Here is a 72089-nt window from a genome sequence, read left to right as displayed (position 1 = left end):
CCAAGACTGTCACTGTGCTGTGGATCCATAGCCCCCATAGGAAAGAGACCTACAGAAGAGACGTGATGAGAAAATGTACATATGGCACTACACTTGCCATGTGTAGACTGTTCTTAGAGAGGAAGAGGAAGAAGAAAAGAGAGGCTAGGATGAAGTAAGAGGCTTCAAGTAGCCAATAAGTGCCAGGTTCTGACTGAGGCTGAGTCCTAGCCAGAGACTCTCAGGTTGAAGAGTCTCAAGCTCATACAGGGCTGCAAGTCTGAATTTGCAGGGAGGTGAAGTTACTGTTGTCCACAATCCCAAAGATGAAAGCAATCAAGCCCAGAGTTCTGAAGGACCTATTGTGCCTGTGAGAGTGGTGGGTATCACTTTCAAATATTGAGAAACCTAGCTGTAAGATCCCCTAATAACTATTTATGAGCAGAAAAAGACTCTGAAGAATAAAGGCATTTGATAATGGTTGACCCTATCTAGATCAGGGACTGGCCAACATTTGTTTGTTTGTTTGTTTAATTGGTGCGTTATAGTTGTATGTGTTGATGGGATTTGTTTTTACATATCTGTATATGCATACAATATTATTTGACCAATATCATTACCCAGCATTTTTCCCTCTCCTTCCCTGCCTCCTATCCCTTTGTCCCTTTACTGATCTCCCTTTGATTTTCATGAGATCTACCCCCATCCTTCTTTTCCTTTTTCCTCTCTAGCTTCTGCATATAAAACTTAGGAACCTTTACCTTCTGAGTGGGACTTCACCTAACATGATGGTCTCTAGTTTTATCCATTTTCTTGAAAATAATAATTTTCTTGAATAATTTCATTTTCATTTATGGCTGAATAAAACTCCATCATGTGTATATACCACATTTTCTTTGTCCATTCATCTGTTGGTAGACACCTAGGCTGGTTCCATAGTTTGGCTATTGTGAATTATGTTGCTGTAAACATGGGTATGCATGTAACACTTAGTATGATCACTTTAATTCTTCAGGTTAAATACAGAGAAGTAGTATAGTTGGGTTTTGTTTTGATCTATAAAAATTTAAATAATGAATATTTTAGGATTTGCTGGCCACACATTAGCTTCTCTCTCCCTTTCTCTGTTGCACACTTCTCTAATGATAGTTTCTTTTGTTTCATTTATAACGAAACAAATGTAGACTCTGTTCCTACATTGAGGTCTATACAAAAACAGGACCTGGACTAGATCTCAACTTCAGGCCATAGTTTGCCAGTCCCTAATCTAAGAGCATTTCAGATCCAAGCTATACGTTACCAGAAATATCAGTTGGTTAAGAAAACACAAGGAGGAATGAGTGGTGTGAAAACCTAGAATATTCTCAAAGGCCACACTTCAGGGGCATGATGGGCAGGTGTTGTGAAAGACCTTGTAAATGATTTTCACAGTCAGAAAGAACTCAGAGACAATTTTTCCAAACTGAAGACCTAGTGCTGAGTCTGTAAATCAAGGAAATTGGCAGTTAAAATAAGCACTAGGTGCTTCCCCTCTAGTGGCTACTGGTCTGTTTTTCATAGTGTTGCCTATTGGTTTCTGTTCGTACTCTTTTAAAAAATGTCATGAAAGATTTTTTTGTCTGGGCCTTATCAAGGTATGTGACTCTGGATAGGCCCTAGTTCCCTATTACAAAATTGATACCTTGACAGAAACGAAGCACGCATTTGTTTACCTGGAATTAGTTCATTTTTCTCCCCTTTGTTACTATTTCTGCTGTGCTAGTCAAGACTCAGTGGCATTTGTGTCTTTGTTTTCCTTCTCTAGAAAATTAGTGAATTTTACCTTTATGTGTATGTATAATGCACTAATTTAAAGGTAAGAAAACTGAATCAATCTGACATAGTTTCCCATGTACATATATGAAAACAACACAGTAAAAACCACCACCTGTACATCCAAAAGAATGGGACTCTAACTGGAATAAGATACTCCATGGATTTTGCTGTCAAGTATAATTAAAAAGAGCCAATAAATTTTTTAAAAAATGACAAGTAGAGGAGAGGGAACAAGGGGAGGGAGGGGGGAAGGGAAAGAGGAAATACTGGGAACTGAATTGGAGCAAATTATATTTAGTGCTTGTATAATTATGTCAAAAAGAACCCCAATATTATGTGTAATTGAAGTGTCCTAATAAATTTTTTCAAAAATTAAATGAAGCACAATATGCAAAAATAATTTACCAGACTTCACTCAGTAACTTTACAAATAATCCTTTTGTTTCAAACTCTTTAAATGTTTTCTTGAATATGCTATATATTTTAGATTATTTTATTTCTCCACCTTTTGTAGATAAATCAAGAAACTCGCCTTGGTTTTCTTCTGTGACCTTGACTTTGTTGGGTTCATGCCTGATAGAGTGTTTGTCATCTAATGATTGTTCAGTATAAGGGCAATATTTAAAGAGAGAAAAAATTCTCCTATGATGTATACTCAGGCAACAACTTTTTGTATTTGTTTTGATAATAAAAGTTTTATAAATGTCTCTGAAACTAAATTAATATGCATATCTCTATTTACTTATATTGGATTTATTTGACTTTTTTCCAGCTGTGCTAATACCAAACTCAGAGTTCTTCTCAGCACTCAGATGGAACAGTAGTTCAAGCACTGTTTATGTACATGAAATACAGTGCAGGGACTAATTGAATTACTGGCCACCTCAAAGCAGGTCTGAAATTGATTCATACCTAAACACTACAGGACTATGAACTAAGGAAATAACAGACCATAAATACCTTCAGTTAATTCAAATTATACATGTATAAGCAAAAATACAGTTAGTGTCAAAGGTCTTGGTTTGTTAGGAGGTAATTATTTTTCCTTCTTGATAATGATCAGAATTGTTGAAATGCATAATAACCAAAGTGCTCTGAAATTCAGATAAACTAGCAATTCATACTTGGCTTTTCTTTTCAATAATCCTTTTGGCTTTGCCACTTCTGTTACAACTCTTTAAATTTTATTTCATTATTGCTATTTTTTTATAGCATGTTTTGCAATAATTTCAAAGTAGTGTTCTCCAAACACAGGATTTTTAGTTCAATGCAGGAAACTTGGAGGTGATTTTTAAAGCAAGTATTAATAATAATCATAATGTTAATGATCTTTTCCAAAGGACCTATAGGTTTATCCATTTAGAACATTCGTATTGTTAAATTCATAAAATGTCATTATGAGATGTTTTGGTATACAACATGAGCATGTTTTTCATATGTAAATATTAATATCAATATTTTATATGTGCTTCAGAATGTGGGAAGATTCCTCCATTAACAAAGGTTCAAAAATGATTGCAAAAACTTGAGGACTTATAAAAATTTTTGATTAGTTTGCTCTCTAGAACTCAAGTGATATAATAGTGAAATGAGTTTCCTCCACACATTTTTGAGGCAGAGCCCCTTTAAAATTAAAAGCAACTTTATAGTTGAAAGCAACTTCCTCATAACTTTTTTTCTGCATCCAAACTTTCCTCCTGCTGAGAACAGAAACTGAGAAACTACCCCAGGCCAGGCAGTTACCACAGAAAGGAACTATAATATATTTCTGAATTATAATGTATTTTGCATACAAGTTAAATCTTTTATGTATAACCCTGCCTTTTGTCCCACTCTGCCCCTCCTCTTATAAAAGCTGTCCGTCTCCCTAAATCATCCTTCTCCCAAGATGTGAGATTAAAAAAAAAAAAAAAAATCTCCTCTATCTTCTCCAAGGCCAGCTTTGAATAAACCTGTTTCCCTGTACTAACCTTCATCTCCCGAATGTTAGTGCACTGAAGTGGCTGAATCTTTGACCCACTGGTAACAATTTGTTGAGCATGTTAAGTGGATGGAAGTGTGTAGTACATTCAGGGTATCAAGGAAGGAAAAAGAGATGGCTTTTGTCTTCACAGAGTTTAACAGGTTGAATAAAGAAAGGGTGTATATAAGTTTAAAAGAATGGAGAAATTAAGTGCCAGATAAGTGTAAGAATTCTGAAGAAGTAGATATGTTCCATTTTAACTTAAACAGATAGGAAAGTGGCTGCATTTCCTTGTTGAATATAAACAAATTTCTTTTCAACTAAGTTTGTTGTTTTTTATATACTGCATTTTTGGATGTCCATATATTCCTGGATATATGGGTAATTTATTATGTGCTTATTAGTGTAGCATTTCTTTTTTTTATTGTTATTTTTGTTTATTATTTAAACAGGTGGGATACATGTTCTTTCTCTATTTGTACATGGAGTCAAGGCATACCATTTGTGTAATCATAAATTTACATAGGGTAATGTTGTTTGATTCATTCTGTTATTTTTTTTCCCTTTTCCCCCACCCCTCCCACCCTTTTTTCCCTCTGTACAGTCCTTCCTTCCTCCATTCTTACCTCCCTCCTTATCCCTATCCCTAAACCTAACCCTAACCCTAACAATAACCCCTCCTACCCCCCATTATATGTCCTCATCCGCTTATCAGCGAGAAGATTCGTCCTTTAGTTTTTTGAGATTGGCTTATCTCACTTAGCATGATATTCTCCAATTGCATCCATTTGCCTGCAAATGCCATAATTTTATCATTCTTCATGGCGGAGTAATATTCCATTGTACCACAGTTTCTTTATCCATTCATCAACCGAAGGGCATCTAGGTTGGTTCCACAATCTGGCTATGGTGAATTGAGCAGCTATGAACATTGATGTGGCTGTATCTCTGTAGTATGCTGATTTTAAGTCCTTTGGGTATAGGCCGAGGAGTGGGATAGCTGGGTCAAATGGTGGTTCCATTCCAAGCTTTCTGAGGCATCTCCATACTGCTTTCCAGAGTGGCTGCACTAACTTGCAGCTCTACCAGCAATGTATGAGTGTACCTTTTTTCCCACATCCTCACCAACACCTATTGTTGCTTGTGTTCTTGATAATTGCCATTCTAATTGGTGTGAGATGAAATCTTAGGGTAGTTTTGATTTGCATTTCTCTTGTTACTAGAGATGTTGAACATTTTTTCATATATCTGTTGAATGCATGTACATCGTCTTCTGTGAAGTGTCTGTTCATTTCCAAAGCCCATTTGTTGATTGGGTTATTTGTATTCTTGGTGTAGAGTTTTTTGAGTTCTTTATATATTCTGGAAATTAGCACTCTATCTGAAGTATGAGTGGCAAAGATATTCTCCCACTCTGAGGCTCTCTCTTCACATTGCTGATATTTTCCTTTGCTGAGAGAAAGCTTTTTAGTTTGAATCTATCCCAGTTGTTGATTCTTGCTTTTATTTCTTGTGCTATGGGAGTCCTGTTAAGGAAGTCTGATCCTAAGCCAACAAGTTGAAGGTTTGGACCTACTTTTTCTTCTATAAGATGCAGGGTCTCTGGTCTGATTCCGAGGTCCTTGATCCATTTTGAGTTGACTTTTGTGCAGGGTGAGAGATAGGGGTTTAATTTCATTCTGTTGCATATGGATTTCCAGTTTTCCCAGCACCATTTGTTGAAGAGGCTATCTTTTCTCTATTGCATATTTTTGGCACCTTTGTCTAGTATGAGAAAATTGTATTTATTTGGGTTTGTGTCCATGTCCTCTATTCTGTACCATTGATCTACCTGTCTATTTTGGTACCAATACCATGCCATTTTTGTTACTATTGCTTTGTAGTAGAGTTGAAGATCTGATATTGCGATACCCCCTGCTTCGCTCTTTCTACTGAGGATTGCTTTAGCTATTCTGGGTTTTTTACTCTTCCAGATGAATTTCATAATTGCTTGCTAAAGAACCGCGCGGAAAATGAAGAAGGAGGCAGGTTAGCAGGTCACCGGAGAAGTCCGCTTTATTACAAGATGAGGCTTACATATATACTCTTGGGGCTTCTGGGTTAAGGGAGAAAGTGGCATGTGGGTTTCTGATTGGTCCGGTTTGCCGCCGGCGGGAAAATAGGTGGTGGGAAGCCGAGACTTATGGGAAGAAGAAGCCGCTCAGGAGCCATCTTTGGTGTGGATCGGACTGCATATGGAACCTTACATTCCCCCCTCTTTGGTTTATGGGAATTCGGGACGTTGAATTTCAATCTGGCTGCTTCCTGCTGATCAGGGGCATCGTCAAGGGGCCCGGGGCAGGGGGGTTGATTGTGAGGGGAGAACAAAGCGTTGGCTATTATATTGTATAATAAGCCATGTCAGATCAGAGTAATATATTACTTCGTCCCCTGTAAAGTCCATAAAACTCCCTTGGAGCCATAAGTCCTCAATTTAGTCTAGGAATTCATTGTAGTCATTAGTCGGGTGGAGGAGCCATGCATCAGTGTCCAAGGTCCGTAGAAATGATATTAGCCTTGGAAGAAGTTGGGGGAAGTCCATCATAGCAGGACGTCACCAGGCGTTGTTCCCAGTAGGTAGCAGTTGATAGTTCCTGAGGAGAAGCTGGTTAAAGGCTTGGTTAGAAATTTTTTGTACTTGGTCTCTAACGAACCTTATGAGAGGGGGAGGAAGAAAATGATGCAAAGAACTCCAATAAGTGGACCTAATAGAGGGAGGCAACTACATAATTTTTCCCTGTGGTGGTCACTGCTCCCGGGGTTGAGGCCCCTTTGCAAGTTGCACAGGGTTGTCCATATAGGGTTTTAATGAGTTCCAGTTTGTTGACAGGTGGACCAAATCCAGCTAGGGTCAGGGAAAAGAAGGGGAAAAAAGCAGAAAGGTAGGAAGTTATCATTCCTCCTGAATGGGTGAGAGGCACAAGAGACGGAGTTTCAAAGGATTAGAGGGATCCACGGAACTGGTGTAGATGTTCAGCTTGCCTGTATTTATAGGGTCAGGATCCAGAGGAGTAGGGGGTGAGTCTCCTTGGTCAGCCGGGCAGGGTTTTAACCTGGAAATATGGATCCAAGGAGTGGTCTCGTTAGAAGGTAGGATGAGTTTAGCTGCGGTGGGGGTACTAAGGATTACTGGGTATGGTCCCAGCCATTTAGGAGATAAGGGTTCAGGTGTGGTTGGTGGAGTATAATAGGCAAGATCCCCTGGGTTCAAGGAGGGAGGAGGGGAGGTTGCAAGAGGATGGGGAAGTAACCAGTCTTGATGTTTCCAAAGTTCAGCTCTAAGGTGAGAAAGGAGAGGGAGGCTGAGGGTATTTGGGATGTTTAGGGAGGTAGGAACGATTCCGGGGGGTACAGGAGATCTTCCATACATCACCTCAAAAGGGGACAAATTGGTAGGTTTCTTTGGAAGTAAGCGTAGTTTAAAGAGTGCCAGAGGGAGGAGGCGAATCCAGTCTAAGTGGAGTTCTAGGGAAAGTTTGGTGAGAGTCTCCTTTATGGACCGATTTGCTCTTTCAACCTTACCTGAGGCCTGGGGACGATATGGGCAGTGTAGATGCCAGGGTAAGGCTAGAGATTGAGAGAGAGATTGGATTACTTGAGCTGTGAATTCCGGTCCATTGTCCGATTGAAGGGAGGTAGGCATCCCAAAGCGTGGGATGATGGAGGTAAGGAGGTGATTGGCGACAGTGGAGGCTCCTTTATTGGTAGTAGGAAATGCCTCAATCCAGCCACTAAAGGTATCTAGGAAAACTAGGAGGCATGTGTGTGAAATCAACTTGCCAGTCTGCCGCCGGAATGGAACCGCGGGCTTGATGTGAGGGATATGGGTAAGGAACTGTAGTGGTGTTAGGGTTGGTTCTTTGGCATATAACACAAGTTTGAGAAAGTTGTTTTAACATTTCTCTATCTTGGGATGTGAGAGGAAAGAAAGATTGTAAGAAACGAGACAGGCTTTGAGGACTGGAGTGAAACAGGTCATGCAGCATTTGAAAGAGAAGTTTCTTGTCCGGGATTGGACTGGGAGAGGACAAGTGAAGAATGGGGGGTGGGGTCTCAGATGACTTGCTAAATGCTGCGTTCTTGGCAGCAGCATCAGCTAATCGGTTTCCTTGTGTAGAAGGAGAGTTGTCCTTCTTATGGGCTTTACAGTGGATAATTCCGAGCCGCGTGGGTAGTTGGGACGCTTGTAATAGCTTGTGAATTAGGTCAGAATTGGTAATGGTGTTCCCACGAGTTGTCATAAATCCTCTCTCTTTCCATATTGCCGAATGGGAGAGGAGTGTGTGGAACACATATTTAGAGTCGGTGTATGAGTTTAGGGTTTTCCCTTCGGCCAGAATGCATGCTCGGGTTGCCGTGATAAGTTCAGCTTGCTGATTGGTGGTACCCGGAGGGAGAGGTTGGGCTTCTATAGTGGCTGTTAGGGAGACTATGGCATAACCAGCTTTGGGGGCTGTTGGACTTCTATATGAGGATCCATCTGTGAACCAATTGTGATCCGCATGGGGTAAGGGGCCCTCGACAATGGTAGAGGGAGAATGAGTTAAGGATTGCAATGTTTCTAGACAGTTGTGAAGTGGAGGCTCTGGGGTAGGGTGAACAGGAAGAAGAGTGGCTGGGCTGAGAGGAGAACAGGATTGAAAGGATATAGAAGGGTTTTCTAAAAAGGAAGTAATTAGGGCTAAAACTCGTGAGGGGGGTAAAGTATGCAGGGACTTGTAAGCTAGGAGATCCTTTAGATGGCGTGGAGAGCATATAGTTAAGGGGGCTCCAAAAGTAAGTTTAAAAGTTTCCTGCTGTAATTTTTGGGCAGCTGCAAGGACCCTGAGACAAGGAGCCCATCCCCTTACTGTGGGGTCAAGTTGTTTTGATAAATAGGCTACTGGGGCAAATGTGGGGCCCTGCATTTGTCCCAGTACCCCTAGGGCCTGTCCCTGATTTTCATGAACATAGAGAAGAAAGGACCTTGTTAAATCTGGTAAGTGTAATGCAGGGGCGGATAGGAGTTTGAAACGTAGGTTATTAAAAGGCGTTTTAGGGGAGGAGGGGAGTGGTTCATTTGGGTCTCCTTTAGAGAGATCGTAAAGGGGTTTGGCTAAAAGAGAAAAGTTAGGGATCCAAGCACGGAAATACCCTGCTAAGCCCAAAAAAGAGAGAATTTCAGTCTTGGTTTTAGGTACGGGCCAGGACGAAAGGGCTTGTTTCCTGTCAGTTGTAATGGATTTATGTTGTGGTGTGAGTAAGAACCCTAGGTAAGTGACTTGGGAGGCTGAGATTTGAGCTTTAGAAGGTGTCACTTTGTATCGATGTTGGGCCAAAAAGTTAAGCAAGTCAGCCGTGTCCCGTTGAGAGATATCCCAAGAGGGGCTACAGAGAAGGAGATCATCAACATACTGCAAAAGTGTGGAGAGAGGACAAGTGGGGTAGAAATTTTTGAGGTCATGGGAGAGGGTCTGTCCAAATAGATGTGGGCTGTCCCTAAAACCCTGAGGAAGAACCGTCCAAGCGAGCTGTTCGGAGTGTCGTGTGTGGGGGTCGGTCCATGTGAAGGCAAAAAGGTCCTGTGAGGAAGGGTCTAGAGGTACGGAAAAGAAGGCATCCTTCAAGTCCAGAACTGAGAAGTGAGTGGAAGAAGCTGGGATGAGAGAGAGTAGAGTGTAGGGATTGGGAACAAGAGGGTGGATGGGTATGACAGCGGCATTTATGGAGCGGAGGTCCTGTACCAAATGGTAGGAACCATTGGGTTTTTTTATACCCAGAATGGGGGTGTTATAGGGGGACTGAGTGGGACGTAGATATTCTTTGCGAAGAAGGTCAGAAATAATGGGAGAAAGTCCGAGAAGGGTAGAGGTGGTTAAGGGATACTGAGGCTGATGAATAAATTTGGTAGGGTCCCGTAATTGGATGGAGACTGGGGGGCACTGAGCTATGGAGGGATTGTCCGTGTCCCAAACTGAGGGGTTAACAGGGTGGGAGATACGTGGATGTGAGGAGGTAGGATCCTGCAATAGGGCCATAAAAAAGGAAGTAGAGGCATCGAAAAGTGGGAAGGAAATAGACGCCTTGAATTGGGAAAGAATGTCCCGTCCCAACAAGGGAATTGGGCATTGAGGCATGACTAAAAAGGAGTGGATAAAATGTGAAGAGGAATTCTTAAGGCGACACAGAAGTGGGGGAGTTCTGAGTGGATATATGAGTTTCCCTCCTACCCCGACAATAGGAGTGGAACCAGGAGTGGTGGCACCATGGAACTCTGTCAAAAGTGAGAAGGTTGCTCCTGTATCTAATAAAAAGGTGACAGACCGGCCATCCACTACAAGGGTTACCCTAGGCTCGCGAGTGGTGATATTGAGGGTCGGGTGTGGCCCAGGGCTCCGTCAGTCCTCTTCAGCCAATCCCACTATCGGAGGACAAGAGGGGGGCATTCTAGCGATTGGCCCTTCACCCCTTCGGGAGAAGGGGCAATCGGAGCCCCAATGTCCTGTTCGTTTACATTTGGGACAGGGTTTATTGGGGGGCCGCGGCTGAGGACAGGAGCGTGACCAATGACCCTCTTTTCCACATTTAAAGCAAGCTCCAGGAGGGGCCCTTGTAGGGATCGGGAATTTCTGTGAATGGGGAACAGGATGAGGAGTCCCCCTGATCATTTGAGCAACCATTAGTAAATCAGTTTGCCTGGCCTTATGCCTTAGGCGTTCTTTTTCGTCATCTCGTCCATGGAAAACCTTAAAGGCCAGCGACAGAATCTCACTTTGAGGAGTTGCCGGTCCATGTTCCAATTTTTTTAAATTTGGCCTTAATGTCGGGGTAGGACTGAGCTAGGAAACTGGTCATAAGGATATGACAGCCCTCATCTGTGTCCGGGTCCAGTGTGGTATATTGCCTGAGGGCCTGAGTAAGCCTCTCTAGAAACTCAGTGGGGGTTTCATCTTTTTTTTGGATAATTTCCTGGACCTTCTGAAAATTAGCTACTTTGCGGGCCGCCTTTTTTAAACCCACAATGAGACACGAGGCAAACCGGTCCCGGGCTTGTATGCCCTGATTTGTGTTGTAGTCCCATTGTGGATCGATTTCTGGGACCGCTTCAGGCCCTAGAGGGAAAGTAGGGTCTGTGCGATGTGTTTCATTTGCATGAGTTTGAGCTGCATCCCAAACTCGTCGCCGTTCCTCGGTCAGGAGGGTGTTGGCGAGGAGCATAAATATATCTTTAAAAGTTAAGCTGTAGGCTTGTAAAATCCATTGGAATTCCTTTATGTAAGTGGTAGGATCGGAGGAATAGGAGCCCAATTTGCGCTCCATCTGAGATAAATCAGCCAGGGAGAAGGGGACGTGGACACGGACAATACCTTCAGCTCCAGCTACCTCCCTTAATGGGGCCATAAAAGTGGGAGGGGCCGGAGGGGGTCCACGGGAGCGCGTGAGCGGCGGGCTGAAGGAAATAGGCAGAGCAGTGGGTGTAGGAGCTATGGGCGTGGGAGCCAAGGCGTGGGGGGGGGGAGGGGAGGAAGGTGGCTCCGGGAGTATAGGGTTGAGAGGAGGGGCCCTATAAGGGGGAGGCTCATCGGCCGGGTCAAAAGAATCAAGAGAGGAGGATGGGGGAGGGGAGGACAATGGGGAAGCAATCTTACATGCCAGAAGAGCCTGGGAGGGAGAGCAAGTAGTGCAAAGTGAGGGGTTTTGGGATAGTAACCTAAAAGCTTCGACATAAGGGATCTCCTTCCACTTGTTCAGGCGCTGGCAATAGTTGAAAAGGTCCCTTAAAAGATTTGGATCTAAAGAGCCTTCAGGGGGCCATTTGTTCTAGTTATCTAGAGGGTAATGGGGCCAAACCTGAGTGCAGAATTTTGTCAATAATTTGGGTTTGATGTCAGGCTTAAGGGAAAGAGGTCCTAGATTTTTGAGGAGACACTGGAGGGGCGTGTCTGCCACTGGGGAAGATGGGGAGGTCCCCATGGTTAGAGGGAAGAAGGGTGTAGGGAGCGGAAGACCTCGGGCGAGGAGGGAGCAGTCTGCGAGGTAAAGGGCGTCCCCAATGCCTCGAGGGAGACCCGGAGGGGGATCAATCTACAAGGTAAAGGGCGTCCCCAATGCCTTGAGAAGGATCCGGAGGTTCCGGAGCCGGAACGGAAGGGAAAGCGGGATGGAGATCGTCACCTCCATCGCTATTCCCGAAGGGGTAAGGAACCCGGATGGCCACGAGGTTACCAGTACTGGATTTAGGCAGTTGGAGAGGAAAGGTGACTGGGGTTCCCCGGGGGTAGATTAAGCTCCTCACTCCTCATAAAGTATCTTCTATTGGCCTCTTTTGTGTTCTGACGGAAGGGCACAGGGGTCCACTGTGACCATGAAGGTCATGGTGGGAGGTTGTCCCCCCTTAACTCAGCGTGGGGAGGCTACTGGACGGTCACGGCTAGTCCTCCCGCGTATAGCTGAGGTAAAGTGTGCTCTTCCAGGGGGAAACTTACGAATTTTCGAAGCCGGTGTTGAGTGTCGAGAGCTAGCGCCGGAGCAAGAGGACGAGGGTGGCCTGCCAACAGAGGAACGGAGTGCCGTTGAAGGCTAACTCCGTCCCGGGTTTCGGCACCAATAAAGAACTGCGTGGAAAATGAAGAAGGAGGCAGGTTAGCAGGTCACCGGAGAAGTCCGCTTTATTACAAGATGAGGCTTACATATATACACTTGGGGCTTCCAGGTTAAGGGAGAAAGTGGCGTGTGAGTTTCTGATTGGTCCGGCTTGCCGCTGGCGGGAAAATAGGTGGCGGGAAGCCGAGACTTATGGGAAGAAGAAGCCGCTCAGGAGCCATCTTTGGTGTGGATCGGACTGCATATGGAACCTTACACTTGCTCTATTTCTGTAAGGTACATCATTGGGATTTTAATTGGAATTGCATTGAATCTGTATAGCACTTTTGGTAGTATGGCCATTTTGATAATATTAATTCTGCCTATCCAAGAACATGGGAGATGTTTCCATCTTCTAAGGTTTTCTTTTATTTCTTTCTTTAGTGTTCTGTAGTTCTCATCGTAGAGGTCTTTCACCTCTTTTGTGAGATTGATTACCAAGTATTTTATTTTTTTCAATGCTATTGTGAATGGGGTAGTTTTCCTAATTTCTCTTTCTGAAGAGAAATGTATAAAAATGCATTGGATTTATGAGCCTTGATCTTGTAACCTGCCACTTTACTGAAGTCACTTATAAGTTCTAAGAGTTTCCTGGTGGAATTTCCAGGTTCCTCTAAATATATAATCATGTCATCAGTGAACAGGGATAGTTTGAGTTCTTCTTTTCCAATTCATATCCCTTTAATTTCTTTGGTTTGTCTAATTGCTCTGACTGGAGTCTCGAGAACGATGTTGAATAGAAGTGGTGAAAGAGGGCATCCCTGTCTTGTTCCAGTTTTTAGGGGGAATGCTTTCAGTTTTTCACCATTTAGAATGATATTGGCCATGGGCTTAGCATAGATGGCCTTTACAATGTTAAGGAATGTTACCACTACCCAAATTTTTTCTAGTGTTTTGAGTATGAAGGGATGCTGTATTTTATCAAATGCTTTTTCTGCATCTATTGAAATAATCATGTGATTCTTAACTTTTAGTCTGTTGATACGGTGAATGACATTTATTGATTTCTAGATGTTGAACCAACCTTGCATCTCTGGGATAAAACCCACTTGATCATGGTGCACTATCTTTTTAATATATTTTTGTATGCGATTTGCTAAAATTTTGTTGAGAATTTTTGCATTGATGTTCATTAAGGATATTGGTTGAAATTTTCTTTCCTCGATGTGTCTCTGTCTGGTTTAGGTATCAGTGTGATATTGGCTTCATAGAATGAGTTTGGGAGGGTTCCCTTCTCTTCTATTTTATGGAATACTTTGAGAAGTATTGGAATGAGCTCTTCTTTAAATGTTTTGTAAAACTCGGCTGAGAACCCATCTGGTCCCGGACTTTTCTTTGTTGGTAGGCTTTTGATGACCTCTTCTATTTCATTGCTTGAAATTCATTTATTTAAGTTGTGTATGTCCTCCTCGTTCAGTTTAGGTAATTCATATGTCTCTAGAAACTTGTTGATGTCTTCGAGGTTTTCTATTTTGTTGGAGTATAGATTTTCAAAATAGCTTCTAATTAGGTTTTGTATTTCACTCGTGTCTGTTGTGATATTTCCTTGTTCATTCAGAATTTTAGTAATTTGAGTTTTCTCCCTCTTTCTCTTTGTTAGTGTGGCTAAGGGTTTATCAATTTTGTTTATTTTTCCAAAGAACCAACTATTTATTTTGTTAATTTTTCCGATTGTTTCTTTTGTTTCAATTTTGTTGATTTCGGCTCTGATTTTACTATTTCCTGTCTTCTACTAATTTGGTGTTGGTCTGCTCTTCTTTTTCTAGGGCTTTGAGCTGTAGTGTTAAGTCGTTTAGTTGTTGATTTCTACTTCTTTTGTTGAATGCGCCCCATGAAATAAATCTTCCTCTAAGTACTGCTTTCATAGTGTCCCAGAGATTCTGATGTGATGTGTCTTTGTTCTCGTTTACTTCTAAGAATTTTTTTATTTCCCTCCTGATGTCTTTGTTATCCATTCATCATATAATAGTGTGTCATTTAATCTCCAGGTATTGGAGAAGTTTCTGTTTTTTATTCTGTCATTTATTTCTAATTTCAATCCATTATGATTTGATAGAGTACAAGGTAGTATCTCTATCTTCTTGTATTTGCTAACATTAGCTTTGTGGCATAATATATGGTCTATTTTAGAGAAGGATCCATGTGCTCCTGAGAAGAAAGTGTATTCATTCTTTGTTGGATGGTATATTCTATATAAGTCGGTTAAGTCTAAATTGTTGATTGTGTTATTTAGATCTATGGTTTCTTTATTCAATTTTTGTTTGGAAGATCTATCCAGCAGTGAGAGAGGTGTGTTAAAATCGCCTAGTATTATTGTGTTGTGGTCTATTTGACTTCTGGAATTGAGAAGGATTTGTTTGATGTACATGGATGAGCCAATGTTCGGGGCACAGATATTTATGATTGTTATGTCTTGCTGATTTATGCTTCCCTTAAGCAGTATGTAATGTCCTTCTTTATCCCTTCTGACTAGTTTTGGCTTGAAGCCCACATTATCTGAAATGAGGATAATGAGGACACAGCTTTTTTGCTGTGTCCATGTGCATGGTATGTTTTTTCCCCATCCTTTCAAGTTTAGTCTATGGGTATCTCTTTCTATGAGATGAGTCTCTTGCAGGCAATATGCTTATTGTTGGATTTTTCTTTTTAATCCAATCTGCCAGTCTATGTCTTTTGATTGATGAGTTCAGACCAATAACATTCAGGGTTATTATTGTGATATGATTTGTATTCCCAGTCATTTGACTCATTTTTGTTTTTTGACATGATTTGGTGTCTCCTTCATTTGGCTATTCCTTTAGGCTAGTTCCTCCCGTTGCTGATTTGCATCATTGTTTTTCATCTCTTCCTCATGGAATATTTTGCTGAGAATGTTCTGTAATGCCGGCTTTCTTTTTGTAAATTCCTTTAACTTTTGTTTATCTTGGAAGGATCTTATTTCATTGTCAAATCTAAAAGTAAGTTTTGCTGGGTATAAGATTCTTGGTTGGCATCCGTTTTCTTTCAGGGCTTGGTAAATGTTGTTCCAGGCCCTTCTAGCTTTTAGGGTCTGGATTGAAAAATCTGCTGATATTCTTATTGGTTTCCCCCTGAATGTAATTTGATTCTTTTCTCTCGTGGCCTTTAAAATTCTGTCTTTATTTTGTATGTTAGGTATTTTCATAATAATGTGCTTTGGTGTGGGTCTGTTGTAATTTTGTATATTTGGAGTCCTATAAGCCTCTTGTACTTGGTTTTCCATTTCATTCTTCAGATTTGGGAAATTTTCTGATATTATTTCATTGAATAGATTGTTCATTCCTTTGGTTTGTTTCTCTAAGCCTTCCTCAATCCCAATAATTCTTAAATTTGGCCTTTTAATGATATCCCATAATTCTTGTAGATTCTGTTCATGATTTCTTACCATCTTTTCTGTTTGTTCAACTTTGTTTTCAAGATTAAATATTTTGTCTTCAGTATCTGAGATTCTGTCTTCCAGGTGTTCTATCCTATTGGTTATGCTTTCTATGGAGTTTTTAACTTGGTTTATTGTTTCCTTCATTTCAAGGATTTCTGTTTGTTTGTTTTTTCATTATCTCTAACTCTTTATTGAAATGATCTCTTGCTTCCTGAATTTGCTCTTTTAACTGTTGATTGGTGCGATCATTTAATGCCTGCATTTTCTCTTTCATCTCCTCGTTTGCTTCCCTGATTGTTTTAATTATGTACATCCTGAACTCCCTTTCTGACATTTCTTCTGCTGTGCTGTCATTGGATTTTATTGATATAGTATCTAGGTTTGTTTGGGACATTTTCTTCCCTTGTTTTCTCATATTGGTCAAATGTCAGTGGGACTCTGTGATATTGCAGATTTCCTCTATTGGCTTATAGTGTCCCTGTAGTTTTCCAGTGTATCACCTCCCAGCCTTCAGTAGTCCGAAGTCTTGGAGTAAGTTGATAATGCAGAGCTTCCGAAGAAAGCTGCCCCTAGCCCGCTACTGGTTCCAGGGCTTGGAGCTGGCTCTGGGTAGAAAGGCTCTCACTGGGCAGTCTGCTCCAAGAAGCTAGCATAGAAAGGCGCTTCCCATTGTAGGGAGCCGGGCTGGCTCAGGGAAGTCCCTGGTTGCCCTGTCCTGGTCCCTGAAGCAACCTGCAGGCCGGAGCTCGCCGCACTGGCTCAGGGACTTGGAGCTGGTTCTGTGCAGAAAGACTCTCACTGGGGGGCCTGCTCCAAGAAGCTGAAGAGGCTTGCTGTGTGGGAGGAGCCCACCACCAGAGTGTGCAGGGCTGCCTAGGGAAGTCTCTAGCTGCCCTGCCCTACTCTAGTAAGCTGCCCGAATCTGAGCCTGCTACCCGGGCCGAGCTTCACTGGGTTGGGGAGACTCACCCTGTGCCTCTACTCACCCAAGTCTCTCAGTGCCTCCCCTTCTTGAATCCTGGGTTCTGGAGTGACTGTAGATGCAGTTACCCTCTAGTCCGCCATCTTGGATGGCCCCCAGTGTAGCATTTCTCTGCATATCATTTCTTGATATCAATATCATTCATGATAGTTAAGTTTGTAGTAGTTAGGAATGTATTTGTTCAGTTTCTTTTCTGTAAAGTCTAACAGAGACTTCAGAGTTTATAATACATGACTTTTTGTTTTTTAAGTAACCGTTATGATGTTAACACTCCACAAAGTGGCCTATAGTTCATAACTCAGCTTTTAAAATCATGTTTGTTTTGTGACTATTCTGGTACATACAGAATGAATGAGTGGTGAAAACATGAAGTTAAGGGAATAATTCTATAAAGTGGACTCACTGTGCTGACCCCCACATGCTTTCTTTTTTTTAAATTTAACTGTATTTAGTTGTAGATGGACACATACATTTATTTTCATGTGGTGCATGAGGATCAAACCTAGGGCCTCACACATGCTAGTCAAGCACTCTACCACTGCACTATAACCCCAGCTCCCCCATGTGCTTTCTTTTAAAAAGCAATTTACCTCCATCCCTGTTTGACTGAATTCAATAGGATATGTTACTTTCCTCAGCAAACAACCTGATACCTGCAGGAAAAATGCTGGCTGGAAAGGCTCCTCCCTACCAACAGGAAAACACATTATCCTGGAAGGGAGCAGAGGGGTTTTTTTGTGTGACCTTTACATGGACCAGATGCCAGAACTCAGTGAGATATGATAATTACAACTGGTCGGCATGGACCAAAGAGACCAAGAGTTGCCTTAGATCTTTACCACATAAGACCATGTACTGTTGGAACTTGGAAGTCGGATGCAATCCTACTGTCAATTAAAAGTCAAGAGATGGGGCTAGGGCTGTAGCTCAGTGGCAGAGTGATTACCTAGCATGAGTAAGGCACTGGGTTTGATCCTTAGCACCACATAACAATAAACAAATAAAGGCATCTGTCCATTTACAACTACAAAAATATTTTTTTAAAAAATCAAGTGATAGACCTGGATAGGAGACTCTGGGACCTCCAATTAAAACCGGAGGGTAGGAGAGGTACCCTGTCCTTTTCCCTTATCGGCGGACTCCTTGAGCATGTCCCCCTTTCCCCTTCTCCTATCCCTTTTAATAAATTGATGTTTGCTACTCTGAGGGACATATCTGACATCTTTCCATCATAATCACAAAACCCCACAATAGGACTACCTTGGCTGCCTCAGCTCCATGGTGGGTCATTGCTCTGTTGGCCCTTGCTATATAACAGAATCATTAGAATATCTAGAAGAAAATTTTCAGTTTGTCATTCTATAGTTTATAAATGTCATCAAAGCACATTGTGGCAGACATACTGACCAGGTTGGAGTAGATGATCCAGAGCTGTTCTTGCAAGCAGGTCTGTTGCTTGCATGTGCTCAGGATCCCATCAAGGAGTCTAGCACTTAAACAATTAACTGCAACCCAGGGCAAGTCCATGGGGTTATGAAGAATGCACTTTGAAATTACAGGAGCAGGACTGATTAATTCTTCTTGCAGAGGTTAGGAAAATCATTATGAAGAAGGTAATTTTTGAAATAATGTGTTTGGAAGGAATGGAATTTCACCTAGCAAAGATTAATGACATTCTACTCAGTGGATCCTGTGAGCAGAAGAAAGGAGAGCTGAAACTATTGTGTGATGGTTTTCCTGATTTTAAACCTGAAAATTTCTCTTTTTGGCTACCTGAGGTGGGTGTTTGTTGCCTATGAGAAATATTTTAAGAAAATAATGAGGGTCTTGATTCAGAAGAGATAGTGAATGTCTGTCTCTTCCCTCCTGTCCATTCACCATCTGGGACACTCCCCTCCCCACTTATTGGTGGGATGCAGTACTTTTGGTTTTTAATTAACTGTCAATCAGGCCGCCTTTACCTCTCTAGGGGGTGGATCACATGGCAAACTGGGATCATTGAGTACTCTCAACCAGAAAGCTACCCCATGAACAAAAGTAAGGCAAGGATGAGAAAAAGATGGGAGCCAATAGCATCCTCAGAAAGATCACTTGCTTCCTAGAAGGCCAAAGCAGTGGGATCCTGGTTTCACCTTCTCCTCATTGCAAATTGCTTCCTTTGCTGGAGTTAACTAGAACAGTTTTTTGTGGATTGCAATTCTGATATAGTAAGAAGAAAGGAGATAAACACCTCAAACAAGTTAAAACTTGTAGATCAGTGGGATGAAGAGGGTATGGCATAGTCAAGGTTAAAGTTAGGGTTTACAATAAAATTATAGCTAAAGAAGATGGTGGGAGCTACTTGCCAGGGTTTCTTCCTTTTGATTTTCCATTGGTCTATTAAAAATCATGTATAGCTAAATAGAACAAACATTTTTTTTTAAAATCATATTTACTGATTCTGGTGCAGTGGTGCATGCCTGTAATCCCAGCTGCTCAGGATGCTGAGGCAGGAGGATCGAAAGTTCAAGACCAACCTAATCAACTTAGCAAGGCCCTAAGCAACTTAGTAACTCTGTTTTAAAATAAAAAAGGGCTGGGATGTGGCTCAGTAGTAAAGTGCCCCTGGATTCAATCTCCAGTACCAAAAAAAAAATTACTGACTTGTGATCAGAGTTACGAAACTGTACCCAAGGATAGAATGCATCAGAAACCTTAATGTAGTTCAATATGGAGATTTGATGAATGGTGACTCAGTCTTGATGTTAGAAAAATTGTATATAAGTTCTGGTGCATTTTTTAGAAAAATATTTTTTTCTTTGTAGATGAACACAATGTTTATTTTATTTCTTTATTCTTTTATGTAGTACTGAGGATCAAACCCAGTACCTCACACCAGCTAGGCAAGCAATCTACCACTGAGCCACAACCCAGCCCCCGTTCTGGTGCATTTTAACATAACTCACTGAAATAATTCCAAAATAAAGCTACATATTATAAGTTAAATGTGCAATTTCTCTCCAAATCTCGGCACTTGCTGGCTTTCATTCCCTTTCAACTCTTCAAGGCATACTAAATGAGTCTAAATTTGACTTTCATCTTTGTTAATTTGTCTTAAATCAATTTTTGATTGAGTCATTAGTTATTAATGTCACTGCAATTTTCCCTGTCTATTGGGATTCCAATTTGGAATAAAAATTTCTATTCTGTTTGTCTTAAATTGTTTGAGCCTTTGGTTTTTGAATAGATGCATGTCTACAAGGAAGATGAAGTTTCTAACAAGTGCAAATACGAACCCAAGCAAACCTAGGTGTCTGAAAATAACTTACTAATTTGTATGTACTGTATGGTTTGGAAAATAATTTACTTTTGTGTATACAAATGGTACTTTTTTATTTTAAACAAAATCCCCAATAGGGTAGCTGCAGGAAGTAAATTCCAGTGCAAAGGAGGTCTTCTTTAAGGCAAGGTTTTTGTCAATCCATTGTCGTTTCTTCTATAGTTCATTGCTTTTCAGTTGGACTGAACCATCTTATTACATAGATTAAAGATTTGGGGTGGGGTATTAGTTATTGAATGTTGTTGAGTATTCACTGAGTTAATATTTCATTGAATGCCGACTCTGTATGAAATGCTTTTGTAGATGTAAAGATGTTCAAGACACAGTTTTGTTCTCAAGGGGTGTGCATTATAGTAGGAGAGGAAATGTAATTTGTAATAACACAAACATGACATTTCATAAGACAGTTTACAGCAGTGACTCAACGGTATAAATTGCATCTGATTGAGAGGTCCAAAAATGGCTTTTTGTGAAAGAATTTCATGTGAAATGGTTCATGAAAGATTGTTCCAGAAAAATTTCCCCTTTTTCAGAGAAAGAGAAACAGGCAGCCTAGAAAAAGAGGACCAGACTTATGTGCTTTGGATAGTTACAGCCTGCCTGGTATCACCAGGGTGAGGTAGAGATGGAGGCACGTGAAGGTATGTTGGATCCATTTTATTTGCCCTATGGCTTAACAAGTTAAGTGCAAGGGAATGAATTGCAGGACCACATTGCCAGCATCATCAGTTCCCTGTCCTCAGCCCCTCAACATTCATACATATTGGAATTGGCAGATGAAAATGAGCAGATTTTTCCTATACTTGCCACAAACCAATTCCTAAATAGCTGAAAATAGAAAGCTGAGAACATTGTTTAAGGAAAGAGAAAATAAGCTACTAGAATTACAATGTACAGAATGTTTTCAAAAGTAATTAAAAGAAAGCTGGAATTTTGTTGTGTTTTGTTATGGGGCAAGAGCATTATTGAACTTGTAATGCCAAACAAATCTGACATATCCCTGGGATTTCAGAAGCAGATTCATATTAAGATTTGTGATTCAGGAGGACTCATTTAGGTTGTTTTGGAGAAGAACTTAGAAGTGGTTAATATTTGATGTGGTTTCATTTAGAGAATACCAAATATTAAGCATCCAGGCTCAGTAACATAGAATTAATTTTGTATAACATTTTACAGTTTGTACTGAATTGTCCATCTACTTCCTTATTTTATCCTCACAATATTATAAAATGGTAGACAGTAGAGTTTGCTTGCCTCTGAAATAATAGTATTAAATAAAAAGGGTTAAACTGCAGTCATCCAGCTTGTTAATGGTGGAGGTAAATTGTTAAGTGGCACATCTAGCTATATCTACTGCTTTCTGCTTTGACATCATGTGAAGATTGACATTTGTCATTATATACATCACAATTACTACCTTCCCCCCACTTCCCTTGTCCCAAATAATAATGATTTCTGTAGATGCTTATATAAAATTATAGAATAAATAATACGTGCACATTGTTCAAAATACGTAAAAACATGAACAGTGAATTGTATGTTCTCTTTTTCTGTCCACAAGTTACTCAGTTTCCTACTCCCTCAAAAATAAGTTGCTAGAATCTTGTGCATTCTTCCAGAAGTATACCATATCTTTGAAATCTTATTTACGTGACTTTAAATATCTTTTTATGCTCACATACATACAAAGCATCTCACTCGTTTTTCACTTAGCAACCCTGGGAGTATGTTCCACAATGTGGTATCTTTTCAATTGGTTGCATAGTTTCAGATGCTGTACAAGTAGACCATGAGGTTTGTAGCCAGTTCCCTATGACCACATTTAGTGCTCTGCCAGTTTTATGCTAATATAATCAATGATGAAACGAGTATTTGTTCACACATCTCGTTTTTGCATAAGAACTAGTCTGTAGGTGAAAATTACTTTTTAAATGAAATTCTTCAGGCCCCTTTAATTGATGGGTCTTAGCCAAGTAAATGGCGCATTATTAAACTGTGGTTTAGTAGACAATAAATCTATGGCTAGTAAGATATGTTTAGCTCAAAATTACTGTTTACCTTTTCTTTCCATGAAACCATGGGTTCTATATTCAGCTTGCAGGTAAGGCTGGGAATGGGCATCACGTTGGTTGTCTTGGTCCTCCTGCCCTCTTCCCACAAAAGATTGGAGGTGCACTATCTCATGCTTCTCAAATCTTGATGTAGGACTCATCTGCAGATCTGGTATTTTGCACGTATAGATCTGTTGTGGGGCCTCTGAGTTGGTATTTCTAACAAAACACAGGGTGAGATGCCAACAGTGTTGGTCTATCTGCATGAACAGTAAAGATGAACATGGGCTGAGGAAAGGATGATATGAGGGGTTAGTGGAAAAGCCAATGGGCCAGAAGCGAAAAGAGCTTGAGTTTAGATTATTTGAACCATAGACTATTTGAACTATGACTTGTATAATTAACCATTGAAAAGTGTTTATCCATCTCAAGTTGGTGTAAAAATTCTGGCTTACCCTGCTTACATCAGACAAGTTCAGAATTTACTGAGAATACATGTGCACTCAATTTGTGACGTGTGAAAGAATTAAACGAATGTGTGAGATAATACTACTGATTTTGTATACTGCTTGGTTTCTGGAAAGAAATTATATGAGCAGTTAGAAACTCCTAAAGCTTAACCTGCTTTAATTAATGTGAAAAGAAATGTAACAGCATTCAAAGGTGTATACACAAAAATCGTTCAACTATTTAAATAGGATTGCCTAGGAAAAAATCAAAAGAAAAACTATTAATTAGTGATTATCTCTAACAGAATGAAATGCAGATATCCATTTTTCACTTTATGATAGTTTTTCTTAGTTTTATTTATTCTATTAAAAGAGTGTATGTCACTTTTATGATAAGGAAAGGCAGTTAAAAATTAATTTTACTAAAAATGTCATCACTCTCCTGTGTAGATTTGGGATTCATTGCAATCTTGCATCATAATAATAGAAAGGGCGAGTTAATATTGAGTTCCTACTATATACCAAATGCTAGGTCCTCTCCTTTATGTACATGAGCTCTTCTATGTAGCCCTGTAAATTAGCATTGTAATACCATTTCTGTGCCAAGGGCATTATCTTTTAAGTATATAAATAAATCTCATTTCTCACTGGGCTGGGCTTAGTGGTACACACATGTAATCCCAGCTACTTGGGAGGTTGAAGCAGGAGGATTGCCAGATTGAGGCCAGCCTGGGCAATTTAGAGAAACCCTATCTCAAAATAAAATGAAAAGGGCTGGGGATGGAGTTCAGTGGTAGATCACTAGCCTAGCACTCTCAATCCCCAGCACTGAGAAATTTTTAAAATCTTATTTTTCCCTGTGTGAAACTTTATAGTTATTGCCTACCTCTTTACGGTCTATGAGGTCTGGTACAAGTCAATCCCTGCCCAATTCTTTCTTGCTACTTTTTCCAGCTAAAATGATATGTTCATGAAATCATATCAGCTTAACATGGGAGACTTTTTTTTTTTTTTTTTTTGATACCGGATATTGAACCCAGGACCCTTAACCACTAAGCCACATCCCCAGCCTTTTTTATATTTTATTTAGAGATCGGGTCTTGCTAAGTTACTTAGAGCCTTGCTAAGATGCTGAGGCTGGCCTTGAACTTATGATCCTCCTACCTCAGCCTCTCAAGCCTCTGATATTACAAGCCTGTGCCATGGCACCTGGCGAGCTGGGAGAATTTGAACTGTGCTGTGTTCCATCCTCCCCAATATGCAGAGTTCATACCCATGTTCACTTGTGCCTCTCTCAAAAATAGACATCAAGGACTTGTTTTTAAATGTAGGTTCCTGTCTATATTGCTATCTTTAATTTTTCTTATATAATTTGGAACTATTTAAAATTAAATCATGTGTTTGTTTAGTTGTTTGAGATCTTTATTCTCCACTAAAATGTGAACTTCCAGTTTGTGGAAACTTTGTCTAAGTTCTCTTCTTAAAGAAGAGGAGTTGATTGGTTGTACTTAGTGCTTGTGCTGGCTCTTGTTTACCCTGGATTTCAGTTAATTCAGGACCCAGGCTTGCATGCATATATGTGTGTGCATTTGGTGTGGTCCTGGGGAGAGCTGAAATCTGCCAAACTTCGAATCTGATCATGCTCTTTGGGATGAAGGAGCGAGATGATAAGAAGGGAAGCTTATTTTATCATCCCCAGTGTTACATTCCAATGTCATTGGGATGTAGAGAAAGAAAAATGGTGGAAGAAAAAGTTCCCAGTGTGCTGACTTGCAATAATCCATCTTTGTATGCACCTTGCCCTGCTGGTGTCAGGAATAGATGAGTTTTGCAAGGCTTCTGTGGGTCAAAGAAATAAAAAAATCACTTACTGTTGACCCTCAAAGTAACTTTAGGCTGAATTAGTCAATGAATCCATGTATCTTTCAATTTGGAATATGCTTCTCCCCTCCTTCCATATGTTCTGGATACTCTGCAACTTTAAAGTGTACAGTGTAACAATTCTGCTTTGGTGGTTCATGCAGTTGACAGAACACTTTCTTACAACAAATCTGTCATAATTGATACTCTTGTGTTTAAGAAAACACATCACGTATTGACTTTCTGGGGCTTTTGAGATGCTCTGGAATGGAAATAATTCCTTCTAAATCTTATGGTGTACACAGTTCGGACACTGCTGAAAATTTAATATCAAAAGAGCTTTGCAAATGATTTTTAGATGGTGATTCTATTATTTATAGGTCTTGAAGTGAGTTGACCAGAAGAATGATTTCTGTGACTATATTTAAATCTGTGGTTTGGAGTAGGATATTGAGGAAGGAAACTTTATGAAAATAAGTGGAGAAAAATTTATAGTTTGAGACAGTATGAAAACTCTAGGGCTAACTTCTTAAAACTCATCAAACTCTCAACAAAAATCTTGAAGCAATGGAAATTGCCTGGCATCCTTTTGGCACCTACTACAGTGGGAGTAACTTTGAATTTCATTCAAAAATGAGCTTCTTCTGGCATTTTTATTATGCTTATTTAGCGGCATAAAAATATAAAGAGTGCTAACATATTTATTTAGCAAAAGGATGGATCAGCTATACAAAACATACTAGGAAGTAAGATCCACATTTTAGAACTAAATGATAAATTTTTTAGTATCTATCACATTATCAAATTTTCTTTTGGTTTATTAAAGTGTCTGAATAATTATGGATTACTATCATCATGATGCAATGAATCTTCCAGACATTTCTTCAAGTATTCACAATTCATAAGCCACAATAAAACTCTTATTTATCTCCCTGCAAATCTTCCCACTAATTCAATAGTTCTCTCTCAGAGTAATCAAATGGTTGTAATAGCCTTGAAGATAAGTCATTTGGATTAGCCCACCTCAGTTTGCTGCTGGTGCATACTTTCTCTTGAGGCGTATACAAACCAGAGTGCAAGAGAACTATCCCCTAAACTCCACAGCAAATGAGTTTTAAACCTTAATGAAACTTGTAGGTAAACTCAGTCTTTATAGTACCTTTCAAAACAAGGTTCTCAAAGAATGTTTTTGCTTCAGGTATCAAACAGAAATAATCCTGCCTCCAGTTAGGGTCATAAAGTGAAAGAGAATAAATAGATCATTTAGGATTGTCTTCAGTAGCAAATAATGCAAAACCAGATTACATGTGGCTTAAACACATGAAGACTCTCCTCCTTTTATAAGAAATCAACAGGCTGGCAGCTGTAGGGGCTCCGTGCTGCCCTGGGGCCCCCAGCTCTTGTATCTGTCTCCTCTGTCTTCCAGAGGCCCTTGAGTTTTGACCTCCCATGAGCAAGATGGCTACTGCACTTCCTAACATTTCATCTGTATTTCAGACAGAAAATGTGACAGAATAAAGATGAAAGCAATACCAGCCAAGTCTCTCCTATTCAAAAATTTTGCTAGATGGTCCACTAGTTATTTTCTACTAACTACTTACATATCAGGAGTATGTCACTTAACCATTCCTGGTTATAATAGGGGAACAAAGGGAGTTGGAAGGGGCTTTTAGATGTCAAACCAGCCTACAACCTGGAGCACTGTTTTCATTACAGTGTCAGATGCCTGTTAGGACAATCACAGTGACAACAAAAATATGTATAACTCTACCATATATTGGCTTCTGGCCTCATCTTAATAATCACTACCAATAATGGGCTTCGGTTGTGTTTCAGTGGTAGAGCACTTGCCTCATATGTGTGAGGCACTGGGTTTGATTCTCAGCACCACATAAAAATAAATAAATGAAATAAAGGTATTGTATACATCTATAATTAAAAATATTTCTTAAAAAATTCCATGATAAAAAAAATCCAACTATAATTTTAAATAAGAAAGTTAAATACTAACAGTATATAATGCATAATCAAAATAGAGGGTAAAGAGGGGTGGGAGGGGTAGGGGGAAGGGAAAAAATAACAGAATGAATCAAACAACATTACTCTATGTAAATTTATGATTACACAAATGGTATGCCTTTGTGCCATGTACAAACAGAGAAACAACATGTATCCCATTTGTTTACAATAAAAAAATAAATTAAAAAAAAAAAAAAAAAAAAAAAAAAAAGCTTATTTTGCCATAGTCAATTTCCTGGGCATTTTCTATGCTAACTGAATAAATCTTCACAATAACCCCGTTGTTATGGGAGGTCACATAATTGAGATACCTTCATTTCATGGGTGAGAGGGCTGGAGATGTAGAGAAACTAGGGCAGTGGCAGATCAGAGAATTTGTATCCAGGCGGCTGGATCCTGAATCTCTGCTTTTCACTACTACACCGTACACAAAACTGTATTCAGTATCTTAAAAATGCTTGGAAATGTGATGTGCAAGGTGGGAGAGATGTTGCTCCAAACTTTTTCAACTAATAGAGAGACTGAGACCCTGAGAAAGAGCTGTGGTGATCAAGGTCACCCAGTTTTGCAAGATAAGTAAAAGTTTGAACATAGGAGTGAACCCTTCTTACGTAGTTCACATCCTTGTAGGGAGACATTCTGAGTTAATCCCTGGGTCCTCTGTGAAAAGAAATGTCCCACCTATTACTGTAAGGAAAAATCACTGTTTCTTTCTTCTGTCCTTCCTTCTTCCTCCCCTCCGCTCCCCTCCCCTGCCCTCCTTCTTTTTTTCTTTCCTTCCACCAGGGATTTAATGCAGGGTTGCTTAACCACTGAGCCATATCCTCAGCCTCCACCACCCGGTTTTTTTCTTTTAAACAGGGTCTCCCTAAGTTGCTTAGGACCTCATTAAATTGCTGAGGCTGGATTTGAACTCCCATCCTCTTGCCTCAGCCTCCTGAGCCTCTGGAATTACAGGCAGGAGATACCACACTTTACCTCATTATTTCAAGTATACTTAAAACCTACAGAATTGTATATATGACATTGTTTCAACCAGTCCCTACCTGGAACAATCAATTGTTAGGTTTAAAGGCTTTAATAAATTCAGGTAAAAAAAAAAATGTTTTGCAAGAACATTTCAGAAGTGATTCTGTGTGTTTTACATTGTGTCATGTCAGGAAGCCATAAAATCAGGTCACCCACTCTTAGTAATGCTACATTTGACCACCCCAGTTAGTGATGCCTGCTCATTATTTCTTCTATTCTAAGGTTGTGATATTTGCTTTGTAACAATCAGGTACTTGGGAAGGGGAGGGGCATTTCTTTAGTAGCTAGCTACTAAAACCATCTTTCAGGCCATCATTTCAGCACCTGTTTACCTTTTCATCAGTCTGTCTTTTCTTGGCATGGTGGAAAAGTAATTTTTTGATCTTGTCTTTCCTTCAATATTGAAAGTTTTTAACAAAGAAGTGTCTTTTCTCATTAGCTGGGATGAAATATAACTTCTCTTAGGAAAGCAAGCTAAATGCTTATTTCACTTTCTAAAAATTTTCAAGATAAAAAATGAATGCAGTATTCACTTGCAATGAGATTAATGTTTGTTTTTGATCTGGTTTTGTTTGTTTTTGCTGTCTTCATTATTTTTTATTCTATGAGCATTAGTATGACTCATGAGTTTTGGTTCAATATGTTACAAACCAACTTCCAGGGAATGAACACAAACACTAAAGACACACACAATGGGACAATTCCAGATGTAAGATGTCCTATAAAGCAATTGTTCTAGTCTGTTCAGAAAGTCAATATAATGGAAAAAAACAAAACAAAACAAACAAACAAACAAACAAAAAAAAAAAACTAATGGGCACCTGTCATAGAATGATAAAGTCCAAAGAGACATAGGCAATGTCAAGGCATGAGTTTTATAACTGGTTCAAGTCAAATGAATAAATGTTGACTGTACATTTTCTATTAGAGAAATTTATTGCTTTTTTCCATGATATGATAGTAGTATTGTGATTATGTAAGAGACAGCTTTATTTTAAGACAGCCAGTCTAAAGAACTTAGGAATGAAGAATCATGCAACCTGCAGGGGATACACACACACACACACACACACACACACACACTTCTATAAAAGGTTTGTAAACACACAGTTTGTAAACAATCACAGTATCTAGACACAGAAAATATGACAAAAAATGTAAAGTTTTGAAGTTGTGGAGTATTAGGTGGTTGTTATTACTTTAACATTCCTGTATGATAAAATTTATTTTATAAAGACTTATGGATCATTTGGGAATGTGTGATACTTTCTTACTACTCTAGTCTAGAGCAATACTCTTTGAAATATTTGCTCTACCTCAGAGTATTGGTTCAGTAGTCAGGCTGACAGGGCTGAGTTGCTTCCTCTTTTTTAAATAGGACAATAAAATGTCAGTCGACTTAAATTTTGAGGACCTACTTATGATTCTATTAGAAAAGTATCCTCTGGTAACCTTAAAAGAAAAGAAAAGAAAAGAAAACAGTAACAGTTTCTTTGATGTAATTTGTCCCAAAGTGATTAAGATTTTGAAAAATTTGGCAAATTCCTAAATGCAATGTTTTATATAACTGGTTAAGAACTTATAAAAGGGATTGGCAAAGGGCTAGCTGGTAAATGTTTTAGACTGGGTGAACCATCCAGGATCTATGATAATTGCCCAACTCTGCCTTTTTAGTGGGTAAAACAGCTACAGAAATATGCAAATAAAAGTATGCAAATATACAAATAAAAGTTCGAATAAAGCTTTATTTATAATAACAGTTGAAGGGCCAGATTTAATTTGAAGAATTAGTGCATGCAGATCCCTGTGATCACATCAAAATATAGTGACAGTTTTGCAATACCATTCCATGACCCCTCTCTTCTCATGAACTATGCTTAGGCTGCTTATTTGTTACAGAAATTTCTCCTCTCAGCTAATTATTTCTTATTTTTAATTTCTCCTGTTAAGCATCATTTTCAAAGGAAAGTTTCCTTGATTAGGTCACTTCCTGAAGTGCATAATTTTATCTCTTACATTTATGACAATCATGTATTTATGTAATTAACTGATTTATTTTTGAGATTATTGCATTATGATAACCTTCTAGAATGTAAAGTCAGCATGGACTGGAAGATTTTGTTTTGTTGTCTTGTTCACTAATTGATTTTGTTTGGCCTTTTTTTCTCACTGTATTATCAACCTGGCATGGTACCTTGCACTTAGTACCTGGTACTTGTACCTGGTTTTAGTACTAGGTACCATTTGCCGAATGGAGTAGTTAAATATATTTGAGACTTAGTTGTTGTTATACTGTAAATGTTAAGTATAAGGCAGGAGTTCCAAAGATATGGTTGGTGAATGCATTAACTTTTAAGTTGGGACACGTTTCTTTCTTCCTTTTCCCCTCCCTAACATACTATCTTTTAAATGCTAGTGAAAGCAAAGCATAAGAAATATAGTATAAAACATATTAGCATTCTAAAAATGTAGCTGGATATTCTTGGAATGCTTCTAATTTCTTACCATATTTGAAAATAGTGTTGAAGCTTGAGTAATGAAGTAGCCAGATGTGTCTTAATGACTGAGATGTGACTTAAGTCATTTGAGTTCCCTTTTCAGAGAACTTTAGCTTTTATTTTTTATTTTTATTTTTTAGTTGTAGATGGACACAATACCTTTATTGTTTATTTTTATGTGGTGCTGAGAATTGAACCCAGTGCACCAAGCACTCTACCACTGAGCCACATCCCCAGCCCCGAACTTTGGCTTATTTATTATGTTATTGGGGATTCCAAATTCTAGAATGTGATCTGTCAAGCCCTCAGATAATTGTTTGTATATCTGATCCCAGTTATTAATCACTTAATTGTAATTCTACTACACAAATCTTTTGCTTTTGTCAAATCAGTTTATTTTGTTTTTTGTATCTTTCCCTTAACTTCTTTTCAACTCTGTGACTTTCTGTACTTTGAACTTTTAAGTGAATTTATAGCCTTAATTACCTTTCTAAGTTAATACAACTGCTCATTTTTCATGTAACTATTTCCCAACCAAAACGCAAATTAATTTCAAAATATATTTTATTGTTTATCTTTACCCCAATCTCTCATGCAGTATGCTATACTATGGACACTTAATAACAACACTTTGATATTGAGATGCTTTAGGAAGGAGAGCAAATGATAAAAAGAATTTTTAATAGCTCCCATCTGCCATATATATGATAAATATATCTTACCAACCGAGGCCACTGTACAACTAAAATATAATTTAGCCAGAATGAACCTTTGTCATTCCATTTAATTTATATAAATATCTGTCTGCTGTTTTTTTTATTTTTAATTAAAGTTAACTCCTACTTAATGCTGGTGACTGGGAAGGAATGAAGCATCTGTGAAGGTGGCACTTCTATAGTTTATCTGTTTAAGATTTGGCATTATGAAATGAGGGATGATTAAGATATTTCCTCAAAATAAAGTTTGTGTTTGCCTGTTTGGAACCAAGAAAAACATCAAAAGGCACCCAAAAAGGTCAGCCTCGTTAAACTGAGCTCAGTCCAAATGAGCTATATTTCATTTTCTACCACCCTGGTTCTTCTTTAATGGCCACAAAAATGAAAATATATTTCTTGTTGTATCCTAATATAGCATGAAGGAAGAAACGGAGACAAAACCCAAGAAAGTATAGTTTTTATATTTATCTCTTGAGATGAAGTTATTCATCGCTGGCTTAAGGTACTTTCTTTACTAATTGGGGAAGAGAGGTATGAAAGATCCATGCCCTTTTTTCATTATTCTAAAATGATGTAAATGCTACTGAGTTCTATTTCAGAAATCAGCTTCATTTTTATTGACTTGGGTTTTGTATATAATGAAAACTAAGGCAGTAATTTCAGTTGGTGTCCTGAATAATTCAAACCAAAGAACTACTACTGAGAATAGTACACTCTTGAGGTAACTGATAACTCTCTAAACCTTGCATTTAAAGAAACACTTCAATAGAATGTGCGTGTGTGTGTGTGTGTGTATGTGTATCCATTGCCATAAATTCATGTGTTACTCTATAGTTTTCTTCTTGTGTATCTCCTGAAATAGATGTCATTCTAAATTGCCTTAGGAAAAGATAAACAAAGACTTGAAGTTAAGATTTAAAACATACCTTTGGGAAAAATGATTAAAAATGATCTAGGAAGAGTACAGTGTATGAAGTGAGTGGCAGAACTAGGTGACCTTAAATAGCTTGGGTTGGATTCCATCCTGAGAATTGTAGTTTCAAGAACAAAGTTTGTAAGGAGCTCTGAATGACCAATAGTGGGAGGGACAGTCACCTCAGGCAATCTCTCTTTGAGGCATAATTCATCTTAAGGTGCCCAGAGAACAACATGGTTGAAAAGAGCAGGGTGTAATAGCAAGTGAGATCTCAACCGTCCTCCCTCCTTTGACATTCTGTTGTCTCCCCTCCCATTTGATTACTAAACATCTCAAAATAGTTTTCCATAGCTTAATGGCTTCATTTTCTTAAGGTCTATTTCTTCCTCTTCTATACAATAGTGGTCCCTAACTGTCTAAAATATCACAGATTGGATGACTTAAACTTAAGAAATTTATTTTCTCACAGTTCTGGAAATGAGAAATCCAAAATAAAGGAGGGTTGCCAGGAGACTTGGTGTCTTCCCTCACCTTGACGCAGATGGCCTCTATTTTGCTGCTGTTTCACATGCTTGTTCCTCTGTGCACATGCACTCTTGGTTTCTTGCTCGGCATCCTAACAGCCTTTTCTTATAAGAACACAGTGAATTGATGTAGGATCCACTCTTTTTATTTATTTATTTTTATTTTTTTTATTGTAAACAAATGGGATACATGTTGTTTCTGTTTGTACATGGAGTAACAGCATACCATTTGCATATTCATACATTTACATAGAGTAATGATGTTTGATTCATTCTGTTATTTTTTTCCATCCCCTCCACCCCTCCCACCTCTCTTTTCCCTCTATAAAATCCCTCCTTCCTCCATTCTTCCCCCCCCCCCCATTATGTGTCATCATCCACTTATCAGTGAGATCATTCGTCTTTTGGATTTTTTAGATTGGCTTATCTCACTTAGCATGATATTCTCCAATTTCATCCATTTGCCTGCAAATGCCATAATTTTATTATACTTTATGGCTGAGTAATATTCCATTGTATATATATGCCACAGTTTCTTTATCCATTCATCAATTGAAGGGCATCTAGGTTGGTTCCATAGTCTGGCTATTGTGAATTGAGCAGCTATGAACATTGATGTGGCTGTATCTCTGTAGTACCTGATTGTAAGTCCTTTGGGTATAGGCCAAGGAGTGGGATAGCTGGGTGAAATGGTAGGTCCATTCCAAGTTTTCTAAGGAATCTCCACACTGCTATCCAGAGTGGCTGCACTAATTTGCAGCTCTACCAGCAATGTATGAGTGTACCTTTTTTCCCACATCCTCTCCAACACCTATTGTTGCTTGTATTCTTGATAATCGCCATTCTAATTGGAGTGAGATGGAATCTTAGTGTAGTTTTGATTTGCATTTCTCTTATTACTAAAGATGGTGAGCATTTTTTCATGTATCTGTTGAATGCATGTACATCATCTTCTGTGAAGTGTCTGTTCATTTCCTTAGCCCATTTGTTGATTGGGTTATTTGTATTCTTGGTGTAGAGTTTTTTGAGTTCTTTATAAATTCTGGAAATTAGTGCTCTATCTGAAGTATGATTGGCAAAGATATTCTCCCACTCTGTAGGCTCTCTCTTCACATTGCTGATAGTTTCCTTTGCTGAGAGAAAGCTATTTAGTTTGAATCTATCCCAGTTATTGATTCTTGCTTTTATTTCTTGTTCTATGGGAGTCCTGTTAAGGAAGTCTGATCCTAAGCCAACAAGGTGAAGATTTGGACCTACTATTTCTTCTATAAGATGCAGGGTCTCTGGTCTGATTTCAAGGTCCTTGATCCATTGTGAGTTGACTTTTGTGCAGGGTGAGAGATAGGGGTTTAGTTTCATTCTGTTGCATATGGATTTCCAGTTTTCCCAGCACCATTTGTTGAAGAGGCTATCTTTTCTCTATTGCATATTTTTGGCACCTTTGTCTAGTATGAGAAAATTGTATTTATTTGGGTTTGTGTCCATGTCCTCTGTTCTGTACCATTGATCTACCTGTCTATTTTGGTGCCAATACCATGTGTTTTCGTTACTATTGCTTTGTAGTATAGTTGAAGTTCTGGTATTGCGATACCCCCTGTTTCATTCTTCCTGCTAAGGATGGCTTTAGCTATTCTGGGTTTCTTATTCTTCCAGATGAATTTCATGATTGCTTGCTCTATTTCTGTGAGGTACATCATTGGGATTTTAATTGGAATTGCATTGAATCTGTATAGCACTTTTGGTAGTATGGCCATTTTGATAATATTAATTCTGCCTATCCAAGAACATGGGAGATCTTTCCATCTTCTAAGGTATTCCTTAATTTCTTTCTTCAATGTTTTGTAGTTTTCGTTGTAGAGATCTTTTACCTCTTTGGTTAGATGGATGCCCAAGTATTTGATTTTTTTTGAGGCTATTGGAAATGGAGTTGTTTTCCTCATTTTCCTTTCAGCTGTTTTGTCGCTTTCATATAAAAATGCTTTAGATTTATGCGTGTTGATTTTATAGCCTTCTATTTTGCTGAATTCATTGATGAGGTCTAGAAGTTTTCTGGAGGAGGTTTTGGATCCTCTAAATATAGAATCATGTCATCCGCAAATAAAAAGCTTAAGTTCCTCTTTTCCTATTCGTGTCCCTTTAATTTCTTTAGTCTGCCTAATTGCTCTGGCTAGAGTTTCGAGGACAATGTTGAATAGAAGTGGTGAAAGAGGACATCCCTGTCTTGTTCCCATTTTTAAAGGGAATGGTTTCAGTTTCAGTTTTTCTCCATTAAGAATGATGTTGGCCATGGGCTTAGCATAAATAGCCTTTACAATGTTCAGGTATGTTCCTACTATCCCTGTTTTTTCTAATGTTTTGAGCATGAAAGGGTGTTGTATTTTGTCGAATGCTTTTTCTGCATCAATTGAAATAACCATGTGATTCTTATCCTTAAGTCTATTGACATGATGGATTACGTTTATTAATTTACGAATGTTGAACCATCCTTGCATTCCAGGGATGAACCCCACTTGATCGTGGTGAACAATTTTCTTATTATGTTTTTGGATATGGTTTGCCAATATTTTGTTAAGGATCTTTGCATCTGTATTCATCAAGGATATTGGTCTAAAATTTTCTTTCCTTGATTTGTCTTTTCCTGGTTTAGGTATGAGGGTGATATTAGCTTCATAGAATGGGTTTGGTAGGGTACCCTCCTTTTTTCCTGGAATACTTTGAGAAGTATTGGAACGAGTTCTTCTTTGAAGGTCTTGTAGAACTCTGCTGAGAATCTGTCTGGTCCTGGACTTTTCTTAGATGGTAGATTTTTAATGGCTTCTTCTATTTCATTGCTTGATATTGATCTGTTTAAATCGTGTATGTCCCTGGTTCAGTTTGGGAGGAGCATATGTCTCTAGAAATTTGTCATTGTCTTCGGTACTTTTTATTTTGTTGGAATACAGATTTTCAAAGTAGCTTCTCATTATATTCTGTATCTCAGTGGTGTCTGTTGTGATATTTCCTTTTGCATCCTGAATTTTAGTAATTTGAGTCTTCTCTCTCCTTCTCTTTGTTAGTGTGGCTAAGGGTTTGTCTATTTTGTTTACTTTCTCAAAGAACCAACTTTTTGTTTTGTCAAGTTTCTGAATAGTTTCTTTTGTTTCAATTTCATTGATTTCAGCTCTGATTTTAATTATTTCCTGTCTTCTACTACTTTTGCTGTTATTCTGTTCTTCTTTTTCTAGGGTTTTGAGCTGTAATATTAGGTCATTTAGTTCTTGACTTTTCATTCTTTTCCGGAATGCGCTCCATGCAATGAATTTTCCTCTTAGTACCACTTTCATAGTGTCCCAAGATTTTGATATGTTGTATCATCATTCTCATTGACCTCTAAGAATTTTTTAATCTCCTCCCTGATGTTTTTTGTTATCCATGTTTCATTCAATAGCATATTATTTAGTCTCCAAGTGTTGGAGTAACTTCCCTTTTTTATTTTGTCATTGATTTCTACTCTCAGTCCATTATGTTCTGCAGTATCTCTATTTTTTTGCATTTCCTAAGGGCTACTTTGTGGCATAACATATGGTCTATTTTCGAGAAGGTTCCATGTGCTGCTGAGAAGAAAGTGTATCCACTCGTTGATGGATGGAATATTCTACATATGTCTATTAAGTCTAGGTTATTGATTGTGTTATTGAGTTCTATGGTTTCTTTGGTTGAATTTTGTTTGGAGCATCTATCTAGTGGTGACAGCGGTGCGTTAAAGTCGCCCAGAATTATTGTGTTGTGGTCTATGTGATTCTTGAAATTGAGAAGGATTTGTTTGATGTACAGTGATGCACCATTGTTTGGGGCATAAATATTTACTATCATTATATCTTCCTGATTTATGGTTCCCTTAAGCAGTATGAAATGTCCTTCTTTATCCCTTCTGACTAACTTTGGTGTGAAGTCCACATTATCTGATATAAGGATAGAAACCCCCGCTTTTTTACTGAGTCCATGTGCGTGGTAGGTTTTTTTCCCATCCTTTCACCTTTAGTCTGTGGATGTCTTTTTCTATGAGATAAGTCTCTTGCAGGCAGCATATTGTTGGGTCTTTCTTTTTAATCCATTCTTCCAGTCTATATCTTTTGATTGATGAGTTTAGGCCATTAATGTTCAGGGTTATTATTGAGAAATAATTTGTATTCCCAGTCATTTGGCTTATTTTTGGTTTTTAATTTGGCTTGGTTTCTACTTTGAGTGCTTTTCCTCTAAGGTTGTTCCTCCCTTTGCTGCCCTCCATTGTTGTTTTTCATTTCCTCCTCATGGAATATTTTGTTGAGAACATTCTGTAGTGCAGGCTTTCTATTTGTAAATTCTTTTAACTTTTGTTTATCATGGAAGGATTTTATTTCATCTTCAAATCTGAAGGTTAGTTTTGCTGGGTATAGGATTCTTGGTTGGCAACCATGTTCTTTCAGAGCTTGAAATATGTTGTTCCAGGCCCTTCTAGCTTTTAGAGTCTGGGTTGAGAAGTCGGCTGCTATCTGTATTGGTCTCCTCCATATGTAATCTCATGCTTTTCTCTTGCGGCCTTCAAAATCCTATATTTATTTTGAATGTTAGGCATTTTCATTATAATGTGTCTTGGTGTGGATCTGTTGTGATTCTGTGCATTTGGTGTTCTGTAAGCCTCTTGTATTTGATTTTCCATTTCATTCTTCAGGTTTGGGAAATTTTCTGATATTATTTCATTGAATAGGTTGTTCATTCCTTTGGTTTGTATCTCTGTGCCTTCCTCAATCCCAATAATTCTTAAATTATTATGATATATGATATGATATTATGATAGGGCGCAGTCAGTTGGTCTGGGGGTCCTGGCAGCAGGGAGCAGTCAGTGATGTGAGGGCCCCAGAGGCAGGGAGTAATCAGTCGGTCTGAGGTATCCTGGAGATGGGTCTCAGTCAGTCCGACCAGGGGTTGGACTTCCAAGCAGCAGCAGGCAGCTGGTGCTCCACTGGTGGTTGGCGATCAGTTTGCTGACTGTTGTCGGAAGATCGGGAGGTGAACCTCCAGTGTTGGGTGATGGATAGGAGTAAGGCAGGCAATGGACAGGCAAGAGGCAGGCAAATGGCGGATGATAGACGCCTGACAGTGAGCAATCTGCTCTCAAAAAAGGCGTCAATATGCTGGCAGACTGCAGGTCATCACAGCAGACAAATGGGTAAACACCAGGGGATCAATAAGCAGCAAAAACTGTGTCACCAAGAAACAGATATCCTCTGCTTGAATCCGGCATTAGGGAGCGACAAGGAGCGCAGCCTTCCTCTAGTCCGCTATCTTGAATCTCCCCTAGGATCCACTCTTAAATCCTCATTTTTTCCTAAGTAACTCTTTTAAGAACATATCTCCAAGTACAGTCATATTCTGAGGTACCGGTTTTTCAGTGGTTAGAACTTCCAGCACATACATTTTGGGAGTACACATTTCGGTCTATTTCAACACTTGTATTATATTACTAATTTACTGGGCTTTTGATTTAATGAATAAACACAATTTGCTAAAAGCAGAACCCCCCCTCACATATATGAAATTATGGAGGTTACATGGTGTTGATGCCATTCTTTTAGAGATTATTTCTGATAAAACACTCATCTCATATTCCCATAACTTTATGACATAGATTACAGTTCCCATATTAAGAAAAGCATAAAATGAATAACTCTATAAAAAGCTTAATACATAGTTCTCATTTTGTTATTCTGTTCTAGACCAGTGAGAATTTTTTCCTAGGTGCTCTGTTCATAGAAGAACCACTGATCTATAATACTCATTTCTCTTTCTCTTCCTCTCTCTCTCTCTCTCTATATATATATATTTTTTTTCTGTTTTATTTGTTTATTTCCAGAATCTTCTGGCATCTTTGTGCTGGCATCTGCTTTTGAAGCCCATAATCAATAACGTGCCTTTAGAGCTCAAGCCAAGTTTAGGTTACTTGTTCAGAGTCTCCTTTTCTGATATTTTCACCATCTATCTGGAGGATTTTCAGTACTCTCCATTCCTAACTTTAAAAGCTGAAAGGCAAATCTAGATGCCTAGTTTTGAACTCTTCCCATCTCTGTTCTCCCTGTCTCTACCCAATTTCTCTCTAAGTCTCAACCTCATTCTTCCCAGCAGTTGTTTTTCCCATTCCTTGGATAAATATGGTGTCTGAACATCATGGAGTAAAATCACATTACTAAAGGAGGAGAATATATTAGGGGCTATTTTTAAAGCATTATTGCCTTCATTTCCTTTTGTGCTGCTGATTATTTTATCTTTGCAGAAGAGTTTGTTTTCCTTTACTTCAGTGCTAATCCCTGTAGCCTAGAACGATGAGTTGGTCTTCCCTATGCCCTTCAGCATCGCCATGATACCTTGTAGGCAGAAGCTCAGAAAATATGACCGTGTAAGAATGCCAATGAGGACTGACAGGGGATGAGAGTTGACTTCTGGGACAGGAGCCTAGAGTCTTATGATTTAAATAGTGCTTAATTCAAAGAATAATGATTTTTCTTTTTTGCTTTTGTGTCCATTTGCATTTGGCATATATTTAGCAATTTTCAAGAAGCTAAATTTGTGTTGGCATAGCCTGGGATGAAAACTTAAGTCCAGGGGCCAAAAGGAAATAGGTATTGAGACAAGAATAAAATACCAATGCTTCCTTTTATATTTGTCAATTGAAGCTATTTTTTTAAATTCTATAAGCCGTTTTTCAGATGTCACTAAAATTTAAACTGCTACTGGATATGGAGCTTAAAATAAATGGTCTTTGGAAAAACTCAAAATACTGCAGGTTTGGCTTAGTTGGACTTAAAATGGATTTTTAAAACATTGGCTGAAAAATTGACTTCTAAGCCCAGTGCTATTTTGCTTGTGTATACTTAGCTTATTCTTTTAAAATTCATTCTTAAATAATATTTATTAACCTTTCATACTGAAAATTTTTAAAAAAAAATTCTTTATTATTACTTTGGCATATGCCTATACTCTAGATTTATTGGTATAGATAGGTATTTTAGGTTTCTCCAGAGAAATAGAACCAAGAGATAGATATGTGTTTGTGTGTGTGTGTGTGTGCAAGAGTACATCTATAAAGAGATTTATTATAAGGAATTGGTTTATGTGATTATTAAAGGAGGTTATTCCAGAATCTATGGGGAGGGTGTGAAGACTGGAGACCCAGTAGAGGCACTGTCACAGGATGAGCATGGGGAAGTCATAGGAGAAATTCCTCTTGCTCAGAGGAAGTTGTTCTTTTTATTACACTAGATAAAGCCCACCCACCTATGGAGAACAGTCTGCTTTGCTGTGTATTAACAATTTAAGTTTTAATCTCATCTGAAAATACTCTCACAGAAACACCCAGAATAATGTTTTACTAAGTTTTGGGGTACCTCATGGCCCAGCCAAGTTGACACATAAAACTGACTGTCATAGGAAATGGGTGATTTCATAGCTTCAGTTACCTACAGGCAAGAAAGCCATGAAGAACTTTATTTTATACTTCACTATTCATAAAGTCAATTCTAAATGATGTATCTAGAGTTTGTCTATTGTTAGGGAGAATAAATTCCCTTTGCAGAGAAAGCAATGATAGTTTTGTCTATGTAGTATGTTACCATATACAGGGCATTTGCCATACATTAGCATTTTAGGTAGATCAGACCATCCTCTTCAGAGCTTTGGTTGCCTTCCTGCCACCACGTTATTGAAGTCTAATACAAGTAGGGAAAGCAGGGAGTAACTAATCATGCCATGAACTTGATTGCTGTCTTAAACCAGTGTGAGCAATGTAGCCACTTCTGTTGTTTTCAGGTGAAACTTCCTCTGTCTTAATTATGTAGACCAATGTCTAGTTTGACTGACATTTTGCAGAAGATGGTGCTATCCATGTTGGAACAGCTCATGATTCACTTTGAACTTACAACATCTAGATTTGTTGCTGGACTATCATAGTGAAACAGGCATGTAGGAAATAGTGAATTGATTCATGATCAAATTGACTTGAAAACTTTCTTCTTTTTAAATAAACTGCGGACCTTAAATAATACTCATTCTAAGAACATGAGGGTACATCTCACTAAATTGCCAAATCCTGGCTGCTTCTCCCCTCTCAAAAAAAATAATTTTTGTTTGAACACAGTTCTCTTTTAGAATGACCCATGATTCCTTTTTTTTTTTTTTAAACCCAGGTTTCTCTAATGCCCAATTTTAAATGGCTTCTTTTTATTCACCCATACTAATCTGTGCATCCATATGTGGACCCTTATATCAGCTCCTTGAGGATTATTTCTAAACATGTATGCCCAATGTTAATTCAGGATGATTGCATCCAAAAATATCAACCTTGACATAAAGGTGTGTTTCCCTCTCACATTCCTGTTCTCTATCAAAGATGTTGCCATATTGTCATTAATAGCAACTCAGAAATATTTCCTTCATTCCCTCTGTATTTCCAACTCAGGGTCCCTCTGACCTTTCTCTCTTCTCTCTCTGTTGCCACATTGGTCTTGACTTATACCCAGAGATTTTGCATAAGACCTTTCCAGTCATCTTTTTGCCACTAAGCTTTTCACTTTCTTTCATTCTACATATCACCTCTGAACATCTTTCTAAGGTATTAAAATATTATACTTCTACTAAATATTTCACAGCTTCAAAAAAATAATACTGCAGTAAGAGGTGGGGACAAGTTCTCAAAAATCAGGCATAAATTCTGTTACCAATAGCAGACACAAGTAGAACAAATTTAACTTTATCTTGGAATCTTTAGGTTATATGAGGCTAAGAACAGGATGCATTAAGAGCTTAAGACTGACATAGAAATCAAGTACAGACTCATCCCCACAGTGAGGGATATAGACACTATGGAGCCAGGAAAAAAAGAGCATTATATTTATGTGTGACAGTCAGTATACTAGTGATGTGTCCTACTAGTGACTTACCATACTGAAATATAGACTCTGGGCTGGGGTTGTGGCTCAGTGGTAGAGTGCTTGCCTAGCATCTGTGAGGCACTGAGTTTGATTGTCAGCACTGTGTATAAATAATTAAATAAAATAAAGGTCCATCAACCACTAATAAAAATATTTAAATAAGAAATAATTTATTCTTATATATTATATATTATATAAATATTATAAATATTTATATTTATAATATATAAATTATAAGCATATTTATATAATATAATATATAATATTTATATTTATATTATAAATATATATTATATAATATTTATAATTATATTATAAATATTATATTATATTTATTATTATATCTTATATTCTTATAGACTCATATTTAAATATGAAATGTTTGAGTAACCTTTACCCTCTTTACTATACCCTGTGTAGTTTCTTGAGTTAACACAAATCTTAAATGACTTTATTGACATCTAGATCATATTGCTGGAATTAGTGGACAGTTACTTTTGGTCAAAGCTAATTCAGTGAAGAATTTATGATAATCTAAATTATTATCACTTTCCAGTGATAAATATACATGTATACATATATACACACACACATATATAATACACATGTATATATATATAAATCTATGTATATATGTGTGTATATATGCATTGATATACATAGACATCTATATGTACATGTGTATGTATGCATATCTCATATCTGAATATATACACGTATATATACATATGCATTTATATATATGCATATATATGTGTATATATCTATGTATGTACATATGTATGTATAGTTCCACATATGTGTACATATACACACACATAAATGTCTATGTATATATGTATTAGTGTATATGTATGTGTATGTATGTATATGTGTGTGTGTGTGTGTGTGTGTGTGTGTGTGTATATGAATCTCTCAATCTCTAACCACTGTACCTAGGTACATATATTGTTTTATTTTCATTTTGTGGTGCTGGGGATTGAGTCCAGGACCTCCTGAACACTAGGCAAGAGTTCTAGCACTCAGCTGCACCCCTAGTCCTCAATGGTATTTTTAATTTGCTGTATTCTGCACCTGTCAGTGGAATCCACCATGGAATGATAATTTTGCTTGTTGTATCAGCTACCCTTTATCCTAGACTATGTATTGTACTTGTGAACTCTACCTACTTAGTCTTTAGCGTCTGTTCTGATCACTAGGGATTACCATGTTAGCATAAGCATCTCTGCTCCACCCTCAGCTACTCGTGTCTAGCCTCAGTAAAAATCCTTAAAGTCAATTAGATGAAAAGTCAAAAGGTGATCACTTGGTGCCTTTGCTGCTGAATGAGGAAATGCAAGTTTAAGATCAGCAACTTTGCTTGGCCCTTAACCTAGAATTACTTCAGTACCATTGGAATCATTTTTATACTAAAACTAGCTCTTAGGAATTCAAACAATTTGACAGCCTCATTTTCTAGCATTTAGGAAGTTAAATATCTTATTTGTTTCTGAGTAAAACATGGAATGTCACCAAGACAAATGCAAGATCAATGTAGAAATTAGAATATGGCATAACCAAAAGAAAATTTTTTTTCAAAAGACACTAGAGTTGTCTCCAAGTTTATTATTGCAGTTGATCATATTTATGAAAATAACAGTTATAATGCAAGTAAGATGGTTACAGTATAATGTAAAGAATTCTCTCCATATACTATTTGACAACTTTATTTCAGCTACAAACTGGTATTATGGTACGCATAAGTTATCCTGTGGCAGGATACCACTGGTGGATTATGTTACCATATGTTATTTGTTATAAAAATCACAATAATGTTACAGAATATTTTTTGCAATATCTGAGCACAACTGGAAGAAATGACTTCCTGCTAGGCCAGCTGTATTTTCCATATTCGTTTTGATCATTACTTCTCATTAGTAGGTGTTTGCAGAGATGATTCTGCAGCTGACAGGCTTTCAGAATTGTAAGTTGGAAGAATAAAACCAGATAACAAATAACTACATTTAAATGTTGGAGCACTGAATCCATTCTCTTCATTTCACATGGTGCATTTTCACTTCCAATAAAAAGGATCCTTATGGCCTTGGATTGTTTCAAGGGTCATGATCTATTGGAAACTTAAAGTGCATACGTTTAAGCTTCATAATGCAAATGTCCTTAATGCTACTTCTTTGTGATGCTAAAGAACACTGCTGAGGTTTGAGTTTTTAATATGTCTGCTTTTGTGTGTTTTCTTAATTAATTTTCATAACAACCAAATGAGCAGAGACTTAGAGAACTACTCACAATCCCAGTGCATGGTATCTGAGCCCAATATCTCTAAATTCTAAGATCTCCTCTTAAACCACTTCCAGTACCCTTCTTATTGGTTAGTCAAAGTCATTGGAACTGACCTCTGCATAGGATCATCAATCAGAGGTTGTCAGTGTTCTCTAGATGAACAGAACCGATAGAACATATATTCTATTATATTATGAAATTTATATTATGATAATATGTTATAATATATAATTATACCAGGGGATTTATTAGATTGGTTCACACAGTCAGAGGGCTGGCTAGTCCCACAGTGGCCATCTGTACACTGGAGAGCCAGAGAAATAAGTAGCTGTTCAGTCCAGGAAACTGAGAGTCTCAGAAAAAGAGGGACAAATGATTCATCTGAGACTGAATGTTTGGAAGTTCCCTGGAGAGTTTCTGGCATGAGTGCATGTTGGAAGATTGAAGAAGCTGGCATCTGATGTCCACAGGTGACAGTAGCAGCAATAGACACATCTGCTCAAGAAGGATCGAGTGTACACATGCTGATGGGCGTCCTTCTTTACCTTCTATTGTTCCCACTGCCACCAACCTCTTGGATGGTGCTGCCCACATTCAGAATAGCCTCCCCCTTCATTTTGCTGTCCCATATGCCAGTTATCCCTGGAAGCACCCTCTCACACTCATCCAGAAGTGTACTTTATTACTTTCTTAGGTGTCTCAATCCAATCAAGTTGACAATCAAGATTAACCATCACACTTGACATCTTGTCAGGCTGCAGTCTTTGCCCTATGAGAGAGAGGAAGTAAAGGCTGCCTAGTCTCAGATGATGTGGAAAACAGTTCATCAGCAAATGAAAATTACCAGTAATGTATCTGACTGCACAGTGTGTGTGTGATCACGTACCTCTGAGACTTCTCCCAGTGGTGGTTTTTCATATAGGTGTTCCATAAAGAAAGAAGGTTATAGAAGCTAGTAAGGAATCACCCAGACCTACAGGATACATGTATGCAAAAGCAGGTATCCAGTGACATTTTATTTAGGTCACATACTAAGCCAATTTTAAATGTAGTTCTGATGTTCAACTGTCTCATCTTTTAGGAAAGTTTAATCCAGATGCCTGTAAACTTTTCACAATCTAGTCTAGACCCCCAATTCCCTGTCTTTCTCTGTGTTCAACCCCCTTGTTTTCTGTATCAGTCTATACAGTTTATAGCTATCAAAGATCACCAGGGATATAAAACAATACTGTATATGTTGTACATTTATGCATGTGTGACAGAATTCTATTAAAAGTTCACAGAGTCCTTTAAAAAAATGTAGCATTTGCATTTTTAAACTGTGGGTGTCATGCAGACTCTTAACTGCTATTTTGTATGGTTTGGGAAAGGCATGCAGAAATGAGGACACACAAAAATAAAACTGAAGCCAAAGAAGAGAAAAATTGCATCCTGGATAAGAAAAATTCTATTTCATTTTGATGAAATGTTTTCAAAGTCCTAGGGAGACTTTTTCTTCTAACCTCCTATGTTATATTTATCGCCTGTGCTTCTGAGGTAACCAAGAAGAAAAAAGGAGAGAGCAGGGAGATATATTTCCTTTTCTCCTTGAAGTCTGTTTCTTGGTTCATGTAAATGTACCACAATGGCCAAAAGAATCACCACATATTAAGGGCAAGTGGATTTAAAAAAATTTATTTGTTCTAATTAATTATACATGATAGTAGAATACATTTATGCATTTTGATAAGTTATCCATAAATGAATATAATTTCTCACTTTTCTGATTGTACATATTGTAGGATCACATCAGTCATGCAGTCATATATGTACATGAGTAATAATGTCTGTTTCATTCTACTATCTTTCCTACCCCCATACCCCTTCCCCTCCTTTCACTTCCCTCTACCTAATCTAGAGTAACTATTCTTCCCTAGCACCCCACCCTCCTTATTGTGAATTAGCATCAGCATATCAGAGAAAATAGTCGGCCTTAGGTTTTTTGGGTTTGGCTTATTTTGCTTAGCATGATATTCTCCAACTCCATCCATTATCAGCAAATGCCATAATTTTCATTCTTCTTTAAAGCTGAGTAATATTCCATGGTATATATATGTGTGTGTGTGTGTATCACATTTTTTAATCCATTCATCTGTTGAAGCCACATAGGTTGGTTCCATTGTTCAGCTATTGTGAGTTGAGCTGCTATAAACATTGATGTGGCTGCATCACCGTAGTAAGCTGATTTTCAGTCCTTTGAATATAAACCAAGGAATGGGATAGCTGGGTCAAATGGTGGTTCCATTCCAAGTTTTCTGAGGAATCTCCATATTGCTTTCCATAACGGTTGCACCAACAAGATCCCTAAAGCACAAGAAGTTAAATCAAGAATCAATAAATGGGTTGGATTAACTAAAAAGCTTCTCAGCAAAAGAAGCAATAATGTGAAGAGAGAGCCTACAGATTGGGAGAAAATCGTTATGACATGCACCTCAGATAAAGCATTATCTCCAGGATATATAAGGAACTCAAAAAAGCAAATAACCCAATGAATAAATGGGCTAAGGAACTGAACAGACACTTCATAGAAGAAGATGTAAATCAGTCAACGAATATATGAAAAATGTTCAACATCTCTGGCATGAGAGAAATGCAAATCAAAACTCTTAAGATTTCATCTCACTGTAATCAAAATGGCAATTATCAAGAATACAAGGGCAAGTGAATTTTGAAAGAAAACATAAATAACTTTTTATCTCATCAACGCCAAAGGAGGTTTCTAAAAGGAGGTGTTAAAAATACGAAATTATTAAAACCTTGTGCAGATGCTTTTAAAAGTATGTACTATTGTTATGCTTTGAAGCCTCGTAGTATTTAAAGATTCCCTTTTAGTGATTTCTTGGCTTTGAGAGTTTATGGCTTAAAATAAGCAAATGGCATTGTATAATAAAGGGATTTCATTTGACATGACAAAAATGTCATCCATTTTGATGACTAGAGTTCCTTAGTGAGACAGGGAACCTTTTGAGCCAGGTCTACCTAACATACCAAGTTCTGTTTATAAGTCCCCCTCCTGTTTTGTTCACCTCTCCATTCAGCAGTTGTTTGATAAACCTCTTCCAGGAACCTGGTGTTTTGTTCAATGCTGGGAATGTAATGATGAATTAGTATTTTCTCATCTTCTAAAAACCTTATGTTTTAAAAATACAAATTTAGAAATATTTAAAATTTTTAAATATTTCTAATCCCAACAATTAGAAATACAAGGAGTTTCTCTCTGTTGTGTCCCAGAGAGTATACATACATGGAGAATGATCCCTTCCTTTGACATTAAAATCTAGACCCAACCCAGTCTTTTTCACTCTGAATTATTTGGGATTAATTTGATTGCTCCAATGCTTATGGATCACAGTAATGAATAGTCAAATCTTATGCTCATCTATTCTCATTTTTTCACAATTTTTTTAACCTTAAAGTTGATTTGAAAATGTAACTTGCCCTTGAGTTATTGAAATGGAGGTAGCAAAGAAACAATGAAATGGCTAATTAGTCAAACTTCCATTTTTAAAGTCCAGAGTTAAATTTTCATGAAGATTTTGAGTGCCTCTCCCGTCCCCCTTCTTTCTTTCTGGTATCCTGCTATTCTATGTACCTCAAAATGCGTTTATTTTAAAAATTGGAACCTTGGCAAGTCTTTAGTAAGAAAGCATTTTACTAAGTTTGAAAATTATCTTTGAGAAAAAATAATAAATGCTACAAGCAGGAAGAAAATAACAACTTAAATGATAAAATATCTTTGGAAATATTTATGTTTCTGTTTATTTAAATAAAACCCTAAAACTCTTTGAGAGAGCCATAAATATAAATTTAGCAGGTTAGGAGAGTGTTCTGGCTTACGAACATGATGTAATTGATTTTGCTGTGTTGTGTTAGCTCCATTTTGGTGCATTATGAGGTTTTGAAAAATTCAAAGTTTTAATGTTGCTTAAACATCTGCTATTGTGGAAATGTATGGTTTCCTTTCCCAGATATAATACATATAAAATATCTCATCTGGGCTGAATGCCAGGGAGGCACTATGCTTAAGTAATAAGCCCAATTATCTTGCTAATAAACAGTAACTGGAAATTGAACTCCTGTTGGCAGATATATAGGATACTTGTACACTAAGTGGGATTAATTAAACTCTAAAAGGAGTTACATTGCAAACAAATATAATAATAAATCATTATATGAATATTAAGTATAGCAATTATCTCATTTCCTTATTTTTTAGCTAATGAAGTTTGTAGTTTTGAACTATCATAAGAGAAGGGTTTGAAAAATAGCAGAGAACTTACCTCCAAGGATTGCCTGAGATATATCAGATTCCAAACTGACAAAATATGAATTTGATGATAAATATTTCAATCCCAGTGTCAAAGGATATAAATGCGACAATCTCAAGCATAGTATAAATGCTGGTAAATATTTGCACTATACTGCGTCTTACAGGGTTTTCATGAGGTCGTAGTGCCAGGGCAGTTGAGATGATTTAGAAGAATTTATGATCAATGTCTTATGTTTACTTAGAAAAGTATTGTTGATTTTGTGCAATTTATTTTCTAATTATTTCAAAGTAATTACACAAGTGCAAGACTGTATATATGAATAAATGAGACTTTCCTTATGAACAACCACTCATTTCGTTAGTTGTCATTCTTGAGTTTTACCTGAGATGGTATTCACATTGTGTTTCGATACTATTGATAAACTGATAAAATTCTGAAAACTCTAGAACCTTAACTCTCAAGGTAGGAAAGTGTTATTTCCATGCTTTTTATTATAAAGAGTGTGGGGGGTAAGTATGAACTACTGATGGGAAGAGAAGTGTGAAAACAGATGTCAGTAAGATCGGCTGACTTTTTCCTCATACTCAAAGTGTTCATGAATTAAGACTTTGCAACCTAAACTCAGTTTTGGTTCAATTCATTATTGTTCATAGTTTGAATAAGGTTTGTATGATTTTTTAAAAATTGCTATTAAATTTGACTTTAATTCAAAATTGCTATTAAATTAAAATTTAAAAGAAATAAGAACTCTCTCTTTCTTGGTAAGTAAATAAGAGAATCTGAATGCCTATTTTCAGTTAGTCATAGGTTTTGGTGGTAGCAGTAATGGGAGGGCTGGGGAGAGGGTTGTGTTTCCCAAAGGCAGAGGTATAGTCAGTTAAAGCCAGTGTTGTCAGAGGTTACCTGAGTCATCAGAAAAGAGGAGAGATCTGATCATACCCCTGAGAGCGCACAAGGTGCCATTTTTATTTTTATTTTGAGACATGGTCTTGCTAAGTTGCTTAGGGCCTCACTAAATTGCTAAGCCTGGCTTTGAATTTGCGATCCTTCTGCTCAGTCTCCAGAGCCACAGGATTACAGGTATGCACCACCATCTCTCCCAATCCTTCTTCTCACAAGCTACCTGAGCATTGAAAACCATATCCATTTATTAAATTATAACTGAGAGAAAACAAGTGTCAGATAAATTATGGATATAAACAAAATTAATCTCAACTCCATCATAAGAGGTAGAAAATCTCAATTAAGATACTCAAGCTAGACAAAATGAAAAATCACAGAAATTAAGCAAACATGATATGGTGAAAACAGAACAGTATGCCCAAGATGTATAGATTCCAGGTCAGAGTAAACCATAGCCTAAAGGGGGCTAAAAAACATTCCTGGGAGTGTTTTATGCTGGCATAGAACACAAATGGTATTTTCAGTGAAATGATATTCTAAGAGGACATAACAATAACTAATGTGATTGTCATTGTGTTTTTTGTTTTGCACCAGGGATTGAACCCAGGGGCACTTAGCCTCTGACCCACATCCCAGCCCAATTTTTATTTATTATATGTTTTATTTTGAGACAGGGTCTTGCTAAGTTGCTTAGGGCCTTCCTAAGTTGCTGTGTCTGACTTTGAACTTGCGCTCCTCCTACCTCAGCCCCCCAAGCAGGTGGAATTACAGGCATGTGCCACCATGCCCAGCTCTGTTCTTCTTTTGAGTAGCTAAGATGTATTATTTTATCCTCACTATGACCCTATAAAGTAGGTTTGTGCCCATTTTACAGAGTGGTAACTCAGTTAAAAGAAACTTTAGCATAAAGTTAAAAGTGTTACCATGAGTAACTTGGAGAGTTGGAATTTTAATTTAAGTAGTCTGTCCTTGAAATCTATGCTTTTAAATGCTGTAAGATAATGTATTAACATAAAATTCCATGAAAAGATATATGGCAGTTAAAAAAAAAAAAAAAAAAAACCAAGTGATGAGTACACTGGATGCTGTTCTTTAGGCCTGTAATCTCAGCTGCTCAGAGGCTCAGGCAGGAGGATTGCAAGTTCCAAGCCAGCCTCAGCAACTGAGGGAGACTTTATCTAAAAATAAAAACATAAAAAAAAAATTTAAAAATTAAACAACAAATTAAAAACTGGCACATGAAGGTAAAATAGAAAAATGTAGAAACTAATCACCCTGAAACGAAAGAGTAAAAGATAAAAATTAAGATAAAAAATATAACTGAGTTTATTATCACTGCCTACAGACCAAACTACCCCCAAAGCTCAGCAACTTAAAGTCTTTAGAAATTTATTTAAAATAATTTTAACTGATACACAAAACGTGTTTTATAATAATGTAGTTTATATTTTATGATATGTGATTTTTGATAAATTTATACATTGTTTAAGAGTAAGCATATTTCTCTCCTCCATTTATCATTTCATTATGGTGAAACTTTCAAGATCTTTTCTTCTAGCTTTCTGAAATATAAGGGCATTAACTATAGTCATCCTGCTGTGCGATAGCACATCAGAGCTTCTTACTCCTATCCGACTGTAACTTCATACCTGTTGACTGACTTTTCCCTCTACCTCCTTTGCTTGCTTCTCTCCAAACCTCTGTAACCACCATCCCACTTTCAACCTTGGCGAGAACAATTTTACTGGATTTCACATGTGAATGAGAACTGCAATACTTGTCTTTCTGTTCCTGCCTTATTTCGTTTGACATGCTGACCTATAGTTCCATCCACATTCTTGCAAATGGCAAGATTTCAATCTTTTTTGATTTAAAAAAATTTTTTTTAGTTGCAGATGCGAGGATTGAACCCAATGCCTTACACATGCTAGGCAAGCAGTCTACCACTGAGCCACAACCCCAACCAGGATTTCATTCTTTTTATAGCTGAATAGTACCAGGGCTTTAACCTAGGGGCATCCCCAAACTTTTTAATTTTTATTTCTAAACAGGCATTTAGGTCGTCTCCATTTCTCTTGACTAATATGAATAGCACTACAATGAACATGGGGATGCAAACACCCTTTGGCACACTGAATTCATTTCCTTTGGATATATAACCAGCAGCAGAATTACTGGATCCTATAGTAGTTCTGCCTTTAACTTTTTGATGAAAAGCCTTGCTGTTTTCCAGAGGCTTTACTAATTTTCATTCCCACCAACAGTCTATCAGGTTCCCTTTTTTCCTCATCCTTGCTAGCACTTGCTATTTCTAGTATTTTTGATAAAAGCCATTCCCACTGGGATGAGGTGATACCCCTTTTATGGTTTTGATTTAACTGTGATGGTAATTTTTTTTTTTCATATACTTGTTGACTATTTGTATGTCTTAGACCTCAAACTATGAAACCACTAGAAGAAAATGGGGAAAACACTTCAGGACATTGGAATGAGCAAAGATATTTTTGACAAGACCCAAAAAGCATGGGGGAGTGGGGGGACTAGTTAGACAAGGGATTATATCAAACTAGAAATTATTTGCACAGCAAAGGAATGACAAGTGAAAACATAGCCTATGAAATGGGGGAAATATTTACAAAGTATACCTGATTAAGGGGTTGATATCCAAAATTCATAAGGCGCTCCAAAAATTCAACAACTAAAAATTCGAAACTGGGCAATCAAACTAAATAGACATTTCTCAAAACAACAATTATTTTATTGCACTGATTCAGACAGGACTCTGAATAGAATTCCCTATCAGTTTTGGATGTAGTCAACTGGGAAAGTTCAAAGACAGAAGAAGAATCCAGGGTAACCTCATTCATATTCTGTCTTTGGTGACTTCTTTATGTTGTCTCTCTTCCCATAGCTCAGTTATTTCATGACTAAGTTCTTACAGAATGTAAAAAAAGGAAGCTGTAGGCTGAGGCCTAGAATTAACTTCTACCACATTCTGTTTTTGTTTTTTTTTTTTTTTCTTTCATTTTCATGCATTTAATAGGACAAAAAATAGAGACGATTTACATTTTCACCAGTAAAGGAACACCAAACGCCTTCCTAATAATTCTATAGAACATATCACGCAGCCATTAAAGAGAAATTAATATTGTGCATTTACATTTCATGTACTTGCCAATAAATTTCAGATTATTTCAACTCTTTTCCTGCACTTTTGTCCTAACTAGCTAATAATGATCCTTTAGTCTCTTTCCCTGATTTATTTTGAATTAAATGTTTTATTATCCCATAGTTCCCTGAACAAACTTGTTAAGTACTATCATACTGATAATTGTGTTGTTACACTGATAATTAAACCATGAATATTTTCCTTAATATAGTCTAATGCAAATAATGACTTTTGGTTCAAAGCAAGTTCTTCCTGCCCATTGCACAGAGAAGTATACTCTAAAACAGATATTTCCAAAAAGTTTTTCTTTGATGAAGGGTCAACCATCAAAGAGACAGGAAGTAAATTCGAATCTCCTTTGGGATCAGTTGGCAGTCGGGGAAGGGAGAGGGAGGCAGTTCCCCTTGGTTGGATGGCAAGAGGGAGAGGAAGTTTTAGGGTTATTTTGCACAGGCATAGATACTTATGGTGCTTCTTCATGGGTCACATGCTTCTTCTCTGAGGAGTTAGCAAGTTCTGCATGGAAGATTTTGAGCTTGGGCTGTAACTTCACCCATCCATTCTTGGAAAGCTGGTTTTAAGCCAACCTTGAGTGAATTCTGGAGGCTTTTCCTGAAAAACAGTGTAAGGATGCTTTGTTTTTTAAGCAATTTATGTCTAGGTGTGTGCAGGCCTTAGCAGGTTCCACTTTACCCATGTTCTTCCTCAGAACTGCTAATCCCTTACAATTCCATCTTTAGCCATAATTTTTGTGTTATCGTTGTCATGCACTTTAATTCTACAAGTATTTGAATCTCTGGGAGACATTTCTAGAACTATTTGGAAAGGCAATGTTCATTTGTATTTTTCTGCATACTATTTTTTTTTTTCTATTGCTGTCCATTCCTTGCTGTAGTTTCACTGTTTGAACTAAGATTATTTTCCTATGGGAAGAACTCAGTGTAGCATTTTTTAAACATTTTATTGTGTTATGCTTTTTGCTGCAGTGAAATGTTTAAGTTTGTCTTATGACAACATTATTAAGCTACCTCATATGAGGCACAAGTGTAGTCCAGATTAAGGAGGAGAAGAAATGTACTCCAGCTGGTGGCAGTGGTATACCTATAATTTCAGTGACTCAGGTGGCCGAGGCAGGAGGATTACAAATTCAAGCACCTCTGGGTTAAATCCCCATTAAGAAAGAGAGAGAGAGAGAGAGAGAGAGAGACGAGAGGAGAGAGAGAGAGAGAGAGAGAGAGAGAGAGAGAGAGAGAGAGAGAGAGGGAAAAGAAAGAAAGAAAGAAAGAAAGAAAGAAAGGAAGGAAGGAAGGAAGGAAGGAAGGAAGGAAGGAAGGAAGGAAGGAAGGAAGGAAGGAAGGAAGGAAGAAGGAAGGAAGGAAGGAAGGAAAGAAAGAAAGGAAGGAAGGAAGGAAGGAAGAAAGAAAGGGATTCCACCTCTTGATTGAAGGAATAAGTTGCATTGTATTAAGGAAGAGATTGCTAAGGCAAAGTCTGAAACATATAATAGTATTCTACATTCTGATGGTTATTAGCTGCACTCTTCAGTGTTATCAGTTTATCTCCAGACTCTTGAGTTAGACACTAGTTATTAGTTCATTTGATCTTCACAGTAACCCTAATAGGTTAATATAATACTATTGTGCTTGTTACAGAAAAGCAGAAGGGACTTATGCAAGAGAAGTGATCGGTAATTATGTTTTACCATTTGTTAGATTCTTTGAACTTCACTTATATTCATAATTTTCATTTTCACTTGTTTTCCTATTCTACAATTTATTTATTTATTTATTTATTTATTTATTTTTATTTATTTATTTTTTGTGTGATGCTGAGGATTTGAACCCAGGGCCTTGTGCTTGTGAGGTAAGCACTCTACCAACCAAGCTATGTCCCCAGCCCTAAAATTTATTTTGGACTGATATATTAATGACATAAAATTTGTACATACTCATGGGATACCATGTTATGTTTTGATATATGTATATATTGTGTAATGAGGTTAAATGTATCACCTCATCACCTCATTTACCATTTCTTTAAAGTCTTTCAAAATCTTCTAGCTTTTTTGAAATGTATAGTTCATTATTATTAGCTGTAGTCACCCTATTCGACAATAGCACCCTAATAGTTCTTGTTCCTACTTAAGTATAATTTAGTTAGAAGGTTATTTTTTGATTTGTTGTTTTTTAAAAATATATATATTTTTAGTTGTTGATGGACCTTTATTTTATTTATTTATATGTGCTGAGAATCAAATTCAGTGCTCCACACATACTAGGAAAGCACTCTACTACAGAGCTACACCCCAGCCCCTATTTGTTGTTTTTATATATACATGACAGTAGGGTGTGTTTTGACATATTATACATACATGGGGTGCAACCCATTACAATTTTGATCCCATTCTTGTGGTTGACCATGATGTGGAGTTACAAAATGGTCATATATTCATATATTAACTTAGGAAAATTAAATCAGATTCATTCTACTGCCTTTCCTATTCCATCCCCTCTCCCTTCCCTTCAATCCCCTTTGTCTAATCCAATGAAATTCTATACTTCCCCTCCGTACCCTCCTTCCTTATAGGTTAGCATCCACATATCGGAGAGAATATCTAACCTTTGGATTTTGGGGATTGGCTTATTTCATTTAGTATAACAGTCTCCAGTTCCATCCATTTACTGGCAAATGCCATTATTTCATTCTTCTTTATTACTGAGTAATATTCCATTTTGTTTACATACCACATTTTCTTTATTCGTTTATCTATTGAAGGGCACCTAGGTTGGTTCCAAAGCTTGGCTATTGTGAATGGAGCTGTTGTAAACATTGATGTGTCTGTGTCACTGTAGTATGCTGATTTTATGCTGTTGCAGGGTTATTTTGAAAGATAAGTAGACAAGTAGGAGGTAACTAGATGGATGGATAGATAGGAAGATTTATTCTGAGTTTCTGTTTTACTGAACTCCATGTTTGCTCATTTGTGCAGTTTCACTCCCAATTATTGTAGCATTATAGGTTTTTGTTACTTTGTTAGGCATAATTTCTTTTTATATTCTTGGCCATTCTTGTATGTGCATTCTTTACAAGTTCGTTTTAATTTGAGTTTTCCAAATTCTTGCCATAAAATTCTTTTGGAATTTTGATCAAAAGATAATGTAGTTTCATAAATAAATTTGAGAAGCAGTTGCATTCCAGTAATATTAAGGCTACTTTTTAGGATTATCGTATATGTTTACCCAAATCACTTATCCTTCATTTTATGTTGGTTTGAATATTTTTATGATTAACTTTAATTCTATACATTTTGAAGTTCTATTTGCTAATTGAATCACAGTATTTTTTAAAGTACATCAGTTTTCATTTTCTATTGCTGCTTTTGTAAATGGCTTTCCAAAGCCCCTGATCAGCATTAATGCATACTTCAAGTGTTCTTATGGATTTTACAGTGCCTAATTTAACACGCAGTTATATTCTTATTTTACATATTCTTTTTCTTATTTATTATTCTTCAGTTTTGCATTTTCAGGACATGCCAGGATAATGTTGAAAGAAAATTACAATAGGATTGATGTTCATCACTTTAAATGTTTTTCCCTGAAAATGATGCATTTGAATAGTTTTGCATGAATACTTTTAATTATAAGCAGTTTGATTATTTGTTTAGTCAAATCAGTAATAAATTCTGAATTTTGTGCATGATTTTACTCTTTTTCAAACAAAAAATGCTTGATGCTCTTCCTCCTTTCATTTATTAACATAATTTGTTAATAAGGATTCATCCTGGTATTCCTGGAACAAATACTGCTTTTGCATGGCATATTATTCTCTAATTTAGTGTTCAGTTTATTCACTGTATATATGATATATATATATATAAATACATATATATATATATATATATATATATATATATATATTTGTACTAGGGATTGAACCAGGAGCACTCAACCACTAAACCACATTCCCAGTCCTTTCCTTTTTATATTTCATTTTGAGAACAGGGTCTTGCTAAGTCACTTAGAGCCTTGCTAAATTGCTGAGGCTGAATTTGAACTTGCAAACCTCCTGCCTCAGCCTCCTGAACTGCTGGGATTAAAAGCCTGCAGACTGCACCCAGTTTCTTTCAGTCTAATTTTTGTTAGATTGCAATTTTGTATTTTTCTAAACCTTAGAATATGATTTAAGGTTTTTTTTTTTTACTATAACCTTAGTCCCAATGCTAATATTTCTAATAACTGGAGTAGGCATTTCTACAAAATGGAAAATTTTAATGATATATTTGAATTAAATAATCAATAAAACACTTCAACTATATTTAAAAAAAGCAAAACTTGAGAAGAATCCTAATGCTAATCAATAACTTGTCATGTTGTATCAATTGAAATACTAATTATCAATTTTTTTAAGTTAGCTAGTGATGCATACAACAGCATGAAAAAGGACAGATGATCATAGGAATCCAGCTTTTGCAATGCTTTGTAGCCTTCCTGTAGGTGGCTGCAGAACACATTTTATATGATCTCTTGTATAGGAACTTTTCCAGGCAAGGATTTCTTCTATTTAAAATTAATTTGATGAAGAGTAGAGGAAAGGGACCAGAGGGAGGAAGAAGGGGAGGAAAAAGGGAAATACTGGGAATGATATTAGCCAAATTATAATATTATATTGTGTGCATGTACAAATATGTAACAGCAAATTCCACAATTGTATACAACTATAATGCACCAATGAAAACATGGGGAAAATTAAAAATAAAGTGAATTTGATAAGAAAAAAAACTCAGGGTTCCATTCCCTTGATGAACATGCATTGTTTTCATATTTTATCCTTTAATTTGTTAGATATTCCAGTTATTGAATGAAATGATTTTCTAGTAATACTCACAACCTATTTGTTATAATATCATTAGCATTTCTAGATATAGAGTAACACAATAGTTTTGTTTCAATTAACTTTAAACTTCTCTGACTTATTATTCTGGCTTTATTAATCTCATGTTGGGCATCACTTATCTGAAAGATTCAAGCTTGGATTCAGTAAAATGTGATTTCCAAATTGCAGAACCTCAACTCTCATATATTTCAACTGTACTGCCAAGAAGCCTCTCATGAAATGTTGCATACTAGAAAAATACTATACACTTACAAAGTAAATGCTTTAATCTTATGACTTTTAGTGGTCATTCACATGTTATCTCTTTTTGTCTTTACTAAAGGTGGCATGTCCTCTTTGTAAATTAGGAAATTTTGGTTCCTAGAGAAGAGATGGTTCTGTGTTTCAGTATGCAACTGTGAAACTTAGCGATTTTAGTGTGACAAAGAACCAAAACTTAGTAACCATAATATATACATTGTTCATGTTGCTAAGAGTCAGCAACTTGATCTGTGCTCAGTGGGTGGCTCTTCTGTTCCTGGCTGGAATTACTCATGTCTACATACAGCTCAGCAGCTGCTTGTCTTTTGCGTATACCATGTCATCTGTCCACAGATCTTTACCCACTCCCCGTGAATTTGCAGAACTTTTTCCAGCCTGTCTCTGCTTCCTGTTATCTTCTCTCTACTTCTTGATGCTGTTTAATATGTAGTGTTCTCTGTTCTCCAACCAAGATCCCAGAAGGAGTCAATCTATTTATTTAGCTGAGATGATTACCATTGTTCTGATTATAGGAGACATTTCTTTTGCAATAATCTGCCTTAAAAGTTGTCAACCAGCATATGGATGGTAACTATCCTATTACAATCAGTGCTCAGCTTTCTGCATTAGAGTATCCCTGTATCTTTTGCCTGAGCACATGGGTTCCGGAGCTACAAGGGAACTTTGAACATAGCCACAAGTGACAAATCTTAAAATAAGTATGTATTGTATTGAAGTTGTTTCATCACTTCTAGGCAAAGCACCATTTTATCTGCACCAAATTACAGTTTTCATGCTTTCCTATTCTTCCTTCTTCACCTTTATTGGTGAGAATCTTCCAGAAGACTTGCAGAGATGTGGAAAGAAGTTGCAGGTGAAATATATCTCAGGATATGAGGTATGGAAATCTGTTACAAAACTAACAAAGCTTCACCATTTTGGCCAGCCTTTCTCAGTTCACTTTATTCCTAGTTACACTCCCAGGGCTTGGGTACAATGGAAAATGTAATTTAATTTTGTGGTTGCAAACAGAGAAAAATTAGATGTACATACTATTTGTGAAGTGGTAGAATTTGCCTTTCCTTGTTGTTTTAAACACAGTTTGTGTTTTTTTAAAAAGTATTATAATTTTTTGTCATTTATTTATTTTTTTACCTGCTACTTTGAGAACTTTCACCTGAAATGCTTGAGACAAAAAAGAGATTGTAGTCAGGCACAGTGGCCACACTTGTAATCCCAGTGGCTCAGGAGCCAGAGGCAGGAAGAGTTCGAGTCAAAGCCAGCTTCAGCAACTTCATGAGACCCTAAGCAACTTAGCAAAACCCTGTTTCAAAATAAATTAGAAAATTAAATAGGAAGGCTGGGGGGCTGGGGATGTAGCTCAGTTGATAAAGTACTTGCCTCTCATGCACAAGGCCCTGGGTTCAATCCCCAGCACCACACAAAAAATAAATAAAAATAAAAAGCCTGGGCATGTGGCTCAGTGGTTAAGTGCCTCTGGGTTCAATCCTGCTACCAAAAATGAAAAGAGATTACAAAAATGGGAATAATTTTGCTTTCCTCTTTCTGAAAGGATAATGAGCTAAAATTTTTCTTGTGTTTGGATAATTTTGTTTATAAAGCCAATGACTATCATATGAACCTGACATTTCATTTTTAAGTGCTAGTTTGTAGAAAGACAAAATATATTATTAATTACCACTCAGAATTTGTGGCTCTTTCTATAGAAAATAATTTCACTCATTTCTCCTTTAAAAATTATTTTACTGTTTGCTCAGAACCAAGTCTTTGGCCTTGCTGCCAGCAAATAATCCATTGCTTGTAAGAATAATTTTTTATCATTGTTTTTCTTTCATAAGTGTTATATTAGTTTTAAATTCAGAATATTTTTAAATTTATTTTTATTGTAAACAAATGCGATACATCTTGTTTCTCTGTACATGAAGTAGAGGCATACCATTCGTGTAATCATACATTAAATTCAGAATATTTTTTATCAGTTTAAATCCTTGCAATATTGAGATGAAAGGAAATTAACAAAAAGTGCCGTACAAGACAATTGCAGTCCTTTGAACAAAGAATAAAATCACTTCTCAGCAAATATTTTCTGTTTTTTTCTAATAGTCCATGAATATTTATTCATGAATATTTGATACCTTCAGTGCATTTTGAATGCTTGTCAAATATTCATATTTATGCATTCATCATGTGATAAGTATAATATAGGTACATGTTAAAATCAATACAACTTTCATTTGAAACAAACTACCTGCAGAAACTTTGGTTTTATAGATTGCCAATTTAAGAGGAAAAAATCTCAGACTGCTTGTGGATTCATGAATGTCATAAATTTCACTGGGAAGAACTATTCGACTAGAGCCTGTGGAGTTAATGGCCTGCGGATCCTCAAACTCCTGCAGTGCCATCCCCTACAGACCCCAGGTTCCCAAGTTTCCAGAGTGGGTCTTTATGAAACTTGTAAGTACACCTTGAGCTCTTGCTGTGGGCAGCCTTGTAACACAAGGGCTCCTTCTCAGGTTGGACAAAAGGCACTGCTGAGGGGAAAGGTATTAAGAAGCGGGGGATCATGAAGTTTGATAAGGTAGTTTCTGTATATGGTCCTGTGGGGTTGTTTGTTTTTTATTGTTTATATTTTCTTACATTATAACAAAACACCTTCTTTTCTTTGAGGAACAACTTTTCTACCTCTTAGGGATTTGTGTGTGATTGACATTCACAGCCACCCCCCCACCCAACACACACATACACAAACACCTTTGGCTTCCTAAGTAGCAGCCCTGTGACTCAGGCCTGGCTAAAGATAGCCCGTGAAGACTAACCCAGGGTGTTTAATCCTAGCAAAACTATGTAGAAGCTGGAGATCAGTTGTGTATTTGTCTTTTTCTTCAGTTTTTGCTAGAATTATCAGGTAACATGCTACTTCACTTTGCTGAAAACATTGGTTGTAAGGATCACTAATCCAAGAGGCACTGGGGACAAAAACGAACCTGAAAGGGTGAAGATGCCAGAGAGGCCACCACACAGTTCTGTGGCATACCTGGAACCTAGATCCACAGTGCCTGAAGTTTCTCCCTTCTGTCATTTCCATGTCTTGGTTTAGCCCATCTAACCTGCAACCAAATGAAGCCTCACTCATCCAGAAACATTTTGTGGCCTCATCTTGAAACAGGATTGGAAAGAGCTATGATTTGTCTCCAGATATAGATTTTCACAATTTCAAAATAGTTTCAAATGTACAAAATTTGCAATAATGTATTGTGAAGAAAAATCATATAATGTTAATATTTTGACACATTCACTTTATCATCAGGTCTCTCTCTCTCTCTCTCTCTCTCTCTCTCTCTCTCTCTCTCTCTCTCTTTCTCTCGTGTGTGTGTGTGTGTGTGTGTAAAAATGGTTATGGAAACATTTGGAACTATTTCAGTTTAAGTTACAGGTGTAGTTGTTACCCTTGATCCTTAAAAACCTCCATACACATTTCTTAAGAGTAGTCTCTTATATGCATCTAGCATAGTAAAGTTGTCAGCTGTACAAATTTACATGGATTGCCATTTTATCATTCTGTCCTATAGTCCATATTTCAATGTTGTCAGTTACCCAATAAAATGTCCTTAATAGAAATTCACACCCAACCCCTACAGGAGTCAGCACACAATGAGGTGTTCTACTCATTTGCTATGGCTCTTAAAACTCCTTTAGCCTGAAACATTTTCATAGCCTTTGTTTCTTTGTTTGTTTGTTTCTTTCTTTCTTTTTTAAATAACAGTGACATTTTTAAATGATACTAGTCCCTATTTTTCTTTTCTCTTTCTTTCATTTCTCCTCCTCCTCCCTCTTCTTTTGATAACAGAGAATTTCCCATCTGTGTTTCATCACTATGGGCTTGAGTTTTCACATTCTCAGTTGAAATGCTGTATTAGGGCATAGTGTCCTTAGGGAATGGCATCTGTCACATCTAGAGCCACACACTATTCATCTGAGTCTTCTTGATAATTTTGATCATTCAGTCAAGGTGTTTTTTTTTTTTTTTTTTTATTTCTTCGTTACACAGTTTTGTTTTATTGAGTTGCAATTCAGTCACTCTATGAGGAAACCCTTAGAGACCATGAGGGACTTCTCTTTAAATTTTTTTCCAGAATCTTAGTATTCATGAATGACTCTTGCTTTACCCCCTTATGTTTACCAATCCTTACCAATCTGAATTCCTCACATAAGTAGATTGTTTAGTTGCTTAGAATTTTTCTTTTGCAATAATTAAGAGATCGATACACAGTTGCAAGAAGTATTGCAAAGAGATCCCATGTACTTTTTCCTCAGTCTTCCCTAGTGGTAGTATCTACTCTTCTTGAAGCCATTCCTACTTTGTTCCTGCCTTCACATTCTTATTAGTTTGGTCAGATGGTAATTGCATTGCACTCAACTGCAAACTCTTCTGAGAGTAACTACATTTTCTATACCCACCAGGCATTGATGAGAGATCCATTCCCCATGTTGCCACCAGCATTTGCTGTGACTAATGATGCTGAACATTTTTCCCTGTGTTTAGTTTCTATCTTTGGTGGATTATTTCTTCCTATCTTCTTGTTGAATATGTAATTATGAATATCCCCTCCTATTCTACAACCTGTCTTTTCATCTCTGATAACAATTTTCAAAGGGAAAATATTTTAGTTTGAAGTACAATTTATCACACTTCCCTTCTCTTCATGGCTTTGATGTCAAATCTAAGAACTCTTTACCTAGCTCTATATCATAAAGAATTTCTCCTGTTTCTTTCTCAAATGTTTTATTATTTTGTATTTTTACACTCAAGCTTGTGATCTATTTTTGCTTACTTAAAAAATTAGAATAAGATATATTCCATGCTTGTATAATTATATCAAATTGGATTCTACTGTCATATACAACTAAAAATAATTAATAAAATAAAGCATAGAAGACCCTTGCAGAACTGAGCACCATGCTGAGCAAAGTACAAAAATACAATGTACAAAATATCTTGTAGTTTGGTCCCAATTCAATGGAGTAAAAGTCATATAGTGATTTTGCTGGGTGTGGTGGTGCAGACCTGTAATTCCAGTGTCCCAGTGGCTCAGGAGGCTGAGGCAGAAGGTTTGCAAGTTTGAGGCCAGCTTCAGCAATTTAGCAAGACTCTAAGCAACTTAGGGAGCCCCTTTCTCAAAATAAAAAATAAAAAAAGGTTGAGGAGGTGGCTCAGTGTTTAAGTGCCCCAGGGTGCTATCCCTGATACCAAAAAATAACAAAATAAAATGTATTGTGATTTTAAAAAGTGTACTGCATAAAGTTTGCCCCTTAATCATTTTTTAAGTGAATGGTTCAGTAAGGTTAAGTATATATACATTGTGAAACAGATCTCTAGAACTCATCATTTTACAGATTGGAATCTCTATATGCACTGAGTAATACTTTTGCTCTTTCCCTTACCCCCGGTAAACCATAACCCTACTTTCTATTCCTAGGATTTTCATTTTTGATGCCTTAAATAAATAGAATCAAACAATATTTGTCTTTTAAAACAAAAGGCTAGATTATTTCACTTAATCTAATGTCACATTTTTTATAAGGTTAGGGCTTATACAAAAACTGCCCCCTACCCCTTCATTTCTTTTCTGCCAGGGCATCCAACTGAACCTGCACCACTGTTGCAAAGGCTGTCTTTCCTGCATTTGTCTTTTCCACCTTTGTTGATGGTCAGCTGGGCATATTTGTACAAATCTCTTTCTCAGGTTAGAAGTTTTTACATTGAAATTAATAAACTATATTGGTCTGTAGATTGTTTTTGCCTTAGTTTGGTCTCAGGGTAATTTGAACTTCTATCAGATAAATGCAGAAATATTTTCCTTCTGTTTTCCGGAAAAGATTGTGAAGAGTTTGTGTTGATTCTGCTTAAAGCATTTGGTAGCACATGCTGGAGGCAGTTTTTAAATTACAAATTCATTTCCTTTCATAATTAGAGGGTTATTCAAATTATTTATTTCATATTGAGGGATTTTTGGTAGTTTGTGTTTTTCAAGGAAATGGTTCTTTTCATATAAGTTGTCACATTTATGCTTGTGGAGTTATTGTGTCTTTACCCTTTTGATGCCTGTAGGTTCTGCACTGATACACTGTTTCATTCCTGATATTGGTACTTTGTGTCTTTTTTGTGTGTGTGTGCATGTGTGTATGTGTCTGAAAGTTTTGCCAGTTTTATTATTCTCAAAACTACAGCTCTTGTTCTATGAAATTTATTATTTTTCTGTTTATGATTTTATTGTTTTCTGTTCTGAGCTTTCTCCTGTCCTTCTTTCATTTGTTTTGATAATTCTAGGTTTATGAAGTGATTATTGATTTGAAAACCTCTTCTTTTTATGATGTATACATTTAGTGCTATAAATTTCCCTCTCATCACTCCTTTAGCTGTGTTCCACCATCTCTTTTATGTTTAGGCCATTTTGATTTAATGTTATTATGTTAGGACTTAATTCAGTCTTTTTTGTTGTTATTATCTGTCATCTTTTTTTTTTTTTTTTTTAAGGTACTGGGGATTGATCTCAGGTCCTTGTGCTTGCGAGGCAAGCACTCTACCAGCTGAGCTATCTCCCCAGCCTTGTCATCTTTTTTAAAAAATTGATTTCTGTTTTCTTTTTCCTGTTGTGTTTCAGTAGTCTCAATAGTATTTGCATAGTAAAAAATTAACTCACTCAAGGAGAAATATGACTTTTGCTCTAAGATTCTGAGAGGTGATCTCTAGACCCTTGAAATGTTACGCTTGTTAAGACTCTCTTTGCTTCCATGTGAATCTGAATCTTAGTACACACCAGGTTATATAGTGATACAATATAGTATGTGGACTTTGGATCATAATGTACAGTCTGATAATGTGATTTAGAATGGGGACTTTATGTCATAAGGTATCAGCTTGATTCTGCTGTCTTAGGTTAGCTGTGTGATCAGCCAACTAACTCTGCATGAATGACAATCAATAAAAATTCTAGAAACCACCAGGCATGGTGGTGCACACCTGTAATCCCAGCAGCTCAGGATACCGAGACAGAAGGATCACAAGTTCAAGGTCAGCCTCTGCAACTTAAGTGAGGCTATAAACAATTTATGGAGAGCCTATCTCAAAATTAAAAAATGAAAAAGAAAAGGTCTGAGGGTATGGCTCAGTGGTAGAGCATCCCTGGGTTCAATCCCCATGATCTTGAACAACAAAAAAATATCTAGAAACCAAGGCTCAGGAGAGCTTCCCTGGCAGGCCATACTTTGTGTGTGTTGTGTGTTGGTACACATCATATTCTCCAAGACGCTGTTAGGAAAGGTCAGCTGGAAGCTACAGATTTGGCGCTCTCATTGACACTACACCTTGCATGTCTTCCCTTGGCTAATTTTAAGCTGTATCCTTTTGCTGTTATAAACCACAACAAAAATATAACAGCTTTCAATGGGTCCTAAGAGCTTCTCCAGCAAATTATGAAATTTGAGAGTAATCTTGGGTACACCAAAACTGATGACTGTGCTTTAATTTGGGAGGGGGCTTGTACCCATAGTCTTGCACATGCTAAGCATGCTCTGTACTGCTGAGCTACACTTCCAGTGGTTGGTGTCAGTATTGAAAGTATCAAGGGAAGGCCTGAACTCTACAGATGGTGTCAGAAGAAAGAGCAGTCTATGGTCTGTTCCTTAGTCACTAGTATATTTCTGTGCACAAATTATTACCATCTGCTGTGTCACCATTTTGCCAGAGTGAAGTTTGGAAACTTTACCTCCCTTTATGATCAAGTACCCCTCCTCATTTAATAGATAATTGTCTCCTGTGTGCATTTAGAATCACATTAGCATTGTGGTTTTGCTTCAACCATGAGACATAATTTAGGAACTCAAGGGTAAAAGGCAAGCCTATTGCATCTACCCATGGTTTTGTTTATGATGTTCTTGCATCCTTCCTAATGTTCCAGTCTTCCTCCTTTTACCATCCTTTGTCTGTTTAGAGAATTTCCTTATACTATCTTTGTTTGTTAACTGCAAATTCTTATTCTTTATCTGACAATGTCTTGGTTTCCCCTTTTAACTAAGGAAATTTTTTTTAGTATTACAAGATTCTGGGTTAAAAGTTCTTTTTTTAAAGCATTTGAAAAATATTGTGCCATATACTAACTGATGAGAAATACATGGTCATTCAAATTGTTTTTCCCTAGAAGGGTATGTTATTTCTCTGAACGATTTCAAGATTTTTATTTGTCTTTAATATTTAGAAGTTTATGGAATTTGTATGTTTGTATATTTGGGTTTTATCCTGTTCAGAGTTTGCTAAGCTACTTGACTCCACATTTTTATGTGTCTGACCAAATTTAGGACATTTTTAGCCATTATTTTCTTTTTAGTACCAAGGACACTTAATCGCTGGGCCACATCCCCATTCCCAGTCCATTTTATTTCTGATTTTGAGACAGTGTCTCACTAAGTTGCTTAGGTTCTCTTTAAGTTGCTGAGGCTGGCTTCGAACTCGCACTCTTTCTGCCTAAGCCTGTGCCAAGCTGCAGGGACTACAGGCATGTGCCACCACACCTGGTTTAGCCATTATTTTCCAAAATATTTCCTTCAGCTTCAATCTCCTTTTCTTATCCTCCAGGACCCTAATAACATGCATATTAGATCTTTTGTTTAAATCTCATAAGTTCTTTAGGTTCCATTCATTGGTTTTTCTCTTTTTCTTTTCTCTCTGCTCTACATTAGGTGATTTTTGCAGTTTCAAGTTCCAGTTTAGTAATTCTTTCCTCCTCCTCTGTTCTGTTACTGAACCTATCCACTCAGTTTTTATTTCAGTTATTGTCTTCCCCAGTTCTAATGTTCCTTTCTGGCTATTCTTTTTTTTTTTTTTTTTTTTCTTCCTCATTTTTGTGGTTGTAGAAGGACACCAATATTTTTATTTTATTTATTTATTTTCATGTGGTGCTGAGGATCAAACCCAGTGCCTCACACTTACTAGACAAGTGCTCTACCACTAAGCTACACCCCCAGCCCACACTGGCTGTTCTAATATTATCTTTTTCTTCCCTTAAGTCTTCTGTTTACTGCTGAGACTTTGTAGGTGTTCAGTCATATCAGATGTGTGTTCTCATTCATTGAATGATTTTTGTCATGGTTTCTTTAAAGATCTTTGCTGGATAATTCTCATGTCTCTGTCATCTTGGTGTTGGCATCTCTTAGTTTTCTTGCTTTTCATTGAATTTAAGATATTCCCCTTTGCTGGTGTGATCAGTGGTTTTTCCTTTTGACCCTGGATATTTTTACATTATTGTAACACGGATCTAGGTAGTCCAGTTCTTTGTCTTCCAATTTGAGAAATGAAATCAATGGGCACAAGGACAAGAGCAAAGTAACAGAATTAATTAGAACAATAAAAAGAAAGCAGAGCTCCTGAAGGGGAGGGATCCCAGGAGAGGTTGCCAAGGGGTGTCAGTTGCCTAGAGGTTTTTAAAGGTGTATCTACTTGCCCAGCACAGGTGCTTGGTGGAGTGAGGGATGACAGCATGGACAAATCAAGCTCTCTAGGCTCTGAGTTTAATAAGCCAATCAGAAGTGCATAATTTCAATCCCTTCTTTACACAATTAAGGGGTTGGGTCTCCCCTGGTGGTTTTTGACATGACTTTTAGAAAGAGGAAGCATCTTGGGTAGGGGTCTGCTTGTGGTGGGTGGTTGCTAGGGATAAGGGCAAGGGTAACTGAGGAGCAGAAGCAGGTGTCCTAGGTCAGAAAAACAAATCATCGTTAACACTGATAGGGAGCAGGGAGTCGCAGGATGTCCTTCAGACCTCCTGTCTCTTTTCAGGTGGGCCTGAGGTCCCGCTTCCCTCCTGTCCTTCTCCAAGGTCCTCCTCCTGGCTGCCAACGGGAGACCTGTCTTCCTGCTTCATTATGAGTGTCTGGATCTTGTTTAAACTTTGAGCCTTAACTGGCTTTTTTGACACCACTCCTTCATTACTATCAGGTGGAGAATCACGTTCAGGTTTCTCACCGAATCTCTGTTGACACCCAAGAAAAGAGTGCCCCACTTAACCAGGTGGAGATTAGGCTTGGGCTCCCTCTGGCCTCCACTGGCATAGTGCTAGAGGTCCCCTTGTTCCTGCTGGGTGACCATGGCATCCTCAGACTCATCTAGTCGTCCTCTGATGCTAATGTAGTGGAGAGGGTGCGTGCAAGTCCCCATTCTTTCCCATGTGTGGTCTCTCCTGTGTTGTGGGTCATTCTGTTGTGACCAGCCACCCTACTTGACCTTCTCTGACTCCACTGCAGCAGTGGTGCTGAGGCAGCTCCTAAAACTTCTTGTAGGTGAAGTCCTGCACAACCTTTACTAATGTGGATATAGATGGTGCCATAATTTTATCTGTGGTATTTGACTGAAGTACTTCCTGTCTGAAGTATTTCTATCTTGTAGGATTCCCCCCTGCCTTTGTTTTTTTTTTTTGTTTTTTTTTTTTGTTCTTTGCTGGATGGACAGGCTTCTGATGAATTTTTTCTTTATCATGACTGTTGGCATTTCTAACATGTCACTTTGTTTGACTCCATGTCTAGGATACACAGAGCAAAAAGATGGTCAGACATTACTGTAACTTTCCTTGGGTCCCTAGGTCACCAGCTGGTCTGCCTTTCAGAGTCTTCTCATTTATGCTTTACATGTATCATGCATACAGAATTTTTAGTTGTATTTATAAGAAGAATGGGGACAATATTCCATTTACTCATCAGTGAGTCACCAAGTAGATTATTTTTAAATGCGTACCCAATGTTTACCTTTCTGTGTAGGTCTCATTAACACTACACAGTAGAATATTTGTTAAGTGGCCTTTTAGCTTTCTGATGTTTAATGGCCTTTCTATAGAATAAGAGGGTATGGGTGGATAGCAGGGACAGTTTGTTATGGGTTCTTTGGGTGTGCTGTAAAGTTCCAAGAGAGCAGAGATGTTTTTTCCTAGTGTTTCCACCTTATATTCAGTTCCTAGCAGAGCTCCTGGCATGTGGAAGAAACTCAATGAATGCTTTTGAAGGAATGATTTGTCCTGGAAATAACTAAAGATAAAAAAAAAAAAAAAAAAGACAATTCCTGATTGGTCTTTGAACTTGACCACCAGCTATCAAAATTGGCCTGTGTAATCTCAAAAGATCATAAACTTAAATTTTATTATACTTTAATTATTTTTCATGGATAGGTTCCACAATAAACTTGATATTCTAATCTCAAGTGAAAGATTATGCTAGATAACACTAACCTATTTATCTTCTTCTGAGAGAATCTTAATAGTTGTCTCAAAAAAAAGTGAAGACATGCTGCATGTACTCTGCTCCACTGTGTAACTTAACAGCTTTTTTTGTGAGAATACTTTTGCGTGCAGCTCTTATTTCATTGCGTGTGTCTTCCTGACTCAAAAGACAGTGGGAGATAAGGAAGAATAAGTGACTGTGATAAGGCATGCTGTGTTGAATCCATTTCTACTCCCCAAACCACCCTTAGAAACTTTTATACAATGAGATTGGAAGTAATTGAGGAATCGCTAATTTTTTTCCATAGTAAATTCTACTAGGGAGGGAGGAAAATACTACTAAAAGGAATGGCAATCTGAAAAAAAATGATTCAAAGAAAGGTGCTATTAGAAATAAGCAATTAAAATAAATTAAAGTGGTAAGTGAACATGTGATGTTTTATTTCTCATAATTTCACCTATGAACATGCTCACTTTGGGACCCATAAAAAGGATAAATGGATTTTTCTCTCTGTTTTTATTAAATCTGTAAGTCATTGGAAAACACAGAAACCTGCACTTCTTTGCTCATATCCCATTCATCTGCAAGAGAGGGTGAAAATAGTGGCTTGAGGATACCAGAGACTAAATATCATAAAATAGGGAAGATCAGTGGAATAGAAGAAAGAGATTGAGAAGAAGGGAGGGAGGAGGGACAGGAAAGGGGAGGAAATGCAGAATGAATTTAACAGAATAACTCCATGCACATATATAAATATATCATAGGGAATTTCATCTTTATGTATAAGTAGAAAGAAACAAACAAACAAACATAAATAAATAAATATATATAGTGAGTGACAGGAAGATTAGTACAGAGGAGGAAGTAGAATAGGGAGATGGAAGAGGGAAGGGAAAGTGGGGAACAGGGACTGAAATGGAGTAAATCAAATTCCATGCATGTATGGTTTTGTCGGAATGAACCTAACTACTGTGTATAACTAAAATTCTCTAAATATGACTTAATGATTGCAGTCGTGTATCCTAGCAATTGCTTGCTTCCACCAAATGATTTTGGGTGCTGACCGCAGAACACTGTATCCCATTGCCTCCCTACCCTCTTAGGACTATTGGATTCCAATCCTTTCTAGCTGCTTTTGTATTTTTAATCATTAGCAGGTCATCTTAATTCCATCCACTTGGTTCTTAGCAAGGCATACAAGTGTATTGGGCGGGGGATTTGGAGGAAGAAAGATAAAGTATTTGCATTTTTAAATTGCATTTAATAATTTAGAATCACACCTGAGCTCCTTTCTTAAAAATGGCAACCAAACCCCATCAGTAGATTTGATTAAGGAAAGCACAGGATAAAAGTTGTATTGGTATTTATAAAAATGCTGATGAAGACAAATGGAATGGTATTGTGGTACAGCTTTGATTTGCTGATGAACTAGGGTGACCAGTTTTTGATCTTGATCCCTGATTTATTGATATCCTTCTATCAGTTAAATGGTTTCCTTTCAGATCTCTCAATTTTCACTTTCTCAAAGAATCCAGGTTTTACTGGTGGGAGCTCCTTTGTTGGACCTCCCTGAAGTCTAACAGTTCAAATCCGGTTAAAAAGGGGATTCTATTGCATCTCAATATTTTAGGTAAATAAAAATCATTGGCTTGAAGGACAGTGTTTTCCTTCTATGCAGCAGTTATTTCTCATGCATATGAGATTTTTGATGAGTCCTAATTCTTTTCTAGGATCTTTATAGGGACAACTTGTGTGCAAAAGATTTTTATCCCAAATCAAAGAACAATCTAAACTACTCTTAGTGTTTAAGATATTTAAACAGTTATATTTGAATAAATCTCTTTAAAATGTTTGTTGTTTGTCTGTCCAAAAACCAGATGCCAATCCACTAGGGACTAGTTGAGTCTATAATGTTGTATCTATCAAGTGCAATACTATGTAGCCATTAAAGAAAATGAGGTTAGATATACCTGGCTTAACAAAGAAAAATGCCCAAGTTTGAGTTGTTAAACAAAAAAAAGGAAGCTGTAGTTCTAGATTTGCAGTGTTGAAAAATAAGTACATGCAGACATACATGCATATGTAAGTGCAGAAGATGTCTTGAAGGTGATGCCCCAAATTATTGGTAGTTTCCCGATAGGAGTAAATGAAGGATTATTATGGTTTTGATCTGTACTGACCCCCAGAGGCTCAGGTATTAAAAGCTTGGTCCCCAGAAAAGCAAAGTTGAAACATGGGGATCTGGAGAAGCAATTGGATCACAAGGTCTTTGACCTCATCACTGGGTTAATCCATGAATGGAATAATGATTTGATGGCATTGTTTGGAGATGGTAGAAACCATAGGAGGTAGGGCCGAGTTGGAGCAAATGGGTTACTGGGCATGCACTGGACAAGTGTATTCTGTCTGTATCTCCTTCCTCCCTTTCTCTCTGCTTTCTGATCACTGTAAAGTGAGCTGCATTCCTCTGCTACCCTTTCCACAAAGATGTTCTGTCTCACCTCAGACCCAGAGCAATGGAGCCAGCTGACTACAAACTGAAACATCTGAAACCTTGAGTTGAAATATATGTTTCCTCCTTTAAGTTGTTTTCCTCAAGTACTTTGGTCATAGTGAGAAAAGGCTAACAAAATTTTTTAAAATTTTTTCATGAATTTTAGTTATTGATTAAAATTTTCATAAGGAACATTCCTCTCTTTTATATATACTTTAAAAAAAAATAACATCTGCTGTGAGTCTTGGTAAACTATACATGGAAGTCTAAAATTAATATTGAAGACTCCTGTTGCCTCCATTATCACTCAACCTGTTAAAACAAGGATGAGGGACAAGACGGTGGATGAGAGAAGGCACCGCCCCCAGGCCCCTCAGCCCACTGGTGAAGTGGGAAGATGGCACCTCCCTGAGGTGAGTAACCAAGAAGCCTCACTGAAATGTGATACTGGAATGTAAAAAAAATTCTTAGAGCTACAGAAAGTTGGTAACCTGAGCATAAGAAAGGACACCTCGAAGCCCCAGCAGCTTCTGCTGCCTGTGGAGCAGGGCCAGAGTGCCTGATGAGAGCGCCCTGGGGTGGTGGGGAAAAATTTTTAAAGTAAATAAAAATATACTGGGGAAACTTACAAATTATAGAGGAAGGCTGATTTTAATGGACATAAAGTTGGCTGGGGAAGTGGCTCAGTGAAAACAAATCCAAAGTGGTCTACAGGACAAAAGTTTCTGAAGAAAGAAATTGAAAAGGTCCTTAGAGAATGGAAAGACCTCCCTTGTTCTTGGGTTGGTGGTGTTAATATTGTCAAAATGGCCATAATATCAAAAGCAACATACAGATTCAGTGCCATCCCCATCAAAATACCAATCGAATTCTTCACAGAACTAGAAAACAACAGTCCTTTAATTCATGTGGAAGAATAAAAGACCCAGAATAAAGCAATACTGAGCAAGAAAAGTGATGCAGGATGCATCACAATACCTGATTTAAATTATACTACCAAGCTGTAGTAACAAAAACAGCATGGTATTGGCATCAAAATAGACATGAAGGTCAATTAAATAGAATACAATTGAGACAAATTCCTATATTTACAGCCTTCTGATAGATGACAAAGGTGCCAAAAAATGATTTGAAGAAAACATAGCCTTTATAACAAATGCTGCTGGGAAAACTGGATAGCCATATTTGGAAAAACAAAAACAAAAACAAAAACAAAACTAAATCCTAATCTCTCATAGTGTACAACAAGTAGAAATATATCAAAAACTTAGTAATTAATACTCCATGTATGTCTAATAAGTCAGAATACATTCTACTGATGTATAACTAAAATGAACAAATAAAAATTTTAAAAAAACTTAGGAATTAGACCAGAAACTTTGTAACTTCCA

The sequence above is a fragment of the Sciurus vulgaris genome, assembly GCF_902686455.1.
Source record: "Sciurus vulgaris genome assembly, chromosome: 19".
Taxonomy (NCBI): domain Eukaryota; kingdom Metazoa; phylum Chordata; class Mammalia; order Rodentia; family Sciuridae; genus Sciurus; species Sciurus vulgaris.
Note: the sequence above shows the minus strand (reverse complement) of the source record.